Raw genomic sequence first — 72,089 nt, 5'->3', positions numbered from 1 at the left:
CGACCACAATCCCCGACCACAATCCCACAATCCCCGACCAAAATCCCACAATGCCCGACCACAATCCCACAATCCCCGACCACAATCCCCGACCACAATCCCCGACCACAATCCAAATCCACAATCCCCGACCGCAATCCCCGACCACAATCCCCGACCACAATCCTCGACCGCAATCCCCGACCGCAATCCCAGACCTCAATCCCAGACCACAATCCCACAATCTCCGACCACAATCCCACAATCCCCGACCACAATCCCCGACCACAATCCCACAATCCCCGACCAATATCCCACAATCCCCGACCACAATCCCACAATCCCCGACCACAATCCCTGACCACAATCCCCGACCACAATCCCCGACCGCAATCCCAGACCTCAATCCCAGACCTCAATCCACGATCACAATCCCCGACCGCAATCCCCGACCACAATCCCCGACCGCAATCCCCGACCACAATCCAATCCCCGACCGCAATCCCCGACCACAATCCCCGACCACAATCTCCGACCACAATCCCCGACCACAATCCCCGACCACAATCCCAGACCGCAATCCCCGACCACAATCCCCGACCGCAATCCCAGACCTCAATCCCAGACCTCAATCCCCGACCACAATCCCCGACCGCAATCCCCGACCACAATCCCCGACCGCAATCCCCGACCACAATCCAATCCCCGACCGCAATCCCCGACCACAATCCCCGACCACAATCTCCGACCACAATCTCCGACCACAATCCCCGACCACAATCCCCGACCACAATCCCCGACCACAATCCCCGAGCGCAATCCCCGACCACAATCCCCGACCACAATCCCCGACCACAATCCCCGAGCGCAATCCCCGACCACAATCCCAGACCGCAATCCCCGACCACAATCCCAGACCACAATCCCCGACCACAATCCCCGAGCGCAATCCCCGATCACAATTCCAGACCGCAATCCCCGACCACAATCCAATCCCCGACCGCAATCCCCGACCACAATCCCCGACCACAATCCCTGACCACAATCCCCGACCGCAATCCCAGACCGCAATCCCAGACCACAATCCCCGACCACAATCCCCGACCGAAATCCCAGACCACAATCCCCGACCGCAATCCCCGACCGCAATCCCAGACCGCAATCCCAGACCACAATCCCCGACCACAATCCACGACCGAAATCCCAGACCACAATCCCCGACCACAATCCCCGACCGCAATCCCAGACCGCAATCCCAGACCACAATCCCCGACCACAATCCCCGACCGAAATCCCAGACCACAATCGCCGACCGAAATCCCCGACAACAATCCCCGACCACAATCCCCGACCACAAACCCCTACCGCAATTCCCGACCACAAACCCCTACCGCAATTCCCGACCACAATCCCACAATCTCCGACCACAATCCCACAATCCCCGACCACAATCCCCGACCACAATCCCACAATCCCCGACCGCAATTCCCGACCACAATCCCACAATCCCTGACCACAATCCCCGGGCGCAATCCCAGGCCACAATCACCGACCACAATCTCCGACTGCAATCCCCGATCACAATCCCCGACCACAATCCTACAATCCATGAACTCAATCCCCGACCACAATCTACGACCACAATCCCCGACCGCATTCCCAGACCACAATCCCCGACCATAATCCCAGACCACAAACCCTGACCACAATCCCAGACCGCATTCCCAGGCCACAATCCCCGAACCGCAATCCCAGACCGCAATCTCCGACCACAATCCCACAATCCCCGACCACAATCCCAGACCACAATTCCCGACCACAATCTCCGACCACAATCCCCGACCACAATCCCCGACCACAATCCCAGACCACAATCCCCGACCACAATCCCACAATCCCCGACCGCAATCCGAGACCACAATTCCCGACCACAATCCCCGACCACAATCCCAGACCACAATTCCCGACCACAATCCCCAACCACTATCCCAGACCACAATCCCCGACCACAATCCCACAATCCCCGACCGCAATCCCCGACCACAATCCCCGACCACAATCACTGACCACAATTCCCGACCGCAATCCCCGACCACAATCCCAGACCACAATCCCTGACCACAATCCCCGACCACAATCCTAGACCACAATCCCCGACCACAATCCTCAACCACAATCCCCGACCACAATCCCTGACCACAATCCCCGACCACAATCCCTGACCACAATCCTCGACCACAATCCCCGACCACAATCCCCGACCACAATCCCTGACCACAATCCCCGACCACAATCCCTGACCACAATCCTCAACCACAATCCCCGACCACAATCCCCGACCACAATCCCACAATCCCCGACCGCAATTCCCGACCACAATCCCACAATCCCAGACCACAAACCCCGACCACAATTCCCGACCACAATCCCCGACCACAATCCCACAATCCCCCACCACAATCCCCGACCACAATCTCCGACCACAATCCCCGACCGAAATCCCAGACCACAATCCCACAATCCCCGACCGCAATTCCCGACCACAATCCCACAATCCCAGACCACAATCCCCGACTGCAATCCCCGACCACAATCCCAGACCAAAATCCCCGACCTCAATCCCAGATCACAATCCCCGACCACAATCCCCGACCGCAATCCCCGGGCGCAATCCCAGGCCACAATCCCTGACCACAATCCCCGACCATAATCCCTGACCACAATCCCCGACCACAATCCCCGACCGATATCCCAGACCACAATCCCCGGGCTCAATCGCAGGACACAATCCCCGACCACAATCCCCGACCACAATCCCCGACCGAAATCCCAGACCACAATCCCCGACCGCAATCCCCGACAACAATCCCTGACCACAATCCCCGACCACAAACCCCTACCGCAATTCCCGACCACAATCCCACAATCTCCGACCACAATCCCACAATCCCCGACCACAATCCCCGACCACAATCCCACAATACCCGACCAAAATCCCACAATCCCCGACCACAATCCCACAATCCCCGACCACAATCCCCGACCGCAATCCCCGACCACAATCCCCGACCACAATCTCCGACCACAATCCCTGACCGCAATCCCAGACCTCAATCCTAGACCACAATCCCCGACCACAATCCCCGACCTCAATCCCCGACCACAATCTCCGACCGCAATCCCCGACCGCAATCCCTGACCTCAATCCCAGACCACAATCCCCGACCACAATCCCAGACCACAATCCCCGACCACAATCCCCGACCACAATCCCCGACCACAATCCCCGACCGAAATCCCCGACAACAATCCCCGACCACAATCCCCGACCACAAACCCCTACCGCAATTCCCGACCACAAACCCCTACCGCAATTCCCGACCACAATCCCACAATCTCCGACCACAATCCCACAATCCCCGACCACAATCCCCGACCACAATCCCACAATCCCCGACCAAAATCCCACAATCCCCGACCACAATCCCACAATCCCCGACCACAATCCCCGACCACAATCCCCGACCACAATCCAAATCCACAATCCCCGACCGCAATCCCCGACCACAATCCCCGACCACAATCCCCGACCGCAATCCCAGACCTCAATCCCAGACCACAATCCCACAATCTCCGACCACAATCCCACAATCCCCGACCACAATCCCCGACCACAATCCCACAATCCCCGACCAATATCCCACAATCCCCGACCACAATCCCACAATCCCCGACCACAATCCCTGATCACAATCCCCGACCACAATCCCCGACCGCAATCCCAGACCTCAATCCCAGACCTCAATCCACGACCACAATCCCCGACCGCAATCCCCGACCACAATCCCCGACCGCAATCCCCGACCACAATCCAATCCCCGACCGCAATCCCCGACCACAATCCCCGACCACAATCCCCGACCACAATCTCCGACCACAATCCCCGACCACAATCCCCGACCACAATCCCAGACCGCAATCCCCGACCACAATCCCCGACCGCAATCCCAGACCTCAATCCCAGACCTCAATCCCCGACCGCAATCCCCGACCGCAATCCCCGACCACAATCCCCGACCGCAATCCCCGACCACAATCCAATCCCCGACCGCAATCCCCGACCACAATCCCCGACCACAATCTCCGACCACAATCTCCGACCACAATCCCCGACCACAATCCCCGACCACAATCCCCGACCACAATCCCCGACCACAATCCCCGAGCGCAATCCCCGACCACAATCCCCGACCACAATCCCCGACCACAATCCCCGACCACAATCCCAGACCGCAATCCCCGACCACAATCCCAGACCACAATCCCCGACCACAATCCCCGAGCGCAATCCCCGACCACAATTCCAGACCGCAATCCCCGACCACAATCCAATCCCCGACCGCAATCCCCGACCACAATCCCCGACCACAATCCCTGACCACAATCCCCGACCGCAATCCCAGACCGCAATCCCAGACCACAATCCCCGACCACAATCCCCGACCGAAATCCCAGACCACAATCCCCGACCGCAATCCCCGACCGCAATCCCAGACCGCAATCCCAGACCACAATCCCCGACCACAATCCACGACCGAAATCCCAGACCACAATCCCCGACCACAATCCCCGACCGCAATCCCAGACCGCAATCCCAGACCACAATCCCCGACCACAATCCCCGACCGAAATCCCAGACCACAATCCCCGACCGCAATCCCCGACCACAATCCCAGACCGAAATCCCCGACCAGATTGCCCGGGCGCAATCCCAGGCCACAATCCCTGACCACAATCCCCGGGCGCAATCCCAGGCCACAATCACCGACCACAATCTCCGACTGCAATCCCCGATCACAATCCCCGACCACAATCCTACAATCCATGAACTCAATCCCCGACCACAATCTACGACCACAATCCCCGACCGCATTCCCAGACCACAATCCCCGACCATAATCCCAGACCACAAACCCTGACCACAATCCCAGACCGCATTCCCAGGCCACAATCCCCGAACCGCAATCCCAGACCGCAATCTCCGACCACAATCCCACAATCCCCGACCACAATCCCAGACCACAATTCCCGACCACAATCTCCGACCACAATCCCAGACCACAATCCCCGACCACAATCCCACAATCCCCGACCGCAATCCGAGACCACAATTCCCGACCACAATCCCCGACCACAATCCCAGACCACAATTCCCGACCACAATCCCCAACCACTATCCCAGACCACAATCCCCGACCACAATCCCACAATCCCCGACCGCAATCCCCGACCACAATCCCCGACCACAATCACTGACCACAATTCCCGACCGCAATCCCCGACCACAATCCCAGACCACAATCACCGACCGCAATCCCTGACCACAATCTCCGACCACAATCCCCGACCACAATCCACGACCACAATCCCCGACCACAATCCCAGACCACAATCCCCGACCACAATCCCCGACCACAATCTACGACCACAATCCCCGACCACAATCCCAGACCACAATCCCCGACCACAATCCCAGACCACAATTCCCGACCACAATCCCCGACCACAATCCCACAATCCCCGATCACAATCCCCGACCACAATCCCCGACCACAATCCCCGACCGAAATTCCAGACCACAATCCCCGACCGCAATCCCCGACCACAATCCCAGACCAAAATCCCCGACCTCAATCCCAGATCACAATCCCCGACCGCAATGCCCGACCACAATCCCCGACCACAATCCCAGACCACAATCCCCGACCGCAATCCCCGAACACAATCCCAGACCAAAATCCCCGACCTCAATCCCAGATCACAATCCCGGACCACAATCCCCGACCGCAATCCCCGGGCTCAATCCCAGGCCACAATCCCCGACCACAATCCCCGACCACAATCCCCGACCACAATCCCCGACCGATATCCCAGACCACAATCTCCGGGCTCAATCGCAGGCCTCAATCCCCGACCACAATCCCCGACCACAATCCCCGACCGAAATCCCAGACCACAATCCCCGACCGCAATCCCCGACCACAAACCCCGACCACAATCCCCGACTGCAATCCCCGACCACAATCCCCGACCACAATCCCCGACCGCAATCCCCGACAACAATCCCCGACTACAATCCCCGACCACAATCCCCGACCACAAACCCCTACCGCAATTCCCGACCACAAACACCTACCGCAATTCCCGACCACAATCCCACAATCTCCGACCACAATCCCACAATCCCCGACCACAATCCCCGACCACAATCCCACAATCCCCGACCAAAATCCCACAATCCCCGACCACAATCCCACAATCCCCGACCACAATCCCCGACCACAATCCCCGACCACAATCCAAATCCACAATCCCCGACCGCAATCCCCGACCACAATCTCCGACCACAATCCCCGACCGCAATCCCCGACCGCAATCCCAGACCTCAATCCCAGACCACAATCCCACAATCTCCGACCACAATCCCACAATCCCCGACCACAATCCCCGACCACAATCCCACAATCCCCGACCAATATCCCACAATCCCCGACCACAATCCCACTATCCCCGACCACAATCCCCGACCACAATCCCCGACCACAATCCAAATCCACAATCCCCGACCGCAATCCCCGACCACAATCCCCGACCACAATCCCCGACCGCAATCCCCGACCGCAATCCCAGACCTCAATCCCAGACCACAATCCCCGACCACTATCCAATCGCCGACCGCAATCCCCGACCACAATCCCCGACCACAATCTCCGACCACAATCCCCGACCGCAATCCCAGACCTCAATCCCAGACCACAATCCCAGACCGCAATCCCCGACCACAATCCCCGACCGCAATCCCAGACCTCAATCCCAGACCTCAATCCCCGTCCACAATCCCCGACCGCAATCCCCGACCACAATCCCCGACCGAAATCCCCGACCACAATCCAATCCCCGACCACAATCCCCGACCACAATCCCCGACCACAATCCCCGACCACAATCTCCGACCACAATCCCCGACCACAATCCCCGACCACAATCCCCGAGCGCAATCCCCGACCACAATTCCAGACCGCATTCCCAGGCCACAATCCCCGACCACAATCCCCGACCGCAATCCTCGACCGCAATCCTCGACGGCAATCCCGGACCACAATCCCCGACCTCAATCCCCGACCACAATCCCCGAACCGCAATCCCAGACCGCAATCTCCGACCACAATCCCAGATCGCAATCCCAGACCACAATCCCCGACCGCAATCCCCGACAACAATCCCCGACCACAATCCCCGACCACAAACCCCTACCGCAATTCCCGACCACAATCCCACAATCTCCGACCACAATCCCACAATCCCCGACCACAATCTCCGACCACAATCCCCGACCGCAATCCCAGACCTCAATCCCAGACCACAATCCCCGACCGCAATCCCAGACCACAATCCCCAACCACAATCCCCGACCGCAATCCCTGACCACAATCCCAGATCGCAATCCCCGACCACAATCCCCGACCACAATCCCAGATCACAATCCCCGACCACAATCCCAGACCACAATCCCCGACCACAATCCCCGACCACAATCCCAGATCACAATCCCCGACCACAATCCCAGACCACAATCCCCGACCACAATCCCCGACCGCAATCCCTGACCACAATCCCAGATCGCAATCCCCGACCACAATCCCCGACCACAATCCCAGATCACAATCCCAGACCTCAATCCCAGACCACAATCCCCGACCACAATCCCAGACCACAATCCCCGACCTCAATCCCCGACCACAATCCCCGACCGCAATCCCCGACCACAATCCCCGACCACAATCCCAGATCACAATCCCCGACCACAATCCCAGACCACAATCCCCGACCACAATCCCAGACCACAATCCCCGACCACAATTCCAGACCGCATTCCCAGACCACAATCCCCGACCGCAATCCCAGACCACAATCCCCGAACCGCAATCCCAGACCGCAATCTCCGACCACAATCACACAATCCCCGACAACAATCCCAGACCGCAATTCCCGACCACAATCTCCGACCACAATCCCCGACCGCAATCCCAGACCTCAATCCCCGACCACAATCCCCGACCACAATCCCCGACCGCAATCCCAGACCACAATCCCCGACCACAATCCCAGACCACAATCCCCGACCACAATCCCAGACCGCATTCCTAGACCACAATCCCCGACCACAATCCCAGACCACAATCCCCGACCACAATCCCTGACCACAATCCTCGACCACAATCCCCGACCACAATCCCCGACCACAATCCCCGACCACAATCCCTGACCACAATCCTCGACCATAATCCCCGACCACAATCCCAGACCACAATCCCCGACCACAATCCCAGACAACAATCCCCGACCACAATCCCAGACCGCATTCCTAGACCACAATCCCCGACCACAATCCCAGACCACAATCCCCGACCACAATCCCTGACCACAATCCTCGACCACAATCCCCGACCACAATCCCCGACCACAATCCCTGACCACAATCCGCGACCACAATCCTCGACGCAATCCCGGACCACAATCCCCGCCCTCAATCCCCGACCACAATCCCCGAACCGCAATCCCAGACCGCAATCTCCGACCACATTCCCACAATCCCCGACAACAATCCCAGACCACAATTCCCGACCACAATCTCCGACCACAATCCCCGACCACAATCCCAGACCTCAATCCCCGACCACAATCCCCGACCACAATCCCCGACCGCAATCCCCGACCGCAATCCCAGACCACAATCCCCGACCACAATCCCAGACCACAATCCCCGACCACAATCCCAGACCGCATTCCTAGACCACAATCCCCGACCACAATCCCAGACCACAATCCCCGACCACAATCCCTGACCACAATCCTCGACCACAATCCCCGACCACAATCCCCGACCACAATCCCTGACCACAATCCTCGACCACAATCCGCGACCACAATCCCCGACCACAATCCTCGACCACAATACCCGACCACAATTTCCGACCACAATCCCCGACCGCAATCTCCGACCACAATCCCTGACCACAATCCTCGACCACAATCCCAGACCACAATCCCAGACCACAATCCCAGACCACAATCCCCGACCACAATCCCAGACCACAATCCCCGACCACAATCCCAGACCGCATTCCTAGACCACAATCCCCGACCACAATCCCAGACCACAATCCCCGACCACAATCCCTGACCACAATCCTCGACCACAATCCCCGACCACAATCCCAGACCACAATCCCAGACCACAATCCCAGACCACAATCCCAGACCGCATTCCTAGACCACAATCCCCGACCGCAATCTCCGACCACAATCCCTGACCACAATCCCCGACCACAATCCCAGACCACAATCCCAGACCACAATCCCAGACCACAATCCCCGACCACAATCCCAGACCACAATCCCCGACCACAATCCCAGACCGCATTCCTAGACCACAATCCCCGACCACAATCCCAGACCACAATCCCCGACCACAATCCCTGACCACAATCCTCGACCACAATCCCCGACCACAATCCCAGACCACAATCCCCGACCACAATCCCTGACCACAATCCTCGACCACAATCCCCGACCACAATCCCAGACCACAATCCCCGACCACAATCCCAGACCACAATCCCAGACCACAATCCCCGACCGCAATCCCAGACCGCATTCCTAGACCACAATCCCCGACCACAATCCCAGACCACAATCCCCGACCACAATCCGTGACCACAATCCTCGACCACAATCCCCGACCACAATCCCCGACCACAATCCCCGACCACAATCCCTGACCACAATCCTCGACCACAATCCCCGACCACAATCCCCGACCACAATCCCCGACCACAATCCCTGACCACAATCCGCGACCACAATCCTCGACGGCAATCCCGGACCACAATCCCCGACCTCAATCCCCGACCACAATCCCCGAACCGCAATCCCAGACCGCAATCTCCGACCACATTCCCACAATCCCCGACAACAATCCCAGACCACAATTCCCGACCACAATCTCCGACCACAATCCCCGACCACAATCCCAGACCTCAATCCCCGACCACAATCCCCGACCACAATCCCCGACCGCAATCCCCGACCGCAATCCCAGACCACAATCCCCGACCACAATCCCAGACCACAATCCCCGACCACAATCCCAGACCGCATTCCTAGACCACAATCCCCGACCACAATCCCAGACCACAATCCCCGACCACAATCCCTGACCACAATCCTCGACCACAATCCCCGACCACAATCCCCGACCACAATCCCTGACCACAATCCTCGACCACAATCCGCGACCACAATCCCCGACCACATTCCTCGACCACAATACCCGACCACAATTTCCGACCACAATCCCCGACCACAATCCCTGACCACAATCCCCGACCGCAATCTCCGACCACAATCCCTGACCACAAGCCCCGACCGCAATCTCTGACCACAATCCCCGACCACAATCCCCGACCACAATCCCCGACCACAATCCCCGACCACAATCCCCGAACCGCAATCCCAGACCGCAATCTCCGACCACAATCACACAATCCCCGACAACAATCCCAGACCACAATTCCCGACCACAATCTCCGACCGCAATCCCCGACCGCAATCCCAGACCTCAAACCCCGACCACAATCCCCGACCACAATCCCCGACCGCAATCCCAGACCACAATCCCGACCACAATCCCAGACCACAATCCCCGACCACAATCCCAGACCGCATTCCTAGACCACAATCCCCGACCACAATCCCAGACCACAATCCCCGACCACAATCCCTGACCACAATCCTCGACCACAATCCCCGACCACAATCCCAGACCACAATCCCCGACCACAATCCCTGACCACAATCCTCGACCACAATCCCCGACCACAATCCCAGACCACAATCCCCGACCACAATCCCAGACCACAATCCCAGACCACAATCCCCGACCACAATCCCAGACCGCATTCCTAGACCACAATCCCCGACCACAATCCCAGACCACAATCCCCGACCACAATCCGTGACCACAATCCTCGACCACAATCCCCGACCACAATCCCCGACCACAATCCCCGACCACAATCCCTGACCACAATCCGCGACCACAATCCTCGACGGCAATCCCGGACCACAATCCCCGACCTCAATCCCCGACCACAATCCCCGAACCGCAATCCCAGACCGCAATCTCCGACCACATTCCCACAATCCCCGACAACAATCCCAGACCACAATTCCCGACCACAATCTCCGACCACAATCCCCGACCACAATCCCAGACCTCAATCCCAGACCACAATCCCCGACCACAATCCCCGACCACAATCCCCGACCGCAATCCCAGACCACAATCCCCGACCACAATCCCAGACCACAATCCCCGACCACAATCCCAGACCGCATTCCTAGACCACAATCCCCGACCACAATCCCAGACCACAATCCCCGACCACAATCCCTGACCACAATCCCCGACCACAATCCCCGACCACAATCCCCGACCACAATCCCTGACCACAATCCTCGACCACAATCCCCGACCACAATCCTCGACCACAATACCCGACCACAATTTCCGACCACAATCCCAGACCACAATCCCTGACCACAATCCCCGACCGCAATCTCCGACCACAATCCCTGACCACAATCCTCGACCACAATCCCCGACCACAATCCCCGACCACAATCCCAGACCACAATCCCTGACCACAAGCCCCGACCGCAATCTCTGACCACAATCCCTGACCACAATCCCCGACCACAATCCCCGACCACAATCCCTGACCACAATCCCCGACCACAATCCCCGACCACAATCCCCGACCACAATCCCCGACCACATTCCACGACCACAATCCCAGACCATAATCCCTGACCACAATCCCCGACCACAATCCTAGACCACAATCCCGACCACAATCCTCAACCACAATCCCCGACCACAATCCCTGACCACAATCCTCGACCACAATCCCCGACCTCAATCTCCGACCACAATCCCTGACCACAATCCTCGACCACAATCCCCGACCACAATCCCCGACCACAATCCCTGACCACAATCCCCGACCACAATCCCTGACCACAATCCTCAACCACAATCCCCGACCGCAATCTCCGACCACAATCCCTGACCACAATCCTCAACCACAATCCCCGACCACAATCCCCGACCACAATCCCACAATCCCCGACCGCAATTCCCGACCACAATCCACGACCATAATCCCAGACCACAATCCCCGACCACAATTCCCGACCACAATCCCCGACCACAATCCCACAATCCCCGACCACAATCCCCGACCACAATCCCCGACCACAATCTCCGACCACAATCCCCGACCGAAATCCCAGAACACAATCCCCGACCGCAATCCCCGACCACAATCCCAGACCAAAATCCCCGACCTCAATCCCAGATCACAATCCCCGACCACAATCCCCGACCGCAATCCCCGGGCGCAATCCCAGGCCACAATCCCCGACCAAAATCCCCGACCATAATCCCTGACCACAATCCCCGACCACAATCCCCGACCGATATCCCAGACCACAATCCCCGGGCTCAATCGCAGGACACAATCCCCGACCACAATCCCCGACCACAATCCCCGACCGAAATCCCAGACCACAATCCCCGACCGCAATCCCCGACAACAATCCCCGACCACAATCCCCGACCACAAACCCCTACCGCAATTCCCGACCACAATCCCACAATCTCCGACCACAATCCCACAATCCCCGACCACAATCTCCGACCACAATCCCCGACCGCAATCCCAGACCTCAATCCCAGACCACAATCCCCGACCACAATCCCCGACCACAATCCCAGACAACAATCCCCGACCACAATCCCAGACCGCATTCCTAGACCACAATCCCCGACCACAATCCCAGACCACAATCCCCGACCACAATCCCTGACCACAATCCTCGACCACAATCCCCGACCACAATCCCCGACCACAATCCCTGACCACAATCCGCGACCACAATCCTCGACGCAATCCCGGACCACAATCCCCGCCCTCAATCCCCGACCACAATCCCCGAACCGCAATCCCAGACCGCAATCTCCGACCACATTCCCACAATCCCCGACAACAATCCCAGACCACAATTCCCGACCACAATCTCCGACCACAATCCCCGACCACAATCCCAGACCTCAATCCCCGACCACAATCCCCGACCACAATCCCCGACCGCAATCCCCGACCGCAATCCCAGACCACAATCCCCGACCACAATCCCAGACCACAATCCCCGACCACAATCCCAGACCGCATTCCTAGACCACAATCCCCGACCACAATCCCAGACCACAATCCCCGACCACAATCCCTGACCACAATCCTCGACCACAATCCCCGACCACAATCCCCGACCACAATCCCTGACCACAATCCTCGACCACAATCCGCGACCACAATCCCCGACCACAATCCTCGACCACAATACCCGACCACAATTTCCGACCACAATCCCCGACCGCAATCTCCGACCACAATCCCCGACCACAATCCCCGACCACAATCCCTGACCACAATCCTCGACCACAATCCGCGACCACAATCCCCGACCACAATCCTCGACCACAATACCCGACCACAATTTCCGACCACAATCCCCGACCGCAATTTCCGACCACAATCCCTGACCACAATCCTCGACCACAATCCCAGACCACAATCCCTGACCACAATCCTCGACCACAATCCCCGACCACAATCCCAGACCACAATCCCAGACCACAATCCCCGACCACAATCCCAGACCACAATCCCCGACCACAATCCCAGACCGCATTCCTAGACCACAATCCCCGACCACAATCCCAGACCACAATCCCCGACCACAATCCCTGACCACAATCCTCGACCACAATCCCCGACCACAATCCCAGACCACAATCCCCGACCACAATCCCTGACCACAATCCTCGACCACAATCCCCGACCACAATCCCAGACCACAATCCCCGACCACAATCCCAGACCACAATCCCAGACCACAATCCCCGACCGCAATCCCAGACCGCATTCCTAGACCACAATCCCCGACCACAATCCCAGACCACAATCCCCGACCACAATCCGTGACCACAATCCTCGACCACAATCCCCGACCACAATCCCCGACCACAATCCCCGACCACAATCCCTGACCACAATCCTCGACCACAATCCCCGACCACAATCCCCGACCACAATCCCCGACCACAATCCCTGACCACAATCCGCGACCACAATCCTCGACGGCAATCCCGGACCACAATCCCCGACCTCAATCCCCGACCACAATCCCCGAACCGCAATCCCAGACCGCAATCTCCGACCACATTCCCACAATCCCCGACAACAATCCCAGACCACAATTCCCGACCACAATCTCCGACCACAATCCCCGACCACAATCCCAGACCTCAATCCCCGACCACAATCCCCGACCACAATCCCCGACCGCAATCCCCGACCGCAATCCCAGACCACAATCCCCGACCACAATCCCAGACCACAATCCCCGACCACAATCCCAGACCGCATTCCTAGACCACAATCCCCGACCACAATCCCAGACCACAATCCCCGACCACAATCCCTGACCACAATCCTCGACCACAATCCCCGACCACAATCCCCGACCACAATCCCTGACCACAATCCCTGACCACAATCCCTGACCACAATCCTCGACCACAATCCGCGACCACAATCCCCGACCACAATCCCTGACCACAATCCTCGACCACAATCCGCGACCACAATCCCCGACCACATTCCTCGACCACAATACCCGACCACAATTTCCGACCACAATCCCAGACCACAATCCCTGACCACAATCCCCGACCGCAATCTCCGACCACAATCCCTGACCACAAGCCCCGACCGCAATCTCTGACCACAATCCCCGACCACAATCCCCGACCACAATCCCCGACCACAATCCCCGACCACAATCCCCGAACCGCAATCCCAGACCGCAATCTCCGACCACAATCACACAATCCCCGACAACAATCCCAGACCACAATTCCCGACCACAATCTCCGACCGCAATCCCCGACCGCAATCCCAGACCTCAAACCCCGACCACAATCCCCGACCACAATCCCCGACCGCAATCCCAGACCACAATCCCGACCACAATCCCAGACCACAATCCCCGACCACAATCCCAGACCGCATTCCTAGACCACAATCCCCGACCACAATCCCAGACCACAATCCCCGACCACAATCCCTGACCACAATCCTCGACCACAATCCCCGACCACAATCCCAGACCACAATCCCCGACCACAATCCCTGACCACAATCCTCGACCACAATCCCCGACCACAATCCCAGACCACAATCCCCGACCACAATCCCAGACCACAATCCCAGACCACAATCCCCGACCACAATCCCAGACCGCATTCCTAGACCACAATCCCCGACCACAATCCCCGACCACAATCCCCGACCACAATCCGTGACCACAATCCTCGACCACAATCCCCGACCACAATCCCCGACCACAATCCCCGACCACAATCCCAGACCACAATCCCCGACCACAATCCCAGACCACAATCCCCGACCACAATCCCCGACCACAATCCGTGACCACAATCCCCGACCACAATCCGTGACCACAATCCTCGACCACAATCCCCGACCACAATCCTCGACCACAATCCCCGACCACAATCCCCGACCACAATCCCTGACCACAATCCGCGACCACAATCCTCGACGGCAATCCCGGACCACAATCCCCGACCTCAATCCCCGACCACAATCCCCGAACCGCAATCCCAGACCGCAATCTCCGACCACATTCCCACAATCCCCGACAACAATCCCAGACCACAATTCCCGACCACAATCTCCGACCACAATCCCCGACCACAATCCCAGACCTCAATCCCAGACCACAATCCCCGACCACAATCCCCGACCACAATCCCCGACCGCAATCCCAGACCACAATCCCCGACCACAATCCCAGACCACAATCCCCGACCACAATCCCAGACCGCATTCCTAGACCACAATCCCCGACCACAATCCCAGACCACAATCCCCGACCACAATCCCTGACCACAATCCCCGACCACAATCCCCGACCACAATCCCCGACCACAATCCCTGACCACAATCCTCGACCACAATCCGCGACCACAATCCCCGACCACAATCCTCGACCACAATACCCGACCACAATTTCCGACCACAATCCCAGACCACAATCCCTGACCACAATCCCCGACCGCAATCTCCGACCACAATCCCTGACCACAATCCTCGACCACAATCCCCGACCACAATCCCCGACCACAATCCCAGACCACAATCCCTGACCACAAGCCCCGACCGCAATCTCTGACCACAATCCCTGACCACAATCCCCGACCACAATCCCCGACCACAATCCCTGACCACAATCCCCGACCACAATCCCCGACCACAATCCCCGACCACAATCCCCGACCACATTCCACGACCACAATCCCAGACCATAATCCCTGACCACAATCCCCGACCACAATCCTAGACCACAATCCCGACCACAATCCTCAACCACAATCCCCGACCACAATCCCTGACCACAATCCTCGACCACAATCCCCGACCTCAATCTCCGACCACAATCCCTGACCACAATCCTCGACCACAATCCCCGACCACAATCCCCGACCACAATCCCTGACCACAATCCCCGACCACAATCCCTGACCACAATCCTCAACCACAATCCCCGACCGCAATCTCCGACCACAATCCCTGACCACAATCCTCAACCACAATCCCCGACCACAATCCCCGACCACAATCCCACAATCCCCGACCGCAATTCCCGACCACAATCCACGACCATAATCCCAGACCACAATCCCCGACCACAATTCCCGACCACAATCCCCGACCACAATCCCACAATCCCCGACCACAATCCCCGACCACAATCCCCGACCACAATCTCCGACCACAATCCCCGACCGAAATCCCAGAACACAATCCCCGACCGCAATCCCCGACCACAATCCCAGACCAAAATCCCCGACCTCAATCCCAGATCACAATCCCCGACCACAATCCCCGACCGCAATCCCCGGGCGCAATCCCAGGCCACAATCCCCGACCAAAATCCCCGACCATAATCCCTGACCACAATCCCCGACCACAATCCCCGACCGATATCCCAGACCACAATCCCCGGGCTCAATCGCAGGACACAATCCCCGACCACAATCCCCGACCACAATCCCCGACCGAAATCCCAGACCACAATCCCCGACCGCAATCCCCGACAACAATCCCCGACCACAATCCCCGACCACAAACCCCTACCGCAATTCCCGACCACAATCCCACAATCTCCGACCACAATCCCACAATCCCCGACCACAATCTCCGACCACAATCCCCGACCGCAATCCCAGACCTCAATCCCAGACCACAATCCCCGACCACAATCCCAGACCACAATCCCCGACCACAAACCCCGACCGCAATCCCTGACCACAATCCCAGATCGCAATCCCCGACCACAATCCCTGACCACAATCCCCGACCACAATCCCAGACCACAATCCCTGACCACAATCCCCGACCGCAATCTCTGACCACAATCCCTGACCACAATCCCCGACGACAATCCCCGACCACAATCCCCGACCACAATCCCAGACCACAATCCCCGACCACAATCCCGACCACAATCCCAGACCACAATCTCTGACCACAATCCCCGACCACAATCCTAGACCACAATCCCCGACCACAATCCTCAACCATAATCCCCGACCACAATCCCCGACCACAATCCCCGACCTCAATCTCCGACCACAATCCCTGACCACAATCCTCGACCACAATCCCCGACCACAATCCCCGACCACAATCCCTGACCACAATCCCCGACCACAATCCCTGACCACAATCCTCAACCACAATCCCCGACCACAATCCCCGACCACAATCCCACAATCCCCGACCAAAATCCCACAATCCCCGACCACAATCCCACAATCCCCGACCACAATCCCCGACCGCAATCCCCGACCACAATCCCCGACCACAATCTCCGACCACAATCCCCGACCGCAATCCCAGACCTCAATCCTAGACCACAATCCCCGACCACAATCCCCGACCTCAATCCCCGACCACAATCTCCGACCACAATCCCCGACCATAATCCCCGACCACAATCTCCGACCACAATCCCCGACCGCAATCCCAGACCTCAATCCCAGACCACAATCCCCGACTACAATCCCAGACCACAATCCCCGACCACAATCCCCGACCACAATCCCCGACCACAATCCCCGACCGAAATCCCCGACAACAATCCCCGACCACAATCCCCGACCACAAACCCGTACCGCAATTCCCGACCACAAACCCCTACCGCAATTCCCGACCACAATCCCACAATCTCCGACCACAATCCCACAATCCCCGACCACAATCCCCGACCACAATCCCACAATCCCCGACCAAAATCCCACAATCCCCGACCACAATCCCACAATCCCCGACCACAATCCCCGACCACAATCCCCGACCACAATCCAAATCCACAATCCCCGACCGCAAACCCCGACCGCAATCCCAGACCTCAATCCCAGACCACAATCCCACAATCTCCGACCACAATCCCACAATCCCCGACCACAATCCCCGACCACAATCCCACAATCCCCGACCAATATCCCACAATCCCCGACCACAATCCCACAATCCCCGACCACAATCCCCGACCACAATCCCCGACCACAATCCAAATCCACAATCCCCGACCGCAATCCCCGACCACAATCCCCGACCACAATCCCCGACCGCAATCCCCGACCGCAATCCCAGACCTCAATCCCAGACCACAATCCCCGACCACAATCCAATCGCCGACCGCAATCCCCGACCACAATCCCCGACCACAATCTCCGACCACAATCCCCGACCGCAATCCCAGACCTCAATCCCAGACCACAATCCCAGACCGCAATCCCCGACCACAATCCCCGACCGCAATCCCAGACCTCAATCCCAGACCTCAATCCCCGACCACAATCCCCGACCGCAATCCCCGACCACAATCCCCGACCGCAATCCCCGACCACAATCCCACAATCCCCGACCACAATCCCCGACCACAATCCCCGACCACAATCTCCGACCACAATCCCCGACCGAAATCCCAGAACACAATCCCCGACCGCAATCCCCGACCACAATCCCAGACCAAAATCCCCGACCTCAATCCCAGATCACAATCCCCGACCACAATCCCCGACCGCAATCCCCGGGCGCAATCCCAGGCCACAATCCCCGACCAAAATCCCCGACCATAATCCCTGACCACAATCCCCGACCACAATCCCCGACCGATATCCCAGACCACAATCCCCGGGCTCAATCGCAGGACACAATCCCCGACCACAATCCCCGACCACAATCCCCGACCGAAATCCCAGACCACAATCCCCGACCGCAATCCCCGACAACAATCCCCGACCACAATCCCCGACCACAAACCCCTACCGCAATTCCCGACCACAATCCCACAATCTCCGACCACAATCCCACAATCCCCGACCACAATCTCCGACCACAATCCCCGACCGCAATCCCAGACATCAATCCCAGACCACAATCCCCGACCACAATCCCAGACCACAATCCCCGACCACAAACCCCGACCGCAATCCCTGACCACAATCCCAGATCGCAATCCCCGACCACAATTTCTGACCACAATCCCCGACCACAATCCCAGACCACAATCCCTGACCACAATCCCCGACCGCAATCTCTGACCACAATCCCTGACCACAATCCCCGACGACAATCCCCGACCACAATCCCCGACCACAATCCCAGACCACAATCCCCGACCACAATCCCCGACCACAATCCCAGACCACAATCTCTGACCACAATCCCCGACCACAATCCTAGACCACAATCCCCGACCACAATCCTCAACCATAATCCCCGACCACAATCCCTGACCACAATCCTCGACCACAATCCCCGACCTCAATCTCCGACCACAATCCCTGACCACAATCCTCGACCACAATCCCCGACCACAATCCCCGACCACAATCCCTGACCACAATCCCCGACCACAATCCCTGACCACAATCCTCAACCACCATCCCCGACCACAATCCCCGACCACAATCCCACAATCCCCGACCAAAATCCCACAATCCCCGACCACAATCCCACAATCCCCGACCACAATCCCCGACCGCAATCCCCGACCACAATCCCCGACCACAATCTCCGACCACAATCCCCGACCGCAATCCCAGACCTCAATCCTAGACCACAATCCCCGACCACAATCCCCGACCTCAATCCCCGACCACAATCTCCGACCACAATCCCCGACCATAATCCCCGACCACAATCTCCGACCACAATCCCCGACCGCAATCCCAGACCTCAATCCCAGACCACAATCCCCGACTACAATCCCAGACCACAATCCCCGACCACAATCCCCGACCACAATCCCCGACCACAATCCCCGACCACAATCCCCGACCGAAATCCCCGACAACAATCCCCGACCACAATCCCCGACCACAAACCCGTACCGCAATTCCCGACCACAAACCCCTACCGCAATTCCCGACCACAATCCCACAATCTCCGACCACAATCCCACAATCCCCGACCACAATCCCCGACCACAATCCCACAATCCCCGACCAAAATCCCACAATCCCCGACCACAATCCCACAATCCCCGACCACAATCCCCGACCACAATCCCCGACCACAATCCAAATCCACAATCCCCGACCGCAATCCCCGACCGCAATCCCAGACCTCAATCCCAGACCACAATCCCACAATCTCCGACCACAATCCCACAATCCCCGACCACAATCCCCGACCACAATCCCACAATCCCCGACCAATATCCCACAATCCCCGACCACAATCCCACAATCCCCGACCACAATCCCCGACCACAATCCCCGACCACAATCCAAATCCACAATCCCCGACCGCAATCCCCGACCACAATCCCCGACCACAATCCCCGACCACAATCCAAATCCCCAATCCCCGACCGCAATCCCCGACCACAATCCCCGACCACAATCCCCGACCGCAATCCAATCGCCGACCGCAATCCCCGACCACAATCCCCGACCGCAATCCCAGACCTCAATCCCAGACCACAATCCCCGACCACAATCCAATCGCCGACCGCAATCCCCGACCACAATCCCCGACCGCAATCCCAGACCTCAATCCCAGACCACAATCCCAGACCGCAATCCCCGACCACAATCCCCGACCGCAATCCCAGACCTCAATCCCAGACCTCAATCCCCGACCACAATCCCCGACCGCAATCCCCGACCACAATCCCCGACCGCAATCCCCGACCACAATCCAATCCCCGACCGCAATCCCCGACCACAATCTCCGACCACAATCTCCGACCACAATCCCCGACCACAATCCCAGACCACAATCCCCGACCACAATCCCAGACCGCAATCCCCGACCACAATCCCCGACCGCAATCCCAGACCTCAATCCCAGACCTCAATCCCCGACCACAATCCCCGACCGCAATCCCCGACCACAATCCCCGACCGCAATCCCCGACCACAATCCAATCCCCGACCGCAATCCCCGACCACAATCCCCGACCACAATCTCCGACCACAATCCCCGACCACAATCCCCGACCACAATCCCCGACCACAATCCCCGACCACAATCACCGAGCGCAATCCCCGACCACAATCCCCGACCACAATCCCCGACCACAATCCCCGAGCGCAATCCCCGAGCGCAATCCCCGACCACAATCCCAGACCACAATCCCCGACCACAATCCCAGACCACAATCCCCAACCACAATCCCCGACCGCAATCCCCGACCACAATTCCAGACCGCAATCCCCGACCACAATCCAATCCCCGACCGCAATCCCCGACCACAATCCCCGACCACAATCACCGACCCCAATCCCCGACCGCAATCCCAGACCGCAATCCCAGACCACAATCCCCGACCACAATCCCCGACCGAAATCCCAGACCACAATCCCCGACCGCAATCCCCGACCGCAATCCCAGACCGCAATCCCAGACCACAATCCCCGACCACAATCCCCGACCGAAATCCCAGACCACAATCCCCGACCGCAATCCCCGACCGCAATCCCAGACCACAATCCCCGACCGCAATCCCCGACCACAATCCCAGACCGAAATCCCCGACCAGATTGCCCGGGCGCAATCCCAGGCCACAATCCCTGACCACAATCCCCGGGCGCAATCCCAGGCCACAATCACCAACCACAATCTCCGACTGCAATCCCCGATCACAATCCCCGACCACAATCCTACAATCCATGAACTCAATCCCCGACCACAATCTACGACCACAATCCCCGACCGCATTCCCAGACCACAATCCCCGACCATAATCCCAGACCACAAACCCTGACCACAATCCCAGACCGCATTCCCAGGCCACAATCCCCGAACCGCAATCCCAGACCGCAATCTCCGACCACAATCCCACAATCCCCGACCACAATCCCAGACCACAATTCCCGACCACAATCTCCGACCACAATCCCCGACCACAATCCCCGACCACAATCCCAGACCACAATCCCCGACCACAATCCCACAATCCCCGACCGCAATCCGAGACCACAATTCCCGGCCACAATCCCCGACCACAATCCCAGACCACAATTCCCGACCACAATCCCCAACCACTATCCCAGACCACAATCCCCGACCACAATCCAACAATCCCCGACCGCAATCCCCGACCACAATCCCCGACCACAATCACTGACCACAATTCCCGACCGCAATCCCCGACCACAATCCCAGACCACAATCACCGACCGCAATCCCTGACCACAATCTCCGACCACAATCCCCGACCACAATCCACGACCACAATCCCCGACCACAATCCCAGACCACAATCCCCGACCACAATCCCCGACCACGATCCACGACCACAATCCCCGACCACAATCCCAGACCACAATCCCCGACCACAATCCCAGACCACAATTCCCGACCACAATCCCCGACCACAATCCCACAATCCCCGACCACAATCCCCGACCACAATCCCCGACCACAATCCCCGACCGAAATTCCAGACCACAATCCCCGACCGCAATCCCCGACCACAATCCCAGACCAAAATCCCCGACCTCAATCCCAGATCACAATCCCCGACCGCAATCCCCGACCACAATCCCCGACCACAATCCCAGACCACAATCCCCGACCGCAATCCCCGAACACAATCCCAGACCAAAATCCCCGACCTCAATCCCAGATCACAATCCCGGACCGCAATCCCCGACCGCAATCCCCGGGCTCAATCCCAGGCCACAATCCCCGACCACAATCCCCGACCACAATCCCCGACCACAATCCCCGACCGATATCCCAGACCACAATCTCCGGGCTCAATCGCAGGCCTCAATCCCCGACCACAATCCCCGACCACAATCCCCGACCGAAATCCCAGACCACAATCCCCGACCGCAATCCCCGACCACAAACCCCGACCACAATCCCCGACTGCAATCCCCGACCACAATCCCCGACCGCAATCCCCGACAACAATCCCCGACTACAATCCCCGACCACAAACCCCGACCACAAACCCCTACCGCAATTCCCGACCACAAACCCCTACCGCAATTCCCGACCACAATCCCACAATCTCCGACCACAATCCCACAATCCCCGACCACAATCCCCGACCACAATCCCACAATCCCCGACCAAAATCCCACAATCCCCGACCACAATCCCACAATCCCCGACCACAATCCCCGACCACAATCCCCGACCACAATCCAAATCCACAATCCCCGACCGCAATCCCCGACCACAATCCCACAATCCCCGACCACAATCCCCGACCACAATCCCCGACCACAATCCAAATCCACAATCCCCGACCACAATCCCCGACCACAATCCCCAACCGCAATCCCCGACCGCAATCCCAGACCTCAATCCCAGACCACAATCCCACAATCTCCGACCACAATCCCACAATCCCCGACCACAATCCCCGACCACAATCCCACAATCCCCGACCAATATCCCACAATCTCCGACCACAATCCCACAATCCCCGACCACAATCCCCGACCACAATCCCCGACCACAATCCAAATCCACAATCCCCGACCGCAATCCCCGACCACAATCCCCGACCACAATCCCCGACCGCAATCCCCGACCGCAATCCCAGACCTCAATCCCAGACCACAATCCCCGACCACAATCCCCGACCACAATCCCAGACCACAATCCCCGACCACAATCCTAGACCACAATCCCCGACCACAATCCTCAACCACAATCCCCGACCACAATCCCTGACCACAATCCTCGACCACAATCCCCGACCTCAATCTCCGACCACAATCCCTGACCACAATCCTCGACCACAATCCCCGACCACAATCCCCGACCACAATCCCTGACCACAATCCCCGACCACAATCCCTGACCACAATCCTCAACCACAATCCCCGACCACAATCCCCGACCACAATCCCTGACCACAATCCTCAACCACAATCCCCGACCACAATCCCTGACCACAATCCACAACCACAATCCCCGACCACAATCCCCGACCACAATCCCACAATCCCCGACCGCAATTCCCGACCACAATCCCACAATCCCAGACCACAATCCCCGACCACAATTCCCGACCACAATCCCCGACCACAATCCCACAATCCCCGACCACAATCCCCGACCACAATCTCCGACCACAATCCCCGACCGAAATCCCAGACCACAATCCCACAATCCCCGACCGCAATTCCCGACCACAATCCCACAATCCCAGACCACAATCCCCGACCGCAATCCCCGACCACAATCCCAGACCAAAATCCCCGACCTCAATCCCAGATCACAATCCCCGACCACAATCCCCGACCGCAATCCCCGGGCGCAATCCCAGGCCACAATCCCCGACCATAATCCCTGACCACAATCCCCGACCACAATCCCCGACCGATATCCCAGACCACAATCCCCGGGCTCAATCGCAGGACACAATCCCCGACCACAATCCCCGACCACAATCCCCGACCGAAATCCCAGACCACAATCCCCGACCGCAATCCCCGACAACAATCCCGGACCACAATCCCCGACCACAAACCCCTACCGCAATTCCCGACCACAATCCCACAATCTCCGACCACAATCCCACAATCCCCGACCACAATCCCCGACCACAATCCCACAATCCCCGACCAAAATCCCACAATCCCCGACCACAATCCCACAATCCCCGACCACAATCCCCGACCGCAATCCCCGACCACAATCCCCGACCACAATCTCCGACCACAATCCCCGACCGCAATCCCAGACCTCAATCCTAGACCACAATCCCCGACCACAATCCCCGACCTCAATCCCCGACCACAATCTCCGACCACAATCTCCGACCACAATCCCCGACCACAATCCCCGACCACAATCTCCGACCACAATCCCCGACCGCAATCCCAGACCTCAATCCCAGACCACAATCCCCGACTACAATCCCATACCACAATCCCCGACCACAATCCCCGACCACAATCCCCGACCACAATCCCCGACCGAAATCCCCGACAACAATCCCCGATCACAATCCCCGACCACAAACCCCTACCGCAATTCCCGACCACAAACCCCTACCGCAATTCCCGACCACAATCCCACAATCTCCGACCACAATCCCACAATCCCCGACCACAATCCCCGACCACAATCCCACAATCCCCGACCAAAATCCCACAATCCCCGACCACAATCCCACAATCCCCGACCACAATCCCCGACCACAATCGCCGACCACAATCCAAATCCACAATCCCCGACCGCAATCCCCGACCGCAATCCCAGACCTCAATCCCAGACCACAATCCCACAATCTCCGACCACAAACCCACAATCCCCGACCACAATCCCCGACCACAATCCCACAATCCCCGACCAATATCCCACAATCCCCGACCACAATCCCACAATCCCCGACCACAATCCCCGACCACAATCCAAATCCACAATCCCCGACCGCAATCCCCGACCACAAACCCCGACCGCAATTCCCGACCACAATCCCACAATCTTCGACCACAATCCCACAATCCCCGACCACAATCCCCGACCACAATCCCACAATCCCCGACCAAAATCCCACAATCCCCGACCACAATCCCACAATCCCCGACCACAATCCCCGACCGCAATCCCCGACCACAATCCCCGACCACAATCTCCGACCACAATCCCCGACCGCAATCCCAGACCTCAATCCTAGACCACAATCCCCGACCACAATCCCCGACCTCAATCCCCGACCACAATCTCCGACCACAATCCCCGACCACAATCCGCGACCACAATCCCCGACCACAATCTCCGACCACAATCCCCGACCACAATCCCCGACCACAATCTCCGACCGCAATCCCCGACCACAATCCCCGACCACAATCCCCGACCACAATCTCCGACCACAATCTCCGACCACAATCCCCGACCACAATCCCCGACCACAATCTCCGACCACAATCCCCGACCGCAATCCCAGACCTCAATCCCAGACCACAATCCCCGACTACAATCCCAGACCACAATCCCCGACCACAATCCCCGACCACAATCCCCGACCACAATCCCCGACCGAAATCCCCGACAACAATCCCCGACCACAATCCCCGACCACAAACCCCTACCGCAATTCCCGACCACAAACCCCTACCGCAATTCCCGACCACAATCCCACAATCTCCGACCACAATCCCACAATCCCCGACCACAATCCCCGACCACAATCCCACAATCCCCGACCAAAATCCCACAATCCCCGACCACAATCCCACAATCCCCGACCACAATCCCCGACCACAATCGCCGACCACAATCCAAATCCATAATCCCCGACCGCAATCCCCGACCGCAATCCCAGACCTCAATCCCAGACCACAATCCCACAATCTCCGACCACAATCCCACAATCCCCGACCACAATCCCCGACCACAATCCCACAATCCCCGACCAATATCCCACAATCCCCGACCACAATCCCACAATCCCCGACCACAATCCCCGACCACAATCCCCGACCACAATCCAAATCCACAATCCCCGACCGCAATCCCCGATCACAATCCCCGACCACAATCCCCGACCGCAATCCCCGACCGCAATCCCAGACCTCAATCCCAGACCACAATCCCCGACCACAATCCAATCGCCGACCGCAATCCCCGACCACAATCCCCGACCACAATCTCCGACCACAATCCCCGACCGCAATCCCAGACCTCAATCCCAGACCACAATCCCAGACCGCAATCCACGACCACAATCCCCGACCGCAATCCCAGACCTCAATCCCAGACCTCAATCCCCGACCACAATCCCCGACCGCAATCTCCGACCACAATCCCCGACCGCAATCCCCGACCACAATCCAATCCCCGACCGCAATCCCCGACCACAATCCCCGACCACAATCCCCGACCACAATCCCAGACCGCAATCCCCGACCACAATCCCCGACCGCAATCCCAGACCTCAATCCCAGACCTCAATCCCCGACCACAATCCCCGACCACAATCCCCGACCGCAATCCCCGACCACAATCCCCGACCACAATCCCCGACCACAATCTCCGACCACAATCCCCGACCACAATCCCCAACCACAATCCCCGACCACAATCCCCGACCACAATCCCCGAGCGCAATCCCCGACCACAATCCCCGACCACAATCACCGACCACAATCCCCGAGCGCAATCCCCGACCACAATCCCAGACCACAATCCCCGACCACAATCCCAGACCACAATCCCCGACCACAATCCCCGACCGCAATCCCCGACCACAATCCCCGACCACAATCCCCGACCACAATCCCCGACCGCAATCCCAGACCGCAATCCCAGACCACAATACCCGACCACAATCCCCGACCGAAATCCCAGACCACAATCCCCGACCGCAATCCCCGACCGCAATCCCAGACCGCAATCCCAGACCACAATCCCCGACCACAATCCCCGACCGAAATCCCAGACCACAATCCCCGACCACAATCCCCGACCGCAATCCCAGACCGCAATCCCAGACCACAATCCCCGACCACAATCCCCGACCGAAATCCCAGACCACAATCCCCGACCGCAATCCCCGACCACAATCCCAGACCGAAATCCCCGACCAGATTGCCCGGGCGCAATCCCAGGCCACAATCCCTGACCACAATCCCCGGGCGCAATCCCAGACCACAATCACCGACCGCAATCCCTGACCACAATCTCCGACCACAATCCCCGACCACAATCCACGACCACAATCCCCGACCACAATCCCAGACCACAATCCCCGACCACAATCCCCGACCACGATCCACGACCACAATCCCAGACCACAATCCCCGACCACAATCCCAGACCACAATTCCCGACCACAATCCCCGACCACAATCCCACAATCCCCGACCACAATCCCCGACCACAATCCCCGACCACAATCCCCGACCGAAATTCCAGACCACAATCCCCGACCGCAATCCCCGACCACAATCCCAGACCAAAATCCCCGACCTCAATCCCAGATCACAATCCCCGACCGCAATCCCCGACCACAATCCCCGACCACAATCCCAGACCGCAATCCCCGACCGCAATCCCCGAACACAATCCCAGACCAAAATCCCCGACCTCAATCCCAGATCACAATCCCGGACCACAATCCCCGACCGCAATCCCCGGGCTCAATCCCAGGCCACAATCCCCGACCACAATCCCCGACCACAATCCCCGACCGATATCCCAGACCACAATCTCCGGGCTCAATCGCAGGCCTCAATCCCCGACCACAATCCCCGACCACAATCCCCGACCGAAATCCCAGACCACAATCCCCGAGCGCAATCCCCGACCACAAACCCCGACCACAATCCCCGACTGCAATCCCCGACCACAATCCCCGACCGCAATCCCCGACAACAATCCCCGACTACAATCCCCGACCACAATCCCCGACCACAAACCCCTACCGCAATTCCCGACCACAAACCCCTACCGCAATTCCCGACCACAATCCCACAATCTCCGACCACAATCCCACAATCCCCGACCACAATCCCCGACCACAATCCCACAATCCCCGACCAAAATCCCACAATCCCCGACCACAATCCCACAATCCCCGACCACAATCCCCGACCACAATCCCCGACCACAATCCAAATCCACAATCCCCGACCGCAATCCCCGACCACAATCCCCGACCACAATCCCCAACCGCAATCCCCGACCGCAGTCCCAGACCTCAATCCCAGACCACAATCCCACAATCTCCGACCACAATCCCACAATCCCCGACCACAATCCCCGACCACAATCCCACAATCCCCGACCAATATCCCACAATCCCCGACCACAATCCCACAATCCCCGACCACAATCCCCGACCACAATCCCCGACCACAATCCAAATCCACAATCCCCCACCGCAATCCCCGACCACAATCCCCGACCACAATCCCCGACCACAATCCAAATCCACAATCCCCGACCGCAATCCCCGACCACAATCCCCGACCACAATCCCCGACCGCAATCCCCGACCGCAATCCCAGACCTCAATCCCAGACCACAATCCCCGACCACAATCCCCGACCACAATCCCAGACCACAATCCCCGACCACAATCCCCGACCACAATCCTAGACCACAATCCCCGACCACAATCCCCGACCACAATCCTCAACCACAATCCCCGACCACAATCCCTGACCACAATCCTCGACCACAATCCCCGACCACAATCCCCGACCACAATCCCTGACCACAATCCCCGACCACAATCCCTGACCACAATCCTCAACCACAATCCCCGACCACAATCCCCGACCACAATCCCACAATCCCCGACCGCAATTCCCGACCACAATCCCACAATCCCAGACCACAATCCCCGACCACAATTCCCGACCACAATCCCCGACCACAATCCCACAATCCCCGACCACAATCCCCGACCACAATCTCCGACCACAATCCCCGACCGAAATCCCAGACCACAATCCCACAATCCCTGACCGCAATTCCCGACCACAATCCCACAATCCCAGACCACAATCCCCGACCGCAATCCCCGACCACAATCCCAGACCAAAATCCCCGACCTCAATCCCAGATCACAATCCCCGACCACAATCCCCGACCGCAATCCCCGGGCGCAATCCCAGGCCACAATCCCCGACCATAATCCCTGACCACAATCCCCGACCACAATCCCCGACCGATATCCCAGACCACAATCCCCGGGCTCAATCGCAGGACACAATCCCCGACCACAATCCCCGACCACAATCCCCGACCGAAATCCCAGACCACAATCCCCGACCGCAATCCCCGACAACAATCCCCGACCACAATCCCCGACCACAAACCCCTACCGCAATTCCCGACCACAATCCCACAATCTCCGACCACAATCCCACAATCCCCGACCACAATCCCCGACCACAATCCCACAATCCCCGACCAAAATCCCACAATCCCCGACCACAATCCCACAATCCCCGACCACAATCCCCGACCGCAATCCCCGACCACAATCCCCGACCACAATCTCCGACCACAAGCCCCGACCGCAATCCCAGACCTCAATCCTGGACCACAATCCCCGACCACAATCCCCGACCTCAATCCCCGACCACAATCTCCGACCACAATCTCCGACCACAATCCCCGACCACAATCCCCGACCACAATCTCCGACCACAATCCCCGACCGCAATCCCAGACCTCAATCCCAGACCACAATCCCCGACTACAATCCCAGACCACAATCCCCGACCACAATCCCCGACCACAATACCCGACCACAATCCCCGACCAAAATCCCCGACAACAATCCCCGATCACAATCCCCGACCACAAACCCCTACCGCAATTCCCGACCACAAACCCCTACCGCAATTCCCGACCACAATCCCACAATCTCCGACCACAATCCCACAATCCCCGACCACAATCCCCGACCACAATCCCACAATCCCCGACCAATATCCCACAATCCCCGACCACAATCCCACAATCCCCGACCACAATCCCCGACCACAATCCAAATCCACAATCCCCGACCGCAATCCCCGACCACAAACCCCTACCGCAATTCCCGACCACAATCCCACAATCTCCGACCACAATCCCACAATCCCCGACCACAATCCCCGACCACAATCCCATAATCCCCGACCAAAATCCCACAATCCCCGACCACAATCCCACAATCCCCGACCACAATCCCCGACCGCAATCCCCGACCACAATCCCCGACCACAATCTCCGACCACAATCCCCGACCGCAATCCCAGACCTCAATCCTAGACCACAATCCCCGACCACAATCCCCGACCTCAATCCCCGACCACAATCTCCGACCACAATCTCCGACCACAATCCCCGACCACAATCCCCGACCACAATCTCCGACCACAATCCCCGACCGCAATCCCAGACCTCAATCCCCGACTACAATCCCAGACCACAATCCCCGACCACAATCCCCGACCACAATCCCCGACCACAATCCCCGACCGAAATCCCCGACAACAATCCCCGACCACAATCCCCGACCACAAACCCCTACCGCAATTCCCGACCACAAACCCCTACCGCAATTCCCGACCACAATCCCACAATCTCCGACCACAATCCCACAATCCCCGACCACAATCCCCGACCACAATCCCACAATCCCCGACCAAAATCCCACAATCCCCGACCACAATCCCACAATCCCCGACCACAATCCCCGACCACAATCGCCGACCACAATCCAAATCCACAATCCCCGACCGCAATCCCCGACCGCAATCCCAGACCTCAATCCCAGACCACAATCCCACAATCTCCGACCACAATCCCACAATCCCCGACCATAATCCCCGACCACAATCCCACAATCCCCGACCAATATCCCACAATCCACGACCACAATCCCACAATCCCCGACCACAATCCCCGACCACAATCCCCGACCACAATCCAAATCCACAATCCCCGACCGCAATCCCCGATCACAATCCCCGACCACAATCCCCGACCGCAATCCCCGACCGCAATCCCAGACCTCAATCCCAGACCACAATCCCCGACCACAATCCAATCGCCGACCGCAATCCCCGACCACAATCCCCGACCACAATCTCCGACCACAATCCCCGACCGCAATCCCAGACCTCAATCCCAGACCACAATCCCAGACCGCAATCCCCGACCACAATCCCCGACCGCAATCCCAGACCTCAATCCCAGACCTCAATCCCCGACCACAATCCCCGACCGCAATCCCCGACCACAATCCCCGACCGCAATCCCCGACCACAATCCAATCCCCGACCGCAATCCCCGACCACAATCTCCGACCACAATCTCCGACCACAATCCCCGACCATAATCCCCGACCACAATCCCAGACCGCAATCCCCGACCACAATCCCCGACCGCAATCCCAGACCTCAATCCCAGACCTCAATCCCCGACCACAATCCCCGACCGCAATCCCCGACCACAATCCCCGACCGCAATCCCCGACCACAATCCAATCCCCGACCGCAATCCCCGACCACAATCCCCGACCACAATCTCCGACCACAATCTCCGACCACAATCCCCGACCACAATCCCCGACCACAATCCCCGACCACAATCCCCGAGCGCAATCCCCGACCACAATCCCCGACCACAATCCCCGACCACAATCCCCGAGCGCAATCCCCGACCACAATCCCAGACCACAATCCCCGACCACAATTCCAGACCACAATCCCCGACCACAATCCCCGAGCGCAATCCCCGACCACAATTCCAGACCGCAATCCCCGACCACAATCCAATCCCCGACCGCAATCCCCGACCACAATCCCCGACCACAATCCCTGACCACAATCCCCGACCACAATCCAATCCCCGACCACAATCCCCGACCACAATCCCCGACCACAATCCCCGACCGCAATCCCAGACCGCAATCCCCGACCACAATCCCCGACCACAATCCCCGACCACAATCCCCGACCACAATCCCCGACCACAATCTCCGACCACAATCCCCGACCGCAATCCCAGACCTCAATCCCAGACCACAATCCCCGACTACAATCCCAGACCACAATCCCCGACCACAATCCCCGACCACAATCCCCGACCACAATCCCCGACCGAAATCCCCGACAACAATCCCCGATCACAATCCCCGACCACAAACCCCTACCGCAATTCCCGACCACAAACCCCTACCGCAATTCCCGACCACAATCCCACAATCTCCGACCACAATCCCACAATCCCCGACCACAATCCCCGACCACAATCCCACAATCCCCGACCAAAATCCCACAATCCCCGACCACAATCCCACAATCCCCGACCACAATCCCCGACCACAATCGCCGACCACAATCCAAATCCACAATCCCCGACCGCAATCCCCGACCGCAATCCCAGACCTCAATCCCAGACCACAATCCCACAATCTCCGACCACAATCCCACAATTTCCGACCACAATCCCCGACCACAATCCCACAATCCCCGACCAATATCCCACAATCCCCGACCACAATCCCACAATCCCCGACCACAATCCCCGACCACAATCCCCGACCACAATCCAAATCCACAATCCCCGACCGCAATCCCCGACCACAAACAGCTACCGCAATTCCCGACCACAATCCCACAATCTCCGACCACAATCCCACAATCCCCGACCACAATCCCCGACCACAATCCCACAATCCCCGACCAAAATCCCACAATCCCCGACCACAATCCCACAATCCCCGACCACAATCCCCGACCGCAATCCCCGACCACAATCCCCGACCACAATCTCCGACCACAATCCCCGACCGCAATCCCAGACCTCAATCCTAGACCACAATCCCCGACCACAATCCCCGACCTCAATCCCCGACCACAATCTCCGACCACAATCTCCGACCACAATCCCCGACCACAATCCCCGACCACAATCTCCGACCACAATCCCCGACCGCAATCCCAGACCTCAATCCCCGACTACAATCCCAGACCACAATCCCCGACCACAATCTCCGACCACAATCCCCGACCGCAATCCCAGACCTCAATCCTAGACCACAATCCCCGACCACAATCCCCGACCTCAATCCCCGACCACAATCTCCGACCACAATCTCCGACCACAATCCCCGACCACAATCCCCGACCACAATCTCCGACCACAATCCCCGACCGCAATCCCAGACCTCAATCCCCGACAACAATCCCCGACCACAATCCCCGACCGAAATCCCTACCGCAATTCCCGACCACAAACCCCTACCGCAATTCCCGACCACAATCCCACAATCTCCGACCACAATCCCACAATCCCCGACCACAATCCCCGACCACAATCCCACAATCCCCGACCAAAATCCCACAATCCCCGACCACAATCCCACAATCCCCGACCACAATCCCCGACCACAATCGCCGACCACAATCCAAATCCACAATCCCCGACCGCAATCCCCGACCGCAATCCCAGACCTCAATCCCAGACCACAATCCCACAATCTCCGACCACAATCCCACAATCCCCGACCACAATCCCCGACCACAATCCCACAATCCCCGACCAATATCCCACAATCCCCGACCACAATCCCACAATCCCCGACCACAATCCCCGACCACAATCCCCGACCACAATCCAAATCCACAATCCCCGACCGCAATCCCCGATCACAATCCCCGACCACAATCCCCGACCGCAATCCCCGACCGCAATCCCAGACCTCAATCCCAGACCACAATCCCCGACCACAATCCAATCGCCGACCGCAATCCCCGACCACAATCCCCGAACACAATCTCCGACCACAATCCCCGACCGCAATCCCAGACCTCAATCCCAGACCACAATCCCAGACCGCAATCCCCGACCACAATCCCCGACCGCAATCCCAGACCTCAATCCCAGACCTCAATCCCCGACCACAATCCCCGACCGCAATCCCCGACCACAATCCCCGACCGCAATCCCCGACCACAATCCAATCCCCGACCGCAATCCCCGACCACAATCTCCGACCACAATCTCCGACCACAATCCCCGACCATAATCCCCGACCACAATCCCAGACCGCAATCCCCGACCACAATCCCCGACCGCAATCCCAGACCTCAATCCCAGACCTCAATCCCCGACCACAATCCCCGACCGCAATCCCCGACCACAATCCCCGACCACAATCTCCGACCACAATCCCCGACCACAATCCCCGACCACAATCCCCGACCACAATCCCCGACCACAATCCCCGAGCGCAATCCCCGACCACAATCCCCGACCACAATCCCCGACCACAATCCCCGAGCGCAATCCCCGACCACAATCCCAGACCACAATCCCCGACCACAATCCCAGACCACAATCCCCGACCACAATCCCCGAGCGCAATCCCCGACCACAATTCCAGACCGCAATCCCCGACCACAATCCAATCCCCGACCGCAATCCCCGACCACAATCCCCGACCACAATCCCCGACCACAATCCCCGACCGCAATCCCAGACCGCAATCCCAGACCACAATACCCGACCACAATCCCCGACCGAAATCCCAGACCACAATCCCCGACCGCAATCCCCGACCGCAATCCCAGACCGCAATCCCAGACCACAAAATCCCAGACCACAATCCCCGACCACAATCCCCGACCGCAATCCCAGACCGCAATCCCAGACCACAATCCCCGACCACAATCCCCGACCGAAATCCCAGACCACAATCCCCGACCGCAATCCCCGACCACAATCCCAGACCGAAATCCCCGACCAGATTGCCCGGGCGCAATCCCAGGCCACAATCCCTGACCACAATCCCCGGGCGCAATCCCAGGCCACAATCACCAACCACAATCTCCGACTGCAATCCCCGATCACAATCCCCGACCACAATCCTACAATCCATGAACTCAATCCCCGACCACAATCTACGACCACAATCCCCGACCGCATTCCCAGACCACAATCCCCGACCATAATCCCAGACCACAAACCCTGACCACAATCCCAGACCGCATTCCCAGGCCACAATCCCCGAACCGCAATCCCAGACCGCAATCTCCGACCACAATCCCACAATCCCCGACCACAATCCCAGACCACAATTCCCGACCACAATCTCCGACCACAATCCCCGACCACAATCCCCGACCACAATCCCAGACCACAATACCCGACCACAATCCCACAATCCCCGACCGCAATCCGAGACCACAATTCCCGGCCACAATCCCCGACCACAATCCCAGACCACAATTCCCGACCACAATCCCCAACCACTATCCCAGACCACAATCCCCGACCACAATCCCACAATCCCCGACCGCAATCCCCGACCACAATCCCCGACCACAATCACTGACCACAATTCCCGACCGCAATCCCCGACCACAATCCCAGACCACAATCACCGACCGCAATCCCTGACCACAATCTCCGACCACAATCCTCGACCACAATCCCACAATCTCCGACCACAATCCCACAATCCCCGACCACAATCCCCGACCACAATCCCACAATCCCCGACCAAAATCCCACAATCCCCGACCACAATCCCACAATCCCCGACCACAATCCCCGACCGCAATCCCCGACCACAATCCCCGACCACAATCTCCGACCACAATCCCCGACCGCAATCCCAGACCTCAATCCTAGACCACAATCCCCGACCACAATCCCCGACCTCAATCCCCGACCACAATCTCCGACCACAATCTCCGACCACAATCCCCGACCACAATCCCCGACCACAATCTTCGACCACAATCCCAGACCTCAATCCCAGACCACAATCCCCGACTACAATCCCAGACCACAATCCCCGACCACAATCCCCGACCACAATCCCCGACCGAAATCCCCGACAACAATCCCCGACCACAATCCCCGACCACAAACCCCTACCGCAATTCCCGACCACAAACCCCGACCGCAATTCCCGACCACAATCCCACAATCTCCGACCACAATCCCACAATCCCCGACCACAATCCCCGACCACAATCCCACAATCCCCGACCAAAATCCCACAATCCCCGACCACAATCCCACAATCCCCGACCACAATCCCCGACCACAATCGCCGACCACAATCCAAATCCACAATCCCCGACCGCAATCCCCGACCGCAATCCCAGACCTCAATCCCAGACCACAATCCCACAATCTCCGACCACAATCCCACAATCCCCGACCACAATCCCCGACCACAATCCCACAATCCCCGACCAATATCCCACAATCCCCGACCACAATCCCACAATCCCCGACCACAATCCCCGACCACAATCCCCGACCACAATCCAAATCCACAATCCCCGACCGCAATCCCCGACCACAAACCCCTACCGCAATTCCCGACCACAATCCCACAATCTCCGACCACAATCCCACAATCCCCGACCACAATCCCCGACCACAATCCCACAATCCCCGACCAAAATCCCACAATCCCCGACCACAATCCCACAATCCCCGACCACAATCCCCGACCGCAATCCCCGACCACAATCCCCGACCACAATCTCCGACCACAATCCCCGACCGCAATCCCAGACCTCAATCCTAGACCACAATCCCCGACCACAATCCCCGACCTCAATCCCCGACCACAATCTCCGACCACAATCCCCGACCGCAATCCCAGACCTCAATCCCAGACCACAATCCCCGACTACAATCCCAGACCACAATCCCCGACCACAATCCCCGACCACAATCCCCGACCACAATCCCCGACCGAAATCCCCGACAACAATCCCCGACCACAATCCCCGACCACAAACCCCTACCGCAATTCCCGACCACAAACCCCTACCGCAATTCCCGACCACAATCCCACAATCTCCGACCACAATCCCACAATCCCCGACCACAATCCCCGACCACAATCCCACAATCCCCGACCAAAATCCCACAATCCCCGACCACAATCCCACAATCCCCGACCACAATCCCCGACCACAATCGCCGACCACAATCCAAATCCACAATCCCCGACCGCAATCCCCGACCGCAATCCCAGACCTCAATCCCAGACCACAATCCCACAATCTCCGACCACAATCCCACAATCCCCGACCACAATCCACGACCACAATCCCACAATCCCCGACCAATATCCCACAATCCCCGATCACAATCCCACAATCCCCGACCACAATCCCCGACCACAATCCCCGACCACAATCCAAATCCACAATCCCCGACCGCAATCCCCGACCACAATCCCCGACCACAATCCCCGACCGCAATCCCCGACCGCAATCCCAGACCTCAATCCCAGACCACAATCCCCGACCACAATCCAATCGCCGACCGCAATCCCCGACCACAATCCCCGACCACAATCTCCGACCACAATCCCCGACCGCAATCCCAGACCTCAATCCCAGACCACAATCCCAGACCGCAATCCCCGACCACAATCCCCGACCGCAATCCCAGACCTCAATCCCAGACCTCAATCCCCGACCACAATCCCCGACCGCAATCCCCGACCACAATCCCCGACCGCAATCCCCGACCACAATCCAATCCCCGACCGCAATCCCCGACCACAATCCCCGACCACAATCCCCGACCACAATCCCAGACCGCAATCCCCGACCACAATCCCCGACCGCAATCCCAGACCTCAATCCCAGACCTCAATCCCCGACCACAATCCCCGACCGCAATCCCAGACCGCAATCCCAGACCACAATCCCCGACCACAATCCCCGACCGAAATCCCAGACCACAATCCCCGACCGCAATCCCCGACCACAATCCCAGACCGAAATCCCCGACCAGATTGCCCGGGCGCAATCCCAGGCCACAATCCCTGACCACAATCCCCGGGCGCAATCCCAGGCCACAATCACCAACCACAATCTCCGACTGCAATCCCCGATCACAATCCCCGACCACAATCCTACAATCCATGAACTCAATCCCCGACCACAATCTACGACCACAATCCCCGACCGCATTCCCAGACCACAATCCCCGACCATAATCCCAGACCACAAACCCTGACCACAATCCCAGACCGCATTCCCAGGCCACATTCCCCGAACCGCAATCCCAGACCGCAATCTCCGACCACAATCCCACAATCCCCGACCACAATCCCAGACCACAATTCCCGACCACAATCTCCGACCACAATCCCCGACCACAATCCCCGACCACAATCCCACAATCCCCGACCGCAATCCGAGACCACAATTCCCGGCCACAATCCCCGACCACAATCCCAGACCACAATTCCCGACCACAATCCCCAACCACTATCCCAGACCACAATCCCCGACCACAATCCCACAATCCCCGACCGCAATCCCCGACCACAATCCCCGACCACAATCACTGACCACAATTCCCGACCGCAATCCCCGAACACAATCCCAGACCACAATCACCGACCGCAATCCCTGACCACAATCTCCGACCACAATCCCCGACCACAATCCACGACCACAATCCCCGACCACAATCCCAGACCACAATCCCCGACCACAATCCCCGACCACGATCCACGACCACAATCCCCGACCACAATCCCAGACCACAATCCCCGACCACAATCCCAGACCACAATTCCCGACCACAATCCCCGACCACAATCCCACAATCCCCGACCACAATCCCCGACCACAATCCCCGACCACAATCCCCGACCGAAATTCCAGACCACAATCCCCGACCGCAATCCCCGACCACAATCCCAGACCAAAATCCCCGACCTCAATCCCAGATCACAATCCCCGACCGCAATCCCCGACCACAATCCCCGACCACAATCCCAGACCAAAATCCCCGACCTCAATCCCAGATCACAATCCCGGACCACAATCCCCGACCGCAATCCCCGGGCTCAATCCCAGGCCACAATCCCCGACCACAATCCCCGACCACAATCCCCGACCACAATCCCCGACCGATATCCCAGACCACAATCTCCGGGCTCAATCGCAGGCCTCAATCCCCGACCACAATCCCCGACCACAATCCCCGACCGAAATCCCAGACCACAATCCCCGACCGCAATCCCCGACCACAATCCCCGACCGCAATCCCCGACAACAATCCCCGACTACAATCCCCGACCACAATCCCCGACCACAAACCCCTACCGCAATTCCCGACCACAAACCCCTTCCGCAATTCCCGACCACAATCCCACAATCTCCGACCACAATCCCACAATCCCCGACCACAATCCCCGACCACAATCCCACAATCCCCGACCAAAATCCCACAATCCCCGACCACAATCCCACAATCCCCGACCACAATCCCCGACCACAATCCCCGACCACAATCCAAATCCACAACTCCCGACCGCAATCCCCGAACACAATCCCCGACCGCAATCCCCGACCGCAATCCCAGACCTCAATCCCAGACCACAATCCCAGACCACAATCCCACAATCTCCGACCACAATCCCACAATCCCCGACCACAATCCCCGACCACAATCCCACAATCCCCGACCAATATCCCACAATCCCCGACCACAATCCCACAATCCCCGACCACAATCCCCGACCACAATCCCCGACCACAATCCAAATCCACAATCCCCGACCGCAATCCCCGACCACAATCCCCGACCACAATCCCCGACCGCAATCCCCGACCGCAATCCCAGACTTCAATCCAAGACCACAATCCCCGACCACAATCCAATCGCCAACCGCAATCCCCGACCACAATCCCCGACCACAATCTCCGACCACAATCCCCGACCGCAATCCCAGACCTCAATCCCAGACCACAATCCCAGACCGCAATCCCCGACCACAATCCCCGACCACAATCCCCGACCGCAATCCCAGACCTCAATCCCAGACCTCAATCCCCGACCACAATCCCCGACCGCAATCCCCGACCACAATCCAATCCCCGACCGCAATCCCCGACCACAATCCCCGACCGCAATCCCCGACCACAATCCCCGACCGCAATCCCCGACCACAATCCCCGACCACAATCCCCGACCACAATCCCCGAGCGCAATCCCCGACCACAATCCCAGACCACAATCCCCGACCACAATCCCAGACCACAATCCCCGACCACAATCCCAGACCGCATTCCCAGGCCACAATCCCCGACCACAATCCCCGACCGCAATCCTCGACCGCAATCCTCGACGGCAATTCCGGACCACAATCCAATCCCCGACCGCAATCCCAGACCGCATTCCCAGGCCACAATCCCCGACCACAATCCCCGACCTCAATCCCCGACCACAATCCCCGAACCGCAATCCCAGACCGCAATCTCCGACCACAATCCCACAATCCCCGACAACAATCCCAGACCACAATTCCCGACCACAATCCCTGACCACAATCCCAGACCACAATCCCCGACCACAAACCCACAATCCCCGACCGCAATCCCCGACCACAATCCCCGACAACAATCACCGACCACAATTCCCGACCGCAATCCCCGACCACAATCCCAGACCACAATCCCCGACCGCAATCCCTGACCACAATCACCGACCGCAATCCCTGACCACAATCCACAACCACAATCCCCGACCACAATCCCAGACCACAATCCCCGACCACAATCCCAGACCACAATCCCCGACCACAATCCCCGACCGCAATCCCCGACCGCAATTCCAGACCACAATCCCCGACCACAATCCAATCCCCGACCACAATCCCCGACCACAATCCCCGACCACAATCTCCGACCGCAATCCCCGACCGCAATCCCTGACCACAATCCACAACCACAAACCCCCACTACAATCCCAGACCACAATCCCCGATCACAATCCCAGACCACAATCCCCGACCGCAATCCCCGACCACAATCCCCGACCACAATCCCCGACCACAATCTCCGACCACAATCCCCGACCGCAATCCCAGAACGCAATCCCAGACCACAATCCCCGACCACAATCCCAGACCACAATCCCCGACCACAATCCCCGACCGCAATCCCCGACCACAATCCCAGATCGCAATCCCCGACCACAATCCCCGACCACAATCTCCGACCACAATCCCCGACCGCAATCCCCGACCACAATCCTCGACCACAATCCCCGACCACAATCCCCGACCACAATCCCCGACCGAAATCCCCGACCACAATCCGCGACCACAATCCCCGACCACAATCACCGACCACAAACCCCTACCGCAATTCCCGACCACAAACCCCTACCGCAATTCCCGACCACAATCCCACAATCTCCGACCACAATCCCACAATCCCCGACCACAATCCCCGACCACAATCCCACAATCCCCGACCAAAATCCCACAATCCCCGACCACAATCCCACAATCCCCGACCACAATCCCCGACCACAATCCCCGACCACAATCCAAATCCACAATCCCCGACCGCAATCCCCGACCACAATCCCCGACCACAATCCCCGACCGCAATCCCCGACCGCAATCCCAGACCTCAATCCCAGACCACAATCCCCGACCACAATCCAATCGCCGACCGCAATCCCCGACCACAATCCCCGACCACAATATCCGACCACAATCCCCGACCGCAATCCCAGACCTCAATCCCAGACCACAATCCCCGACCACAATCCCAGACCGCAATCCCCGACCACAATCCCCGACCGCAATCCCAGACCTCAATCCCAGACCTCAATCCCCGACCACAATCCCCGACCGCAATTCCAGACCACAATCCCCGCCCACAATCCCCGACCGCAATCCCCGACCACAATCTCCGACCACAATCCCAGACCGCATTCCCAGGCCACAATCCCCGACCACAATCCCAGACCACAATCCCCGACCACAATCCCAGACCACAATCCCCGACCACAATCCCAGACCGCATTCCCAGGCCACAATCCCCGACCGCAATCCTCGACCGCAATCCTCGACGGCAATCCCGGACCACAATCCCCGACCTCAATCCCTGACCACAATCCCCGAACCGCAATCCCAGACCGCAATCTCCGACCACAATCCCACAATCCCCGACAACAATCCCAGACCACAATTCCCGACCACAATCCCCGACCACAATCCCAGACCACAATCCCCGACCACAATCCCACAATCCCCGACCGCAATCCGAGACCACAATTCCCGACCACAATCCCCGACCACAATCCCAGACCACAATTCCCGACCACAATCCCCGACCACTATCCCAGACCACAATTTCCGACCACAAACCCACAAATCCCGACCGCAATCCCCGACCACAATCCCCGACAACAATCACCGACCACAATTCCCGACAGCAATCCCCGACCACAATCCCAGACCACAATCCCCGACCGCAATCCCTGACCACAATCCCCGACCGCAATCCCTGACCACAATCCACAACCACAATCCCCGACCGCAATCTCTGACCACAATCCACAACCACAAACCCCGACCACAATCCCAGACCACAATCCCCGACCACAATCCCCGACCACAATCCCAGACCACAATCCCCGACCACAATCCCCGACCACAATCCACGACCACAATCCCCGACCACAATCCCCGACCACAATCCCAGACCACAATCCCCGACCACAATCCACGACCACAATCCACGACCACAATCCCCGACCGAAATCCCAGACCACAATCCCCGACCGCAATCCCCGACCACAAACCCCGACCACAATCCCCGACTGCAATCCCCGACCACAATCCCCGACCGCAATCCCCGACAACAATCCCCGACTACAATCCCCGACCACAATCCCCGACCACAATCCCACAATCTCCGACCACAATCCCACAATCTACGACCACAATCCCCGACCACAACCTCACAATCCCCGACCACAATCCCACAATCCCCGACCACAATCCCCGACCGCAATTCCAGACCGCAATCTCCGACCACAATCCAATCCCCGACCGCAATCCCTGACCACAATCCCCGACCGCAATCCCTGACCACAATCCACAACCACAATCCCCGACCGCAATCTCTGACCACAATCCACAACCACAAACCCCGACCACAATCCCAGACCACAATCCCCGACCACAATCCCCGACCACAATCCCCGACCACAATCCCCGACCGCAATCCCAGACCGCAATCCCAGACCACAATCCCCGACCACAATCCCCGACCGAAATCCCAGACCACAATCCCCGACCACAATCCACGACCACAATCCCAGACCGAAATCCCCGACCAGATTGCCCGGGCGCAATCCCAGGCCACAATCCCTGACCACAATCCCCGGGCGCAATCCCCGATCACAATCCCCGACCACAATCCTACAATCCATGAACACAATCCCCGACCACAATCTACGACCACAATCCCCGACCGCATTCCCAGACCACAATCCCCGACCATAATCCCAGACCACAAACCCTGACCACAATCCCAGACCGCATTCCCAGGCCACAATCCCCGACCACAATCCCCGACCGCAATCCTCGACGGCAATCCCGGACCACAATCCCCAACCTCAATCCCCGACCACAATCCCCGAACCGCAAACCCCGACCGCAATCTCCGACCACAATCCCACAATCCCCGACCACAATCCCAGACCACAATTCCCGACCACAATCTCCGACCACAATCCCCGACCACAATCCCCGACCACAATCCCAGACCACAATCCCCGACCACAATCCCACAATCCCCGACCGCAATCCGAGACCACAATTCCCGACCACAATCCCCGACCACAATCCCCGACCACAATCCCCGACCACAATCCCAGACCACAATCACCGACCGCAATCCCTGACCACAATCTCCGACCACAATCCACGACCGCAATCCCTGTCCACAATCCCCGACCACAATCCTCGACCACAATCCCCGACCACTTTCCCCGACCGCAATCCCAGACCGCAATCCCATACCACAATCCCCGACCACAATCCAATCCCCGACCGCAATCTCCGACCACAATCCATGAACACAATCCCCGACCACAATTCCCGACCACAATCCCAGACCACAATCCCCGACCACAATCCCAGACCGCATTCCCAGACCACAATCCCCGACCACAATCCCAGACCACAATCCCCGACCACAATCCCAGACCGCATTCCCAGGCCACAATCCCCGACCACAATCCCCGACCGCAATCCTCGACCGCAATCCTCGACGGCAATCCCGGACCACAATCCCCGACCTCAATCCCCGACCACAATCCCCGAACCGCAATCCCAGACCGCAATCTCCGACCACAATCCCACAATCCCCGACCACAATCCCAGACCACAATTCCCGACCACAATCCCCGACCTCAATCCCCGACCACAATCCCCGAACCGCAATCCCAGACCGCAATCTCCGACCACAATCCCACAATCTCCGACCACAATCCCACAATCTACGACCACAATCCCCGACCACAATCTCACAATCCCCGACCACAATCCCACAATCCCCGACCACAATCCCACAATCCCCGACCAAAATCCCCGACCACAATCCCCGACCGCAATCCCCGGCCACAATCCCCGACCACAATCTGAATCCACAATCCCCGACCACAATCCCCGACCACAATCCCCGTCCGCAATTCCAGACCACAATCCCCGACCACAATCCAATCCCCGACCGCAATCCCCGACCACAAACCCCGACCACAATCCCACAATCCCATACCACAATCCCACAATCCCGGACCACAATCCCCGACCACAATCCCCGACCACAATCGGAATCCACAATCCCCGACCGCAATCCCAGACCGCAATCCCAGACCACAATCCCCGACCACAATCCCCGACCACAATCCCCACCGAAATCCCAGACCACAATCCCCGACCACAATCCCAGACCACAATCCCCGACCACAATCCCAGACCACAATCCCAGACCACAATCCCCGACCACAATCCCCGACCACAATCCCCGACCACAATCCCAGACCGCATTCCCAGGCCACAATCCCCGTCCACAATCCCCGACCGCAATCCTCGACCGCAATCCTCGACGGCAATCCCGGACCACAATCCCCGACCGCAATCCTCGACCGCAATCCTCGACGGCAATCCCGGACCACAATCCCCGACCTCAATCCCCAACCACAATCCCCGAACCGCAATCCCAGACCGCAATCTCCGACCACAATCCCACAATCCCCGACCACAATCCCAGACCACAATTCCCGACCACAATCTCCGACCACAATCCCCGACCACAATCCCCGACCACAATCCCAGACCACAATCCCCGACCACAATCCCACAATCCCCGACCGCAATCCAAGACCACAATTCCCGACCACAATCCCCGACCACTATCCCAGACCACAATCCCCGACCACAATCCCACAATCCCCGACCGCAATCCCCGACCACAATCCCCGACCACAATCACCGACCACAATTCCCGACCGCAATCCCCGACCACAATCCCAGACCACAATCACTGACCACAATCCAATCCCTGACCACAATCTCCGACCACAATCCCCGACCACAATCCCCGACCACAATCACCGACCACAATTCCCGACCGCAATCCCCGACCACAAACCAAGACCACAATCCCCGACCACAATCCCCGACCACAATCCCACAATCCCCGACCGCAATCCCCGACCACAATCCCCGACCACAATCCCAAACCACAATCCCCGACCACAATCCCCGACCACAATTCCCGAACACAATCCAATCCCCGACCGCAATCCCCGACCACAATCCCCGACCATAATCCCCGACCACAATCCCCGACCGCAATTCCCGACCACAATCCCACAATCTCCGACAACAATCCCACAATCCCCGACCACAATCGCCGACCACAATCCCACAATCCCCGACCACAATCCCACAATCCCATACCACAATCCCACAATCCCGGACCACAATCCCCGACCACAATCTCCGACCACAATCGGAATCCACAATCCCCGACCGCAATCCCCGACCGCAATTCCAGACCGCAATCCCCGACCACAATCCAATCCCCGACCGCAATCCCCGACCACAATCCCAGACCACAATTCCCGACCACAATCCCCGACCACTATCCCAGACCACAATCCCCGACCACAAACCCACAATCCCCGACCGCAATCTCCGACCACAATCCCCGACAACAATCACCGACCACAATTCCCGACAGCAATCCCCGACCACAATCCCAGACCACAATCCCCGACCGCAATCCCTGACCACAATCCCCGACCGCAATCCCTGACCACAATCCACAACCACAATCCCCGACCGCAATCTCTGACCACAATCCACAACCACAAACCCCGACCACAATCCCAGACCACAATCCCCGACCACAATCCCCGACCACAATCCCAGACCACAATCCCCGACCACAATCCCCGACCACAATCCACGACCACAATCCCCGACCACAATCCCCGACCACAATCCCAGACCACAATCCCCGACCACAATCCCCGACCACAATCCCAGACCACAATCCACGACCACAATCCCCGACCGAAATCCCAGACCACAATCCCCGACCGCAATCCCCGACCACAAACCCCGACCACAATCCCCGACTGCAATCCCCGACCACAATCCCCGACCGCAATCCCCGACAACAATCCCCGACTACAATCCCCGACCACAATCCCCGACCACAATCCCACAATCTCCGACCACAATCCCACAATCTACGACCACAATCCCCGACCACAACCTCACAATCCCCGACCACAATCCCACAATCCCCGACCACAATCCCCGACCGCAATTCCAGACCGCAATCTCCGACCACAATCCAATCCCCGACCGCAATCCCTGACCACAATCCCCGACCGCAATCCCTGACCACAATCCACAACCACAATCCCCGACCGCAATCTCTGACCACAATCCACAACCACAAACCCCGACCACAATCCCAGACCACAATCCCCGACCACAATCCCCGACCACAATCCCCGACCACAATCCCCGACCGCAATCCCAGACCGCAATCCCAGACCACAATCCCCGACCACAATCCCCGACCGAAATCCCAGACCACAATCCCCGACCGCAATCCCCGACCACAATCCCAGACCGAAATCCCCGACCAGATTGCCCGGGCGCAATCCCAGGCCACAATCCCTGACCACAATCCCCGGGCGCAATCCCAGGCCACAATCACCGACCACAATCTCCGACTGCAATCCCCGATCACAATCCCCGACCACAATCCTACAATCCATGAACACAATCCCCGACCACAATCTACGACCACAATCCCCGACCGCATTCCCAGACCACAATCCCCGACCATAATCCCAGACCACAAACCCTGACCACAATCCCAGACCGCATTCCCAGGCCACAATCCCCGACCACAATCCCCGACCGCAATCCTCGACGGCAATCCCGGACCACAATCCCCAACCTCAATCCCCGACCACAATCCCCGAACCGCAAACCCCGACCGCAATCTCCGACCACAATCCCACAATCCCCGACCACAATCCCAGACCACAATTCCCGACCACAATCTCCGACCACAATCCCCGACCACAATCCCCGACCACAATCCCAGACCACAATCCCCGACCACAATCCCACAATCCCCGACCGCAATCCGAGACCACAATTCCCGACCACAATCCCCGACCACAATCCCAGACCACAATTCCCGACCACAATCCCCAACCACTATCCCAGACCACAATCCCAGACCACAATCCCACAATCCCCGACCGCAATCCCCGACCACAATCCCCGACCACAATTCCCGACCGCAATCCCCGACCACAATCCCAGACCACAATCACCGACCGCAATCCCTGACCACAATCCCCGACCACAATCCACGACCACAATCCCCGACCACAATCCCAGACCACAATCACCGACCGCAATCCCTGACCACAATCTCCGACCACAATCCACGACCGCAATCCCTGTCCACAATCCCCGACCACAATCCTCGACCACAATCCCCGACCACTTTCCCCGACCGCAATCCCAGAACGCAATCCCATACCACAATCCCCGACCACAATCCAATCCCTGACCGCAATCTCCGACCACAATCCATGAACACAATCCCCGACCACAATTCCCGACCACAATCCCAGACCACAATCCCCGACCACAATCCCAGACCGCATTCCCAGACCACAATCCCCGACCACAATCCCAGACCACAATCCCCGACCACAATCCCAGACCGCATTCCCAGGCCACAATCCCCGACCACAATCCCCGACCGCAATCCTCAACCGCAATCCTCGACGGCAATCCCGGACCACAATCCCCGACCTCAATCCCCGACCACAATCCCCGAACCGCAATCCCAGACCGCAATCTCCGACCACAATCCCACAATCCCATACCACAATCCCACAATCCCGGACCACAATCCCCGACCACAATCCCCGACCACAATCGGAATCCACAATCCCCGACCGCAATCCCAGACCGCAATCCCAGACCACAATCCCCGACCACAATCCCCGACCACAATCCCCACCGAAATCCCAGACCACAATCCCCGACCACAATCCCAGACCACAATCCCCGACCACAATCCCCGACCACAATCCCAGACCACAATCCCCGACCACAATCCCCGACCACAATCCCCGACCACAATCCCCGACCACAATCCCAGACCACAATCCCCGACCACAATCCCCGACCACAATCCCCGACCACAATCCCAGACCGCATTCCCAGGCCACAATCCCCGTCCACAATCCCCGACCGCAATCCTCGACCGCAATCCTCGACGGCAATCCCGGACCACAATCCCCGACCTCAATCCCCAACCACAATCCCCGAACCGCAATCCCAGACCGCAATCTCCGACCACAATCCCACAATCCCCGACCACAATCCCAGACCACAATTCCCGACCACAATCTCCGACCACAATCCCCGACCACAATCCCCGACCACAATCCCAGACCACAATCCCCGACCACAATCCCACAATCCCCGACCGCAATCCAAGACCACAATTCCCGACCACAATCCCCGACCACTATCCCAGACCACAATCCCCGACCACAATCCCACAATCCCCGACCGCAATCCCCGACCACAATCCCCGACCACAATCACCGACCACAATTCCCGACCGCAATCCCCGACCACCATCCCAGACCACAATCACTGACCACAATCCAATCCCTGACCACAATCTCCGACCACAATCCCCGACCACAATCACCGACCACAATTCCCGACCGCAATCCCCGACCACAAACCAAGACCACAATCCCCGACCACAATCCCCGACCACAATCCCACAATCCCCGACCGCAATCCCCGACCACAATCCCCGACCACAATCCCAAACCACAATCCCCGACCACAATCCCCGACCACAATTCCCGAACACAATCCAATCCCCGACCGCAATCCCCGACCACAATCCCCGACCATAATCCCCGACCACAATCCCCGACCGCAATTCCCGACCACAATCCCACAATCTCCGACAACAATCCCACAATCCCCGACCACAATCGCCGACCACAATCCCACAATCCCCGACCACAATCCCACAATCCCATACCACAATCCCACAATCCCGGACCACAATCCCCGACCACAATCCCCGACCACAATCGGAATCCACAATCCCCGACCGCAATCCCCGACCGCAATTCCAGACCGCAATCCCCGACCACAATCCAATCCCCGACCGCAATCCCCGACCACAATCCCCGACCACAATCCCCGACCACAATCCCCGACCGCAATCCCCGACCGCAATCCCACAATCCCCGACCGCAATCCCCGACCGCAATCCCAGACCACAATCCCCGACCACAATCGACGACCGAAATCCCAGACCGCAATCCCCGACCACAATCCCCGACCGCAATCCCAGACCGCAATCCCAGACCACAATCCCCGAACACAATCCCCGACCGAAATCCCAGACCACAATCCCCGACCGCAATTCCCGACCACAATCCCAGACCACAATCCCCGACCACAATCCCACAATCCCCGACCGCAATCCCCGACCACAATCCCCGACCACAATCACTGACCACAATTCCCGACCGCAATCCCCGACCACAATCCCCAACCTCAATCCCCGACCACAATCCCCGAACCGCAATCCCAGACCGCAATCTCCGACCACAATCCCACAATCCCCGACCACAATCCCAGACCATAATTCCCGACCACAATCTCCGACCACAATCCCCGACCACAATCCCCGACCACAATCCCAGACCACAATCCCCGACCACAATCCCACAATCCCCGACCGCAATCCGAGACCACAATTCCCAACCACAATCCCCGACCACAATCCCAGACCACAATTCCCGACCACAATCCCCGACCACTATCCCAGACCACAATCCCCGACCACAATCCCACAATCCCCGACCGCAATCCCCGACCACAATCCCCGACCACAATCACTGACCACAATTCCCGACCGCAATCCCCGACCACAATCCCAGACCACAATCACCGACCGCAATCCCTGACCACAATCACCGACCACAATCCCCGACCACAATCCCCGACCACAATCCCCGACCACAATCCACGACCACAATCGCCGACCACAATCCCAGACCACAATCCCCGACCACAATCCCAGACCACAATTCCCGACCACAATTCCCGACCACAATCCCACAATCCCCGATCACAATCCACGATCACAATCCCCGACCACAATCCCCGACCACAATCCCCGACCTCAATCCCAGATCACAATCCCCGACCGCAATCCCCGACCACAATCCCCGACCACAATCCCAGACCACAATCCCCGACCACAATTCCCGACCACAATCCCCGACCACAATCCCACAATCCCCGACCACAATCCCCGACCACAATCCCCGACCACAATCCCCGACCGAAATCCCAGACCACAATCCCCGAACACAATCCCCGACTACAATCCCACAATCCCCGACCACAATCCCCGACCACAATCCCCGACCACAATTCCCGACCACAATCCCCGACCACAATCCCCGACCGAAATCCCAGACCACAATCCCCGACCACAATCCCCATCTACAATCCCACAATCCCCGACCACAATCCCCGACCACAATCCCCGACCGCAATCCCCGACCACAATCCCCGACCACAATCCCAGACCACAATCCCCGACCACAATTCCCGAACACAATCCAATCCCCGACCGCAATCCCCGACCACAATCCCCGAACATAATCCCCGACCACAATCCCACAATCCCCGACCACAATCCCACAATCCCATACCACAATCCCACAATCCCGGACCACAATCCCCGACCACAATCGGAATCCACAATCCCCGACCGCAATCACCGACCACAATTCCAGACCGCAATCCCCGACCACAATCCAATCCCCGACCGCAATTCCCGACCACAATCCCCGACCACAATCCCCGACCACAATCCCCGACCGCAATCCCAGACCGCAATCCCAGACCACAATCCCCGACCACAATCCCCGACCGAAATCCCAGACTACAATCCCCGACCACAATCCAATCCCCGACCGCAATCCCCGACCACAATCCCCGACCACAATCCCCGACCGCAATCCCAGACCGCAATCCCAGACCACAATCCCCGACCACAATCCCCGACCGCAATTCCAGACCGCAATCCCCGACCACAATCCAATCCCCGACCGCAATCCCCGACCACAATCCCCGACCACAATCCCCGACCACAATCCCCGACCGCAATCCCCGACCACAATTCCCGACCACAATCCCCGACCGCAATCCCCGACCACAAACCCCGACCACAATCCCCGACAACAATCCCCGACCACAATCCCCGACCGCAATTCCCGACGACAATCCCACAATCTCCGACCACAATTCCACAATCCCCGACCACAAGTCCCGACCACAATCTCACAATCCCCGACCAAAATCCCACAATCCCCGACCACAATCCCACAATGCCCGACCACAATCCCCGACCACAATCCGAATCCACAATCCCCGACCACAATCCCCGACCACAATCCCCGACCACAATCCCCGACCACAATCCCAGACCGCAATCCCTGACGACAATCCCCGACCACAATCCCCGACCGAAATCCCAGACCACAATCCCCGACCACAATCCCCGACCACAATCCCAGACCGCAATCCCTGACGACAATCCCCGACCACAATCCGCGACCGCAATCCCAGACCGCAATCCCAGACCACAATCCCCGACCACAATCCCCGACCGCAATCCCAGACCGCAATCCCAGACCACAATCCCCGACCACAATCCCCGACCGAAATCCCCGATCGCAATCCCATACCGCAATCCCAGACCACAATCCCCGACCACAATCCCCGACCGAAATCCCCGATCGCAATCCCATACCGTAATCCCAGACCGCAATCCCAGACCACAATCCCCGACCACAATCCCCGACCACAATCCCCGACCGCAATTCCAGACCGCAATCTCCGACCACAATCCAATCCCCGACCGCAATCCCCGACCACAATCCCCGACCACAATCCCCGACCACAATCCCCGACCGCAATCCCAGACCGCAATCCCAGACCACAATCCCCGACCACAATCCCCGACCGAGATCCCAGACCACAATCCCCGACCGCAATCCCCGACCACAATCCCAGACCGAAATCCCCGACCAGATTGTCCGGGCGCAATCCCAGGCCACAATCACCGACCACAATCTCCGACCACAATCCCACAATCCCCGACCACAATCCCCGACCGCAATCCCCGACCACAATCCCAGACCAAAATCCCCGACCTCAATCCCAGATCACAATCCCGGACCACAATCCCCGACCGCAATCCCCGGGCTCAATCCCAGGCCTCAATCCCCGACCACAATCCCCGACCACAATCCCCGACCACAATCCCCGACCGAAATCCCAGGCCACAATCCCCGACCGCAATCCCCGACCACAATCAACGACCGCAATCCCCGACCACAATCCCCGACCACAATCCCCGACCACAATCCCACAATCTCCGACCACAATCCCACAATCTACGACCACAATCCCCGACCACAATCTCACAATCCTCGACCACAATCCCACAATCCCCGACCACAATCCCACAATCCCCGACCAAAATCCCCGACCACAATCCCCGACCACAATCCCCGACCACAATCCGAATCCACAATCCCCGACTGCAATCCCCGGCCACAATCCCCGACCACAATCCGAATCCACAATCCCCGACCACAATCCCCGACCACAATCCCCGACCACAATCCCCGACCACAATCCGAATCCACAATCCCCGACCGCAATTCCAGACCACAATCCCCGACCACAATCCAATCCCCGACCGCAATCCCCGACCACAATCCTCGACCACAATCCCCGACCACAATCCCCGACCGCAATCCCAGACCGCAATCCCAGACCACAATCCCCGACCACAATCCAATCCCCGACCGCAATCCCCGACCACAATCCATGAACATAATCCCCGACCACAATTCCCGACCACAATCCCAGACCACAATCCCCGACCACAATCCCAGACCGCATTCCCAAACCACAATCCCCGACCACAATCCCAGACCTCAATCCCCGACCACAATCCCAGACCGCATTCCCAGGCCACAATTCCCGACCACAATCCCCGACCGCAATCCTCGACCGCAATCCTCGACGGCAATCCCGGACCACAATCCCCGACCTCAATCCCCGACCACAATCCCCGAACCGCAATCCCAGACCGCAATCTCCGACCACAATCCCACAATCTCCGACCACAATCCCACAATCTACGACCACAATCCCCGACCACAATCTCACAATCCCCGACCACAATCCCACAATCCCCGACCACAATCCCACAATCCCCGACCAAAATCCCCGACCACAATCCCCGACCACAATCCCCGACCACAATCCGAATCCACAATCCCCGACCGCAATCCCCGGCCACAATCCCCGACCACAATCCGAATCCAAAATCCCCGACCACAATTCCCGACCACAATCCCCGACCGCAATCCCCGACCACAATCCCCGACCGCAATTCCAGACCACAATTACCGACCACAATCCAATCCCCGACCGCAATCCCCGACCACAATCCCCGACCACAATCCCCGACCGCAATCCCAGACCGCAATCCCAGACCACAATCCCCGACCACAATCCCCGACCGAAATCCCAGACCACAATCCCCGAACGCAATCCCGACCACAATCCCCGACCGAAATCCCAGACCACAATCCCCGACCACAATCCCCGACTACAATCCCACAATCCCCGACCACAATCCCCGACCACAATCCCCGACCGCAATCCCCGACCACAATCCCAGACCAAAATCCCCGACCTCAATCCCAGATCACAATCCCGGACCACAATCCCCGACCGCAATCCCCGGGCTCAATCGCAGGCCTCAATCCCCGACCACAATCCCCGACCACAATCCCCGACCACAATCCCCGACCGAAATCCCAGGCCACAATCCCCGACTACAATCCCCGACCACAATCCCCGACCACAATCCCCGACCACAATCCCCGACCGAAATCCCAGGCCACAATCAACGACCGCAATCCCCGACCACAATCCCCGACCACAATCCCCGACCACAATCCCCGACCACAATCCGAATCCAAAATCCCCGACCACAATCCCCGACCACAATCCCCGACCGCAATCCCCGACCACAATCCGAATCCAAAATCCCCGACCACAATCCCCGACCACAATCCCCGACCGCAATCCCCGACCACAATCCCCGACCGCAATTCCAGACCACAATTACCGACCACAATCCAATCCCCGACCACAATCCCCGACCACAATCCCCGACCACAATCCCCGACCACAATCCCCGACCGCAATCCCAGACCGCAATCCCAGACCACAATCCCCGACCACAATCCCCGACCGAAATCCCAGACCACAATCCCCGAACGCAATCCCGACCACAATCCCCGACCGAAATCCCAGACCACAATCCCCGACCACAATCCCCGACTACAATCCCACAATCCCCGACCACAATCCCCGACCACAATCCCCGACCGCAATCCCCGACCACAATCCCAGACCAAAATCCCCGACCTCAATCCCAGATCACAATCCCGGACCACAATCCCCGACCGCAATCCCCGGGCTCAATCCCAGGCCACAATCCCCGACCACAATCCCCGACCACAATCACCGACCACAATCCCCGACCACAATCCCCGAACGATATCCCAGACCACAATCTCCGGGCTCAATCGCAGGCCTCAATCCCCGACCACAATCCCCGACCACAATCCCCGACCACAATCCCCGACCGAAATCCCAGGCCACAATCCCCGACTACAATCCCCGACCACAATCCCCGACCACAATCCCCGACCGAAATCCCAGGCCACAATCAACGACCGCAATCCCCGACCACAATCCCCGACCGCAATCCCCGACAACAATCCCCGACTACAATCCCCGACCACAATCCCCGACCACAATCCCACAATCTCCGACCACAATCCCACAATCTACGACCACAATCCCCGACCACAATCTCACAATCCTCGACCACAATCCCACAATCCCCGACCACAATCCCACAATCCCCGACCAAAATCCCCGACCACAATCCCCGACCACAATCCGAATCCACAATCCCCGACCGCAATCCCCGGCCACAATCCCCGACCACAATCCGAATCCACAATCCCCGACCACAATCCCCGACCACAATCCCCGACCACAATCCCCGACCGCAATTCCAGACCACAATCCCCGACCACAATCCAATCCCCGACCGCAATCCCCGACCACAATCCCCGACCACAATCCCCGACTGCAATCCCAGACCGCAATCCCAGACCACAATCCCCGACCACAATCCAATCCCCGACCGCAATCCCCGACCACAATCCATGAACACAATCCCCGACCACAATTCCCGACCACAATCCCAGACCACAATCCCCGGCCACAATCCCAGACCGCATTCCCAGACCACAATCCCCGACCACAATCCCAGACCTCAATCCCCGACCACAATCCCAGACCGCATTCCCAGGCCACAATCCCCGACCACAATCCCCGACCGCAATCCTCGACCGCAATCCTCGACGGCAATCCCGGACCACAATCCCCGACCACAATCCCCGAACCGCAATCCCAGACCGCAATCTCCGACCACAATCCCACAATCTCCGACCACAATCCCACAATCTACGACCACAATCCCCGACCACAATCTCACAATCCCCGACCACAATCCCACAATCCCCGACCACAATCCCACAATCCCCGACCAAAATCCCCGACCACAATCCCCGACCACAATCCCCGACCACAATCCGAATCCACAATCCCCGACCGCAATCCCCGGCCACAATCCCCGACCACAATCCGAATCCACAATCCCCGACCACAATCCCCGACCACAATCCCCGACCACAATTACCGACCACAATCCCCGACCGCAATTCCAGACCACAATTACCGACCACAATCCAATCCCCGACCGCAATCCCCGACCACAATCCCCGACCACAATCCCCAACCACAATCCCCGAACGCAATCCCGACCACAATCCCCGACCGAAATCCCAGACCACAATCCCCGACCGCAATCCCCGACCACAATCCCAGACCGAAATCCCCGACCACAATGCCCGGGCGCAATCCCAGGCCACAATCCCTGACCACAAACCCCGGGCGCAATCCCAGGCCACAATCACCGACCACAATCTCCGACCGCAATCCCCGATCACAATCCCCGACCACAATCCTACAATCCATGAACACAATCCCCGACCACAATCCCCGACCACAATCCCAGACCACAATCCCCGACCACAATCCCAGACCGCATTCCCAGACCACAATCCCCGACCACAATCCCAGACCACAATCCCCGACCACAATCCCAGACCGCATTCCCAGACCACAATCCCCGACCACATTCCCAGGCCACAATCCCCGACCACAATCCCCGACCGCAATCCTCGACAGCAATCCTCGACGGCAATCCCGGACCACAATCCCCGACATCAATCCCCGACCACAATCCCCGAACCGCAATCCCAGACCGCAATCTCCGACCACAATCCCACAATCCCCGACCACAATCCTTGACCACAATTCCCGACCACAATCTCCGACCACAATCCCCGACCACAATCCCCGACCACAATCCCAGACCACAATCCCCGACCACAATCCCACAATCCCCAACCGCAATCCGAGACCACAATTCCCGACCACAATCCCCGACCATAATCCCAGACCACAATTCCCGACCACAATCCCCGACCACTATCCCAGACCACAATCCCCGACCACAATCCCACAATCCCCGACCACAATCCCCGACCACAATCCCCGACCACAATCCCAGACCACAATCCCCTACCACAATCCCACAATCCCCGACCGCAATCCGAGACCACAATTCCCGACCACAATCCCCGACCACAATCCCAGACCACAATTCCCGATCACAATCCCCGACCACTATCCCAGACCACAATCCCCGACCACAATCTCACAATCCCCGACCGCAATCCCCGACCACAATCCAATCCCCGACCGCAATCCCCGACCACAATCCCTGACCACAATCCCCGACCGAAATCCCAGGCCACAATCCCCGAACGCAATCCCGACCACAATCCCCGACCGAAATCCCAGACCACAATCCCCGACCACAATCCCCGACCACAATCCGAATCCACAATCCCCGACCACAATCCCCGACTGCAATTCCAGACCACAATCCCCGACCACAATCCAATCCCCGACCGCAATCCCCGACCACAATCCTCGACCACAATCCCCGACCACAATCCCCGACCGCAATCCCAGACCGCAATCCCAGACCACAATCCCCGACCACAATCCAATCCCCGACCGCAATCCCCGACCACAATCCATGAACACAATCCCCGACCACAATTCCCGATCACAATCCCAGACCACAATCCCCGACCACAATCCCCGACCACAATCCCAGACCTCAATCCCCGACCACAATCCCAGACCGCATTCCCACGCCACAATCCCCGACCACAATCCCCGACCGCAATCCTCGACCGCAATCCTCGACGGCAATCCCGGACCACAATCCCCGACCTCAATCCCCGACCACAATCCCCGAACCGCAATCCCAGACCGCAATCTCCGACCACAATCCCACAATCTCCGACCACAATCCCACAATCTACGACCACAATCCCCGACCACAATCTCACAATCCCCGACCACAATCCCACAATCCCCGACCACAATCCCACAATCCCCGACCAAAATCCCCGACCACAATCCCCGACCACAATCCCCGACCACAATCCGAATCCACAATCCCCGACCGCAATCCCCGGCCACAATCCCCGACCACAATCCGAATCCACAATCCCCGACCACAATCCCCGAACGCAATCCCGACCACAATCCCCGACCGAAATCCCAGACCACAATCCCCGACTGCAATCCCCGACCACAATCCCAGACCGAAATCCCCGACCACAATGCCCGGGCGCAATCCCAGGCCACAATCCCACAATCCCCGACCAAAATCCCCGACCACAATCCCCGACCACAATCCCCGACCACAATCCGAATCCACAATCCCCGATCGCAATCCCCGGCCACAATCCCCGACCACAATCCGAATCCACAATCCCCGACCACAATCCCCGACCACAATCCCCGACCGCAATTCCAGACCACAATCCCCGACCACAATCCAATCCCCGACCGCAATCCCCGACCACAATCCTCGACCACAATCCCCGACCACAATCCCCGACCGCAATCCCAGACCGCAATCCCAGACCACAATCCCCGACCACAATACAATCCCCGACCGCAATCCCCGACCACAATCCATGAACACAATCCCCGACCAGAATTCCCGACCACAATCCCAGACCACAATCCCCGACCACAATCCCAGACGGCATTCCCAGACCACAATCCCCGACCACAATCCCAGACCTCAATCCCCGACCACAATCCCAGACCGCATTCCCAGGCCACAATCCCCGACCACAATCCCCGACCGCAATCCTCGACCGCAATCCTCGACGGCAATCCCGGACCACAATCCCCGACCTCAATCCCCGACCACAATCCCCGAACCGCAATCCCAGACTGCAATCTCCGACCACAATCCCACAATCTCCGACCACAATCCCACAATCTACGACCACAATCCCCGACCACAATCTCACAATCCCCGACCACAATCCCACAATACCCGACCACAATCCCACAATCCCCGACCAAAATCCCCGACCACAATCCCCGACCACAATCCGAATCCACAATCCCCGACCGCAATCCCCGGCCACAATCCCCGACCACAATCCGAATCCACAATCCCCGACCACAATCCCCGACCACAATCCCCGACCGCAATCCCCGACCACAATCCCCGACCGCAATTCCAGACCACAATTACCGACCACAATCCAATCCCCGACCGCAATCCCCGACCACAATCCCCGACCACAATCCCCGACCACAATCCCCGACCGCAATCCCAGACCGCAATCCCAGACCACAATCCCCGACCACAATCCCCGACCGAAATCCCAGACCACAATCCCCGACCACAATCCCCGACCACAATCCCCGACCGCAATCCCAGACCGCAATCCCAGACCACAATCCCCGACTACAATCCCACAATCCCCGACCACAATCCCCGACCACAATCCCCGACCACAATCCCCGACCACAATCCCCGACCACAATCCCCGACCGCAATCCCAGACCACAATCCCCGACCGCAATCCCCGGGCTCAATCCCAGGCCACAATCCCCGACCACAATCCCCGACCACAATCACCGACCACAATCCCCGACCACAATCCCCGAACGATATCCCAGACCACAATCGCCGGGCTCAATCGCAGGCCTCAATCCCCGACCACAATCCCCGACCACAATCCCCGACCACAATCCCCGACCGAAATCCCAGGCCACAATCCCCGACCACAATCCCCGACCACAATCCCCGACCACAATCCCCGACCGAAATCCCAGGCCACAATCCCCGACCACAATCCCCGACCACAATCCCCGACCACAATCCCCGACCGAAATCCCCGACCACAATCCCCGACCGCAATCCCCGACAACAATCCCCGACTACAATCCCCGACCACAATTCCCGACCACAATCCCAGACCACAATCCCCGACCACAATCCCAGACCGCATTCCCAGACCACAATCCCCGACCACAATCCCAGACCTCAATCCCCGACCACAATCCCAGACCGCATTCCCAGGCCACAATCCCCGACCACAATCCCCGACCGCAATCCTCGACCGCAATCCTCGACGGCAATCCCGGACCACAATCCCCGACCACAATCCCCGAACCGCATTCCCAGACCGCAATCTCCGACCACAATCCCACAATCTCCGACCACAATCCCACAATCTGCGACCACAATCCCCGACCACAATCTCACAATCCCCGACCACAATCCCACAATCCCCGACCACAATCCCACAATCCCCGACCAAAATCCCCGGCCACAATCCCCGACCACAATCCCCGACCACAATCCGAATCCACAATCCCCGACCGCAATCCCCGGCCACAATCCCCGACCACAATCCGAATCCACAATCCCCGACCACAATCCCCGACCGCAATCCCCGACCGCAATCCCCGACCACAATCCCCGACCACAATCCCAGACCGCAATCCCAGACCACAATCCCCGACCACAATCCCCGACCACAATCCCCGACCACAATCCCCGACCGCAATCCCCGACCACAATCCCCGACCACAATCCCAGACCGCAATCCCAGACCACAATCCCCGACCACAATCCCCGACCACAATCCCCGACCGCAATCCCCGACCACAATCCCAGACCACAATCCCCGACCGCAATCCCAGACCGCAATCCCAGACCACAATCCCCGACCACAATCCCCGACCGAAATCCCAGACCACAATCCCCGAACGCAATCCCGACCACAATCCCCGACCGAAATCCCAGACCACAATCCCCGACCGCAATCCCCGACCACAATCCCAGACCGAAATTCCCGACCACAATGCCCGGGCGCAATCCCAGGCCACAATCCCTGACCACAAACCCCGGGCGCAATCCCAGGCCACAATCACCGACCACAATCTCCGACTGCAATCCCCGATCACAATCCCCGACCACAATCCTACAATCCATGAACACAATCCCCGACCACAATCCCCGACCACAATCCCAGACCACAATCCCCGACCACAATCCCAGACCGCATTCCCAGACCACAATCCCCGACCACAATCCCAGACCACAATCCCCGACCACAATCCCAGACCGCATTCCCAGGCCACAATCCCCGACCACAATCCCCGACCGCAATCCTCGACAGCAATCCTCGACGGCAATCCCGGACCACAATCCCCGACATCAATCCCCGACCACAATCCCCGAACCGCAATCCCAGACCGCAATCTCCGACCACAATCCCACAATCCCCGACCACAATCCTTGACCACAATTCCCGACCACAATCTCCGACCACAATCCCCGACCACAATCCCCGACCACAATCCCAGACCACAATCCCCGACCACAATCCCACAATCCCCAACCGCAATCCGAGACCACAATTCCCGACCACAATCCCCGACCATAATCCCAGACCACAATTCCCGACCACAATCCCCGACCACTATCCCAGACCACAATCCCCGACCACAATCCCACAATCCCCGACCACAATCCCCGACCACAATCCCCGACCACAATCCCAGACCACAATCCCCTACCACAATCCCACAATCCCCGACCGCAATCCGAGACCACAATTCCCGACCACAATCCCCGACCACAATCCCAGACCACAATTCCCGATCACAATCCTCGACCACTATCCCAGACCACAATCCCCGACCACAATCTCACAATCCCCGACCGCAATCCCCGACCACAATCCAATCCCCGACCGCAATCCCCGACCACAATCCCCGACCACAATCCCCGACCGAAATCCCAGACCACAATCCCCGAACGCAATCCCGACCACAATCCCCGACCGAAATCCCAGACCACAATCCCCGACCACAATCCCCGACCACAATCCGAATCCACAATCCCCGACCGCAATCCCCGACCACAATCCCCGACCACAATCCCCGACTGCAATTCCAGACCACAATCCCCGACCACAATCCAATCCCCGACCGCAATCCCCGACCACAATCCAATCCCCGACCACAATCCTCGACCACAATCTCCGACCACAATCCCCGACCGCAATCCCAGACCGCAATCCCAGACCACAATCCCCGACCACAATCCAATCCCCGACCACAATCCCAGACCTCAATCCCCGACCACAATCCCCGACCGCAATCCTCGACCGCAATCCTCGACGGCAATCCCGGACCACAATCCCCGACCTCAATCCCCGACCACAATCCCCGAACCGCAATCCCAGACCGCCATCTCCGACCACAATCCCACAATCTCCGACCACAATCCCACAATCTACGACCACAATCCCCGACCACAATCTCACAATCCCCGACCACAATCCCACAATCCCCGACCACAATCCCACAATCCCCGACCAAAATCCCCGACCACAATCCCCGACCACAATCCCCGACCACAATCCGAATCCACAATCCCCGACCGCAATCCCCGACCACAATCCCCGACCGCAATCCCCGACCACAATCCCCGACCACAATTACCGACCACAATCCCCGACCGCAATCCCCGACCACAATCCCCGACCACAATCCCCGACCACAATCCCCGACCGCAATCCCAGACCGAAATCCCAGACCACAATCCCCGAACGCAATCCCGACCACAATCCCCGACCGAAATCCCAGACCACAATCCCCGACCGCAATCCCCGACCACAATCCCAGACCGAAATCCCCGACCACAATGCCCGGGCGCAATCCCAGGCCACAATCCCTGACCACAAACCCCGGGCGCAATCCCAGGCCACAATCACCGACCACAATCTCCGACTGCAATCCCCGATCACAATCCCCGACCACAATCCTACAATCCATGAACACAATCCCCGACCACAATCTACGACCACAATCCCCGACCACAATCCCCGACCACAATCCCAGACCACAATCCCCGACCACAATCCCAGACCGCATTCCCAGACCACAATCCCCGACCACAATCCCAGACCACAATCCCCGACCACAATCCCAGACCGCATTCCCAGGCCACAATCACCGACCACAATACCCGACCACAATCCTCGACAGCAATCCTCGACGGCAATCCCGGACCACAATCTCCGACATCAATCCCCGACCACAATCCCCGAACCGCAATCCCAGACCGCAATCTCCGACCACAATCCCACAATCCCCGACCACAATCCTTGACCACAATTCCCGACCACAATCTCCGACCACAATCCCCGACCACAATCCCCTACCACAATCCCACAATCCCCGACCGCAATCCGAGACCACAATTCCCGACCACAATCTCCGACCACAATCCCCGACCACAATCCCCTACCACAATCCCACAATCCCCGACCGCAATCCGAGACCACAATTCCCGACCACAATCCCCGACCACAATCCCAGACCACAATTCCCGATCACAATCCCCGAACACTATCCCAGACCACAATCCCCGACCACAATCTCACAATCCCCGACCGCAATCCCCGACCACAATCCAATCCCCGACCGCAATCCCCGACCACAATCCCCGACCACAATCCCCGACCGAAATCCCAGACCACAATCCCCGAACGCAATCCCGACCACAATCCCCGACCGAAATCCCAGACCACAATCCCCGACTGCAATCCCCGACCACAATCCCAGACCGAAATCCCCGACCACAATGCCCGGGCGCAATCCCAGGCCACAATCCCACAATCCCCGACCAAAATCCCCGACCACAATCCCCGACCACAATCCCCGACCACAATCCGAATCCACAATCCCCGACCGCAATCCCCGGCCACAATCCCCGACCACAATCCGAATCCACAATCCCCGACCACAATCCCCGACCACAATCCCCGACCACAATCCCCGACCACAATCCCCGACCGCAATTCCAGACCACAATCCCCGACCACAATCCAATCCCCGACCGCAATCCCCGACCACAATCCTCGACCACAATCCCCGACCACAATCCCCGACCGCAATCCCAGACCGCAATCCCAGACCACAATCCCCGACCACAATCCAATCCCCGACCGCAATCCCCAACCACAATCCATGAACACAATCCCCGACCAGAATTCCCGACCACAATCCCAGACCACAATCCCCGACCACAATCCCAGACGGCATTCCCAGACCACAATCCCCGACCACAATCCCAGACCTCAATCCCCGACCACAATCCCAGACCGCATTCCCAGGCCACAATCCCCGACCACAATCCCCGACCGCAATCCTCGACCGCAATCCTCGACGGCAATCCCGGACCACAATCCCCGACCTCAATCCCCGACCACAATCCCCGAACCGCAATCCCAGACCGCAATCTCCGACCACAATCCCACAATCTACGACCACAATCCCACAATATACGACCACAATCCCCGACCACAATCTCACAATCCCCGACCACAATCCCACAATCTCCGACCACAATCCCACAATCCCCGACCAAAATCCCCGACCACAATCCCCGACCACAATCCGAATCCACAATCCCCGACTGCAATCCCCGGCCACAATCCCCGACCACAATCCGAATCCACAATCCCCGACCACAATCCCCGACCACAATCCCCGACCGCAATCCCCGACCACAATCCCCGACCGCAATTCCAGACCACAATTACCGACCACAATCCAATCCCCGACCGCAATCCCCGACCACAATCCCCGACCACAATCCCCGACCACAATCCCCGACCGCAATCCCAAACCGCAATCCCAGACCACAATCCCCGACCACAATCCCCGACCGAAATCCCAGACCACAATCCCCGAACGCAATCCCGACCACAATCCCCGACCGAAATCCCAGACCACAATCCCCGACCACAATCCCCGACTACAATCCCACAAACCCCGACCACAATCCCCGACCACAATCCCCGACCGCAATCCCCGACCACAATCCCAGACCAAAATCCCCGACCTCAATCCCAGATAACAATCCCGGACCACAATCCCCGACCGCAATCCCCGGGCTCAATCCCAGGCCACAATCCCCACCACAATCACCGACCACAATCGCCGACCACAATCCCCGACCGAAATCCCAGGCCACAATCCCCGACCACAATCCCCGACCACAATCCCCGACCACAATCCCCGACCGAAATCCCAGGCCACAATCCCCGACCACAATCCCCGACCACAATCCCCGACCACAATCCCCGACCGAAATCCCCGACCACAATCCCCGACCGCAATCCCCGACAACAATCCCCGACTACAATCCCCGACCACCATCCCCGACCACAATCCCACAATCTCCGACCACAATCCCACAATCTACGACCACAATCCCCGACCACAATCTCACAATCCTCGACCACAATCCCACAATCCCCGACCACAATCCCACAATCCCCGACCAAAATCCCCGACCACAATCCCCGACCACAATCCGAATCCACAATCCCCGACCGCAATCCCCGGCCACAATCCCCGACCACAATCCGAATCCACAATCCCCGACCACAATCCCCGACCACAATCCCCGACCACAATCCCCGACCGCAATTCCAGACCACAATCCCCGACCACAATCCAATCCCCGACCGCAATCCCCGACCACAATCCCAGACCACAATAACCGACCTCAATCCCCGACCGCAATACCCGACCGCAATCCCCGACCACAATCCCAGATCTCAATCCCCGACCACAATCCCCGACCGCAATCTCCGACCACAATCCCATACCGCAATTCCAGACCAAAATCCCCGACCACAATCCAATTCCCGACCGCAATCCCCGACCACAATCCCCGACCACAATCTCCGACCACAATCCCCGACCGCAAACCCAGACCTCAATCCCAGACCACAATCCCCGACGACAATCCCAGACCACAATCCCAGACCACAATCCCCGACCACAATCCCACAATCCCCGACCGCAATCCCCGACCACAATCCCCGACCACAATCGCAGACCACAATCCCCGACCACAATTCCCGACCACAATCCCCGACCACAATCCCCGACCGAAATCCCAGACCACAATCCCCGACCGCAATCCCCGACCACAATCCCAGAACAAAATCCCCGACCAAAATCCCCGACCTCAATCCCAGATCACAATCCCCGACCACAATCCCCGACCGCAATCCCCGGGCGCAATCCCAGGCCACAATCCCCGACCACAATCTCCGACCACAATCCCAGGCCACAATCCCCGACCACAATCCAATCCCCGACCACAATCACCGACCGCATTCCCAGACCTCAATCCCAGACCACAATCCCCGACCACAATCCCAGACCACAATCCCCGACCTCAATCCCGGACCGCAATACCCGACCGCAATCCCCGACCACAATCCCAGATCTCAATCCCCGACCACAATCTCCGACCGCAATCCCCGACCACAATCCCATACCGCAATTCCAGACCAAAATCCCCGACCACAATCCAATTCCCGACCGCAATCCCCGACCACAATCCCCGACCACAATCTCCGACCACAATCCCCGACCGCAATCCCAGACCTCAATCCCAGACCACAATCCCCGACCACAATCCCAGACCACAATCCCCGACCACAATCCCCGACCACAATTCCCGACCACAATCCCAGACCACAATCCCCGACCACAATCCCAGACCGCATTCCCAGACCACAATCCCCGACCACAATCCCAGACCTCAATCCCCGACCACAATCCCAGACCGCATTCCCAGGCCACAATCCCCGACCACAATCCCCGACCGCAATCCTCGACAGCAATCCTCGACGGCAATCCCGGACCACAATCCCCGACCTCAATCCCCGACCACAATCCCCGAACCGCAATCCCAGACCGCAATCTCCGACTACAATCCCACAATCCCCGACCACAATCCTTGACCACAATTCCCGACCACAATCTCCGACCACAATCCCCGACCACAATCCCCGACCACAATCCCAGACCACAATCCCCGACCACAATCCCACAATCCCCAACCGCAATCCGAGACCACAATTCCCGACCACAATCCCCGACCATAATCCCAGACCACAATTCCCGACCACAATCCCCGACCACTATCCCAGACCACAATCCCCGACCACAATCCCACAATCCCCGACCACAATCCCCGACCACAATCCCCGACCACAATCCCAGACCACAATCCCCGACCACAATCCCACAATCCCCGACCGCAATTCGAGACCACAATTCCCGACCACAATCCCCGACCACAATCCCAGACCACAATTCCCGACCACAATCCCCGACCACTATCCCAGACCACAATCCCCGACCACAATCTCACAATCCCCGAACCCAATCCCCGACCACAATCCAATCCCCGACCGCAATCCCCGACCACAATCCCCGACCACAATCCCCGACCACAATCCCCGACCACAATCCCAGACCACAATCCAATCCCCGACCGCAATCCGAGACCACAATCCCCGACCACAATCCCACAATCCCCGACCGCAATCCGAGACCACAATTCCCGACCACAATCCCCGACCACAATCCCAGACCACAATTCCCGACCACAATCCCCGACCACTATCCCAGACCACAATCCCCGACCACAATCTCACAATCCCCGAACCCAATCCCCGACCACAATCCAATCCCCGACCACAATCCCCGACCACAATCCCCGACCACAATCCAGATCACAATCCCAGCCCACAATCCCCGAGCGCAATCCCCGACCACAATCCCAGACCACAATCTCCGACCGCATTCCCAGACCACAATCCCCGACCCCAATCCCTGACCACAATCCCAGAACACAATCACCGACCGCAATCCCCGACCACAATCCCCGACCGCAATCCCCGACCACGATCCCACAATCCCCGACCGAAATCCCAGGACACAATCCCCGACCGCAATCCCAGACCACAATCCAAGAACACATTTCACGACCACAATCCCCGACCACAATCCCAGACCACAATCCCCGACCACAATCCCACAATCCCCGACCGCAATCCCCGACCACAATCCCCGACCACAATCGCAGACCACAATCCCCGACCACAATTCCCGACCACAATCCCCGACCACAATCCCCGACCGAAATCCCAGACCACAATCCCCGACCGCAATCCCCGACCACAATCCCAGAACAAAATCCCCGACCAAAATCCCCGACCTCAATCCCAGATCACAATCCCCGACCACAATCCCCGACCGCAATCCCCGGGCGCAATCCCAGGCCACAATCCCCGACCACAATCTCCGACCACAATCCCAGGCCACAATCCCCGACCACAATCCAATCCCCGACCACAATCACCGACCGCATTCCCAGACCTCAATCCCAGACCACAATCCCCGACCACAATCCCAGAACACAATCCCCGACCGCAATCCCCGACCACAATCCCAGATCTCAATCCCCGACCACAATCCCCGACCGCAATCCCCGACCACAATCCCATACCGCAATTCCAGACCAAAATCCCCGACCACAATCCAATTCCCAACCGCAATCCCCGACCTCAATCCCCGACCACAATCTCCGACCACAATCCCCGACCGCAATCCCAGACCTCAATCCCAGACCACAATCCCCGACCACAATCCCAGACCACAATCACCGACCACAATCCCCGACCACAATTCCCGACCACAATCCCAGACCACAATCCCCGACCACAATCCCAGACCGCATTCCCAGACCACAATCCCCGACCACAATCCCAGACCTCAATCCCCGACCACAATCCCAGACCGCATTCCCAGGCCACAATCCCCGACCGCAATCCTCGACAGCAATCCTCGACGGCAATCCCGGACCACAATCCCCGACCTCAGTCCCCGACCACAATCCCCGAACCGCAATCCCAGACCGCAATCTCCGACTACAATCCCACAATCCCCGACCACAATCCTTGACCACAATTCCCGACCACAATCTCCGACCACAATCCCCGACCACAATCCCCGACCACAATCCCAGACCACAATCCCCGACCACAATCCCACAATCCCCAACCGCAATCCGAGACCACAATTCCCAACCACAATCCCCGACCATAATCCCAGACCACAATTCCCGACCACAATCCCCGACCACTATCCCAGACCACAATCCCCGACCACAATCCCACAATCTCCGACCACAATCCCCGACCACAATCCCCGACCACAATCCCAGACCACAATCCCCGACCACAATCCCACAATCCCCGACCGCAATCCGAGACCACAATTCCCGACCACAATCCCCGACCACAATCCCAGACCACAATTCCCGACCACAATCCCCGACCACTATCCCAGACCACAATCCCCGACCACAATCTCACAATCCCCGACCGCAATCCCCGACCACAATCCAATCCCCGACCACAATCCCCGACCGCAATCCCCGACCACAATCCCCGACCACAATCCCCGACCACAATCCCCGACCACAATCCAGATCACAATCCCCGCCCACAATCCCCGAGCGCAATCCCCGACCCCAATCCCTGACCACAATCCCAGAACACAATCACCGACCGCAATCCCCAAACACAATCCCCGACCGCAATCCCCGACCACGATCCCACAATCCCCGACCGAAATCCCAGAACACAATCCCCGACCGCAATCCCAGAACACAATCCAAGAACACATTTCACGACCACAATCCCCGACCACAATCCCAGACAACAATCCCCGACCACAATCCCACAATCCCCGACCGCAATCCCCGACCACAATCCCCGACCACAATCGCAGACCACAATCCCCGACCACAATTCCCGACCACAATCCCCGACCACAATCCCCGACCGAAATCCCAGACCACAATCCCCGACCGCAATCCCCGACCACAATCCCAGAACAAAATCCCCGACCAAAATCCCCGACCTCAATCCCAGATCACAATCCCCGACCACAATCCCCGACCGCAATCCCCGGGCGCAATCCCAGGCCACAATCCCCGATCACAATCTCCGACCACAATCCCAGGCCACAATCCCCGACCACAATCCAATCCCCGACCACAATCACCGACCGCATGCCCAGACCTCAATCCCAGACCACAATCCCCGACCACAATCCCAGAACACAATCCCCGACCTCAATCCCCGACCGCAATACCCGACCGCAATCCCCGACCACAATCCCAGATCTCAATCCCCGACCACAATCCCCGACCGCAATCCCCGACCACAATCCCATACCGCAATTCCAGACCAAAATCCCCGACCACAATCCAATTCCCAACCGCAATCCCCGACCTCAATCCCCGACCACAATCTCCGACCACAATCCCCGACCGCAATCCCAGACCTCAATCCCAGACTACAATCCCCGACCACAATCCCAGACCACAATCACCGACCACAATCCCCGACCACAATTCCCGACCACAATCCCAGACCACAATCCCAGACCACAATCCCCGACCACAATCCCAGACCGCATTCCCAGACCACAATCCCCGACCACAATCCCAGACCTCAATCCCCGACCACAATCCCAGACCGCATTCCCAGGCCACAATCCCCGACCGCAATCCTCGACAGCAATCCTCGACGGCAATCCCGGACCACAATCCCCGACCTCAATCCCCGACCACAATCCCCGAACCGCAATCCCAGACCGCAATCTCCGACTACAATCCCACAATCCCCGACCACAATCCTTGACCACAATTCCCGACCACAATCTCCGACCACAATCCCCGACCACAATCCCCGACCACAATCCCAGACCACAATCCCCGACCACAATCCCACAATCCCCAACCGCAATCCGAGACCACAATTCCCAACCACAATCCCCGACCATAATCCCAGACCACAATTCCCGACCACAATCCCCGACCACTATCCCAGACCACAATCCCCGACCACAATCCCACA

The sequence above is a fragment of the Pristiophorus japonicus genome, chromosome 7 (assembly GCF_044704955.1).
Source record: "Pristiophorus japonicus isolate sPriJap1 chromosome 7, sPriJap1.hap1, whole genome shotgun sequence".
In the NCBI taxonomy this organism is placed as follows: domain Eukaryota; kingdom Metazoa; phylum Chordata; class Chondrichthyes; family Pristiophoridae; genus Pristiophorus; species Pristiophorus japonicus.
The sequence above is the reverse complement of the archived record's forward strand: the minus strand, read 5'-3'. Positions refer to the sequence as shown.